At 44.2% G+C, this 72,089-nt stretch overlaps 1 protein-coding gene across 1 annotated transcript; it reads right to left on the bottom strand.

Annotated features, from left to right (window-relative positions):
- Nucleotides 1–24,492: 24,492 nt before the first annotated feature.
- On the bottom strand, nucleotides 24,493–56,542 carry TTC9 (tetratricopeptide repeat domain 9). The gene is made up of 3 exons (XM_090271072.1): nucleotides 55,902–56,542; nucleotides 29,660–29,842; nucleotides 24,493–25,726 (listed from the first exon to the last, which is right to left on the bottom strand). The coding sequence occupies exons 1-3, from the start codon at nucleotides 56,305–56,307 to the stop codon at nucleotides 25,647–25,649; spliced, it is 669 nt and encodes a 222-aa protein (XP_090127198.1). The 5' UTR covers nucleotides 56,308–56,542; the 3' UTR covers nucleotides 24,493–25,646.
- Nucleotides 56,543–72,089: the final 15,547 nt, after the last annotated feature.

Below are 72,089 nucleotides of genomic sequence, written 5' to 3'. Positions count from 1 at the left end.
TAAGAAAAAGAAGTTCAAAATTATGAACATTGAAATGACAACAAACTCACAACTATCAACAACTAAATCTAAAAAATAAAAACAAAATCCAACTAAGCAAACCAGAATAGGAACAGAATCATAGGTATGGGGATCATTTGGAGGGTTATCAGCTGGGAGGGGGGAGGGGGAGAAATGGGGATATGGTGCAGGGATTAAGAAGCATAATCGGTTGGTACAAAATAGACAGGGGGAAATTAAGAATAATATAGGAAAAACCCTGGCTGGTGTGGCTCAGGGGATTGAGCATCGACCTGCGAACCAAGTGTCGCTGGTTCGATTCCCAGTCAGGGCACATGACTAGGTTGTACATCAGGTCCCCAGTTTGGGGCGTGAGTGATAGGCAACCGCACAATGATGTTTTTCTCCCTCTCTTTCTCCTTTCCTCTCTCTCTAAAAATAAATAAACAAATAAATAAAAAAATTTTTAAAGAGTAATATAGAAAAGGGTGAAGCCAAAGAACATATATGCACAAACAATGGACATGAGCTAAGGGAGGTGGGATTGTTGGGGCGGAGGAGGGTACTGGGCAGAGGGGAGTAAAGGGGAAAAACATTGAAACTACTGTAACAACATAATCAATAAAATATACTTTAAAAAATCCATTCATTCAAAGTCCAAGATAAACCAATTTTAATACAGCGTAGTACAAAAAATTCATGGTTATGATTTCAGATTTCATATTCCAACTAACCTCTAAGCAACTATAACTTGTTGATTTTTGGTGTAATATGAAAAGAAAATGCCCCAATTACCTGAAAAGGCTATTGTATACTCCTCCATTTTCCAAGTACATCCTTGTGTGAGGCCACATTTTCTTCATATGTTTTAACCAAAAACAAGATATTGAAACAGATTGAGTGCAGAAACAGGTATGAGAATTTGGGCTGTCTTTTACTAATTCAAACATTAAAGAGATGTGCAAAAATATAAAATAATGACACTATTTTTTCATATATATATTTTTTGGAACATATAGTTATTTTTCATTAAAATATGTTTGTTAAACATTTAATGGGTTTATTGTTATTATTAAATGAATCAATTTATTTTTAAATTTCCGAGTTTTATTTTTCAATACAATAGATACAATAGTTACAATGTGCATACATACAGTCTGTAAATTGTCTTGTTCAGCTTTGTTGCCTCAGTACTTGTCAGTAGGTGATTAATAAATATTCGTGAAAGAAAGCCAGGAAGTAAGGGAAGAAGTGAAGGAGAAAGGGCAAAAGAAAATACTGAAGACTCCCTTTGAGCCTAGAGGATTTGAATCACCAGCAGATGGCGCTGATAGGAATAAAGAGCAGATTCTACGCGCGCGCGCGCGCGCGCGCGCGTGTGTGTGTGTGTGTGTGTGTGTGTGTGTGTGTGAGAGAGAGAGAGAGAGAGAGAGAATAAAAGTAGAATTTGCAGTAGTGAGTTTTACAGTATAATATTTCCTAATAGCAATGATATTTGTAGAATCCATAGGAAAAAAATGATAGGCCCAGGGCTTAATCAGTTGGGTTTTCAAAATCTAAATTAGATAGGCAGATTTATGCCAAATAATATGTTGGACTTTTTCCCACCTTCCTCTAACAAAAGCCAAGCACATTCCTTGGAGAAGTTCCCTGCAGCCTCGGCAACTAAGCAGATTAAACTGAAAGAGCTCAGTCTTTTCCATTTTGTGTTGCTAATAAGATAACATTAATCTCTGGGATTTAATAGTGAAATTCAGTCAGATTTATTCTTGTAAGGAGTGCATTGTAAAAACCTCACAGCCAGCAGCTTATTCCCATAGGTTCCTGGAAGCCCTGAGTGGGGGAGGAGGTGGTTGGGGTGGAGTTGTTGGGTGGGGGTGGAGAGAAGGTTATCTTCCAGAGAGCTGGCCACTGGATGACAGAATAGTATAAATGTCGGGGCTTTGTGTGAGGATCTATAAATGGGCATTAGGAAAACTTGAAGCCAAACTTATTTTTTCTTCAAGGGCATTCTGAAATAGCTGACAAAGGAGAGAAGCCTTTCCAGAAGTGAAGTTTTTATTGGCAATGTTTTTTTGAAGGGTCAGCAATAAAAGGAGCTAGAGCCTAAAAAGGGGTGGTGGGCAGGGGATGGGGGGGCAGCTGGTTCTCTGAGTGGATTTAGGAGGTGCTGGCAAACTGGGTGTAATGGACTGGGGGCATACGCGTGTTTCCCCCTGATGTTATCCATTCACTCGCTCATTCATAAACATTGTTTGGAACCTGCTAACTGTGTGCTAGGCACCATGCTGGGTGCTGGGTCTACACTGGAGACTGAAATAGGCCTGCTTCCTACCTTCAGGGGCACTTGTTTGAAAAAAGCAAAATCAATACTGAAGAAATTGGGACATCTTCATGCCACCCTCTCACCATAGACTTTAAAATGTTTTAAAGTTCACTGAGATTATTCTCTAATAAAACTATCAGTGCAATTGGCCAAGTTGAATGGCACATTTTCCACGTGAAGATGAAGATGGGAATGATACCACCAGAGGCTATAAAGAGTGGGTGGGGATGCTGTTTGCCCTTGACTACCCTTTCATCTTCCCTACTTCCCTCCCCTCCTGCCCTTCTTAGTTCCATGAATATTTATTATTTCATTTTTAAAAATCTTTATTGTATTTTTTTCATTACCTTTTAGTCCCCTTATACCCCCTCCCCCCAGCAGTCACCACGCTGTTGTCTGTGTCCATGAGTCCTTTTTCCTTTTTGCTCAATCCCTCCACCCAATAACCACCCCCACAACTAGCTGTCATTCGTCTCTCCATCTACGAGTCAGTCCCCATCTTTCTTGTTAGTTCAGTTTGTTCATTGGATCCCACATAGGAGTGACATCATATGGCCCACGAGTATTTATTAATCACCTACTAAGTGACAGGTGCTGAGGCAACAAAGCTGAACAAGACATACTTGATCTCTAACCTGATGGAACATATAAGTATGTAAAGAAGAACAAGAACATGTTTACAGACTATGGTTAGCGAGGTGAAGGACGAGGGGCACGGGAACCAACTTTAGTTAAAGATGCTCAGGGAAGACTGCTCTGAGAAAATGAATTTAAGCCCACATTCAACTTCGGCCATATTGACACTTTGGGCCAGACAATTTTTTCTGTGGTGACTGTCTGGCACATTGTACGATGGCTACCAGCATCCCTGGCCTCTGCCCACTAGATGCCAGTAGCATCCTCCACCCCCACTGTGACAACCAAAAATGTCTCCAGATATTGTCAAATGTTCCTCAGGGGCCAAAATTGCTCCTGATGGAGAACCGCCTATTTCACCTGAGATCTGAATGATGCGAAGTCTATCAAGAGAGAGCAGAATTGCACTGGGGGTCCCTTAGGCCGTAGTAAGGAGTTTGGATCTTCTAAGTTGAAAGAAATCAATGTCTTTAATCATGGGTGACACAATTTACTTTCAATTTTGAAAAGATCATTCAGGCTGTGGAATGGAGAATGGATTGATGGGAATAGTAAAGTCATATCTGTCAAAGGAGGGAGATACCTGCCTGACAGCCAGGACATGATGGAAACCTGGACTGTGGTGAAGAGAAGGAGGCAAATGGTCACCATGATTTGTAGTAGAGCACCCAGGTCTTGCTGATGGATTTGATGCAGAGATTCCGTCCCTAAGCATACTTGATGGTGCCCCCTTTGCTCCCTGGTCTAGGGGTAACATTTTCTGGGAGAAGTGGCTGGTGGCACAGGTAAACTTTAAGCCTGAACACATAGCTGCCTGCTAGCGTAGCTCTCATAAGAATATGTTGCTGGGGCTAATGTTTGGTTGGGATGATGCACAGAGGGTGAGTGCAGTAGGTTCAGGGTTCTCCGTCCCTTGGGATTCTGCTGATAGTGTCTCTCAGGCCCCGATTTCGACTCATAAACCTGGAATGGCAGAAAAAGCGGAGCTGATGAATGAGTGAAGGCTAATTGAGGCTCAATGCTGAAGTCTGAACTTTCCAAGCCCCTGATAATGCAAAATCCACTCAGCATCCCCAACTGGGGAATCTTATGTTTCTCAACTGGGAAAGATGGAAGCACAGTGACCTGGGAATCAGGTTGGGAGTAAGCAAAACTGTTGGTTTGAATGGAACCTGACCTTGGGCCTCTTGACTGAGGTTGAGGAGTTATCAGCAAACATTAGGGAACAGGGGATGAGGCTTTTTGGTGAAGAGCATTATCTGTTACCAGGAGGGTGGGAGACCAGAAGGGCCAAACTCTAACGAAATATTAGGGGCTCAAGGAAGGTCTATTTGTTAGTTTGTTGTTAATTGCATAGAACATGGTGGCCAGGATTTTAAATTACAGTGCTCTAGGCATGTAATTAAGCAAGAGCGCTTAGGAGGGCTTAGTTGGCACCAACTGGGATACCAAGTTGTTGATGCAGCTTATGAGAGTGATCTTCTGATATTAAAATTTAGGGGCTCTGTGTGTGTGTGTGTGTGTTTTTCTTCTGGGCCTCCAAGCTCCAAGTGAAAATGACCAGCCCCTGCCATCCCCCCTTAATGGTTTTCTTTTTTTTTCTTTTCTTCTTTTTTTTTTTTTTTGGCCGCCTGTGTGAAAACCCCTGTCTAAGCCTCGGTCTGGCCTGTAGCGATAATGTTCAGCTGAAGGGGTTTCTGGGCCTAAAACAAAGGTGGATCATTCAGCCCAATCATGAGCCATCCCCATCATTACAAATGCCCCATGCAATCTCTTCTGCTTAAAGTCACAGAATTTTAGAGCTGTATATGAACTTTACAATTACCTTCCCATTTTATATATGAGAAAACTGAGAGTAAGAGTCGTGAACTGACTTGCTCAAGTTCGCTCAGCGGAGGGATGGTGTCAGGAAATGACCAGGACTGGAAGCTGGGCACAGGGACCCCTCTGGTGTAACCCTGAGGCCCCTACATATCTATGGAGCAGTCTCTTCTCCATCCACCCCACCCTCAGCATGAACTCCCATTCTCTTTGGAATACATGCTGTTTAAGCAGTCTTTTCAATAGAATTGTGCGAACTCTGCTGCAGAGGTTTCATGGAGAGAGAAGAGGAATCTCATAGCCAAGGTAACTGAAGTGCTTTATGAAACAGTAGAAGAGAGTTCACTTTTCAAGTCACGAGGGAACCATTTCACCTTGGCAAAGGCAACTTACTTAGTGAACCCTAATGGCCTGGAGGAGTTCCTGCCCCTCCCCAAAGTGAGCAATTTCCTCTGCTCTGCCAGCACAGGCCCATTACATCATAGAGACACTGTGTGTTTACCTGGCAATTATCTGGAATGGGAGCTGGCCCTCTCAAGAGGTTCTCTTTGATCTTTCCTAGCAATACCCTCAGAGGTGGGGAGATGGGGCCGGGAAGCAGATGAAGGTCCTCAAAAATTCATGAGAGTGACCAGAAATCAGGACCAGATCTGCAGGCCTCTGAGACCCTCCACCCACCCTGCACTCTGCAGCAAAGAGAGGATTTTAGCATCCCAGTTTCCCCTCCCCCAGGTCAGTGCAGGAGTGTCACAGGTGGATAAAGGTAAGATACCTGCGAATCATTACAATGGAAGCATGTGTGCTTGTTTAAGGTGATCATGTCAGGGATGTCTTAGATGCCTTGATTTCAAGTATTCTGTCCTACCCTCTTTATAAGTTTAGGTACGTACTGAAATTTATATTCTGATTTTTTGTTCTGAAGATGGAGACACTTATTCAGAGATGGAATTCTTCACCCCCTTCCTGGTATCTGACTTTGAACCACACAAAACCCTCTCCAGGAAAATCAGAATTATCTCCTCCCCCTGCCACCCCCCTCCCCCAGTCATACCAGCCAATCATCTAGGGAACCTGTGTTGAGACCCAGCAAGGCGTGCGCGCACGTGTGTGTGTGTGGGGGGGGGGGGGTGTGAGAAAGAGAGAGAGAGAGAGAGAGAGAGAGAGCATGGGTTTGGGAATCACTTCTGAATTCAAATGCCTATTTCCAGCACCATAATTTACAGCATTTTCTAACTTGATCGCCTGCTCCTCCCTGCACGCCTCTGCTTTACAACACTAGCCTCCAGATTATGTCTCTCATACTTGGCGCCCACCTCAGGGCCTTTGCACTGGTGCTTCCCTTCCTCTGGAATGCTCTCCCCCCACAGGCCTGCATGCCCGCCGTCTTCAAGCCTTCATGGCCACTCTCTAACGTGCAGTCGTCCACACCGTCACACCATCTCCCTCCTTGCTTTGTTTCTCCATAGCACTGATCACCCTCTTGCACAGCGATTTCAACTGGGTGCTGCAGGAAGTTTTAAAACATCCAGTACCCGACTACTTAGTCAGGGGCACTGACCTCTTTTCCCTTAGATTGTCAAATAAAACAGTGACAACAGCCAACACAACAATAGCCATCCAGTGTGAATGAATCAAAATTATACCTGTGTTTTTGGCAGATAGGCAAAAAATACATTTTTCGGTGTGCCGCAGAATTTTAGTAATTAGTTGATGTGTGCCTTGAGATGAAAAAGGTTGAAAATCACTGCTGTGGCATATCATACAATTTACTTATATTTTTCGTTTATTGTCCATCTTCCCCAAATACGATATATGTGCCATGAGGGCAGGAGCTTTGGTCTCAGCTCTCCTCACTGCTGTATCCCCATGTCGAGAACAGTGTGTCTGGCTCTTGGCATGAGTTTAAGGAATCTGAATGGATACATAAACTTGAACAAGTAACTTCCCTCTCTCAGCCTATGCCCTCCGTCTCTCAAAAGGAATTAAACCATACAGCTGCTGTAGATAAAATGAGAGCCAACATAGATCAAGTGCTTATTCAGTGCCAGTTTTCCAATGTTCTAAGTGCTTTACATGGATTATTTCTTTTTAAATCCTCTCCCAAATCCTATGAGGTACTCTTTTTATCTTCATTTTTACAGAAAAGGAATCTGAGACTTACAGAAGTTGAGTCACCTCTCCAGGGTCACACAAAACGCAGGTCTGTATTTGTCTGAGCCCAGAGCCGGCACTCTGAACACTGACCACGTGGTGCACACGGCCTCAGCCACAGCTCTGCCACTGCTTCTCCAGGGCACAAGCACAAGGGACCCTTGTGGTCTGTTGGCCCCTTCTCTCTTGTGAACCTGCCCCTCCCACTGAAGCCTCACACTTTGGAAGTCTGCCCTGCCCTCAGGAGTCAGTACGGTGTATATCTAGCAATGAGATGGTTGGTTTGATCACTGGAAGACCTCTATTCTGGCACCCCCTTGGCCAGTAATTTACTGTGTGATCTTGGGCAATGACTTCCCCTCCCTGGGCCCCACATTCTACTGGTGTGATGAGCAGTGAGGTCTCTCCCAGGTCTATCAGCCCTCAGATGGTGGGAGGACACCACAGGGCTGTGGCCTCAACCCCACTCTGCCCAATGACATAGTCTCTCCTGCTTGGAAGACCATAGCAACAGCTGGAGTCTGACACAGCTTTTCCAACTTGGTTTCTTCTCCATTTCCTGTTTGCAGGGTGGATTAGAAACTTTGATGAGGATTTTCAGAAAGACAGACCCTCGGCTCCTGAAGAGCCCTGAGGGAATTTATGACATGCCAGGGGAGGAAGGAAATCCTTTGTCTCACTGTTGCTGTTTTATTTGGAGCTTTTCCAAAGGACACTGGCCTGTTGACAAAGTCTCCCCAGGGCCCTGCGGTGGCCTTCCTCCCTTTCCTCGCCCCTGGCCTGTGTCTGTCCTGGCTGCCTGCGGACTGCTTCGGGGCCAGGGAACCAGCAACGCCAGGCATGCTCTGACCCTGCCGGCAGAGGCGGTACTGTTTGGCCTCCCTTTTGGCTTCCCTGGCCCCCTCGTCCCCAGATCCTGGGGCATCCTTTGGAAAAACTTGGAAGCAGCTTGCAGTGATGATCAGATTGCTTTCAGGCCTTAGAGCCAAAGTTGGCAACTGCCGGGGTGGGCTCTGAGTCAGCCATCCAGACGTGGGGTCTGCACCTCCGGGTGCTGCGGGTCCCTGCTCTTCCTCCCACCGTGCTTCCTGATGTGCCACATCCACCCGCCACTTCTCTCTGTTCAGCCTATGCGCATTCCTCGCCTCCGGGCGCCCTCTGCTCGCTGTCTTTCCACTGCTTTGGTTCCCTTCTCTCCTCACTCCCACCCACACTGCACACTGCGTGAGAGCCGGCTCCTGGAGACCTCAGAGAGCCAGCCTCCAGGTCCCCTGTAGCCTTTGGCTGCAGCCCCCATGCTGCGTTCTTTCCCCTCCCCCTTCCAGGTACATGCCTCCTTGGGGACTTCACCCACCACCACCTGTGCCAAGGACAGGACTGGGTATCAGTCCTGTGCACCTCTGGCGGCCTCATGGCATGATGTTCTGGGAAAGGACTGTGCTTTGAAGTTTAATCGCTTGGGCTGGAATCTGGGCACTGTTCCTTACCTGCAGCTTTGGGTATGTCACCAAACAGTTACACTCCAGTTCCCTCAGTCTGTCAATCAGGGCTAACAATAGTATAGACCTTGTGGAACTCTGAGGATTAAATGAGTAATGCATGTAAACGCTTTGGACAGTGCCTGACACTTGGGAAGTTTTATAAAAATTAGAGGTTGTTATCCATGTAAGTATGAGTCGATGAAGTGTAGCTAAGAGTTGTTCCGCATGGAGGAGAGGGCCCCTTTCAGCCGTGGCAAGCTGACTAAAGGGCCATTATGGGGTGAACAGGCTATGGGGGTGGCCAGGCCGACATTGGTGATGCCCAGGAAAGGCTAAAACAAGTTCCCAAATCAACACAAGTCAAACTGAGACTTGGGAGCCGCTGCAGAGAAGGGGAGTTGAGGGAGGGAGTAGAAGGTGGGTTCCACACAGAAGGGATGATGTCATTCCGGCACTCCCTGGACTCTGGGGTGAGCATCAGGCCAGTGTGGGTGGGAGAACAGAGCACAGGCTGTTGCAGGGAAGATCAGACCAGCCCAGATGAAGAACACCTACGAGTCCCTAGGAACCTGCTGAGGACAGGTAGGTGGGACCTGCTCACTGCATGTGGAGGGCTGGCATGCCAACCAAGACTATTTAAACTGCCACAACCCCTCCCCCACATTTCCTTCATCCCTTCTCCCCTGTTCAGGTCCTCAGAACCATTCATGGGGTCTCCTTTTCCCTCCCAGGAGAGACCCCTGGGGAAAGCCTCTGCCAGCAGCCACACCTGAGGGTGAAGGAGCTAAGTAAGGTCTTTTAGATGTCTTCTAAGTTTTCTCTACGTGGGAGGGATGGAAGGCCCTGACTTTTCTTAAAGAAACAATATCTCACCCAGCAGGAGGGCAGATGTTGGAGGTCCTGCACCTCCTTCCTACCACTCCCTGGCTCCAGGGTGGGCCGGTCTTGCCAAGTGAGGAGCAGGGCACTGGCACAGGGCAGCGCACTGTTCATCCTGGAGCATCACTCCCACCTCACCTCTGCAGTGCCCGTGGACCTCGGCCTCACCAGGGACCCTGCCTCAGGGTCCCTTTCTCCCCATTCTTGGCTGTCTTTTGTGAAGGGCTCAGGGTAGGAGGGAGGTGACTGGGGGGTGGGAGTAATCAGATTGAAATGCAGGGCTGAGTGAGGCCAGTGCTTGGGGCAGGAGGGGAAGTTTGCAGCTGAAGGGACACAGGCCCCAAGCTTCCACCTCCCCTTCCCTCCTGTCACCGTGGAGGGAGCTGTACGGCTCACAGATGATAAATCGGGAGCTGGCCAGAAGTGGTCCAGTACCAACAGATAGATCCAGCACTCCGCTGGTTCATTAGGAAGAGAAATGACTGAGCTAAAGCTGCCAAGAACCAGCCCTTTAGGATTCTTTTTTCCTGGCACTTTCCACAGCATTGGCAAGCTAATGGAGGGATCAGGGATATCTGACGCGCGGCGAGCAACAGGAAAACCAGGGGTCCACCAGGTAGACAGTCTGGTGTGTGCCTCACGTGGTGGCAGCGCCCAATGTCCTGATATGGACTCTTGTGGTCTCCCTGGGCTCTGAAAGGGACCTTCTCCCTGTCTGTACCTCCAGACTGCCACATTACAGTCTCCTGTAATGAGATTGCCACCCCAGTGAGTCAGCAGACTCCGCAGGAAGAGAGTTCCAGGCAATGCTTACTCTTCTGCAGGGATCTTGCCTGAGAAATACGTAAGGCCAGAGTGCGGCGCTGGGGTCTGTTTGCGTTTTGAACACTCCTCAGCAGCTGCTTTGCTGGCCTCCCCCATTCATTGGTGCAATTGTTGTGTTTTTCCATCTTAAGAAAAATGCTGTGCAAACTCATCTTCCAGCCAAGTCCCCTAGCCCCAGGGGTGATTTTCAAAATAGTGCCAGACATTAATCCTTTTATAGCAGGATGTCAAGGAGGTCCAGAGTCCAAGAGAAGGGGCCTTGGGTGGCTCAGTGCAGTGTCATTTACCAGCTGATTGGAAAGCACTTTAATATATTGGGGGAGGGAGGAGATTCACTTTTCCTTTACTTTATTGTAAAAAATACATAACATTAAATTGCCCATCTTAACCATTTGTAAGAGCTTAGTTCCGTAGTGTTAAGTATATTTACACTGTTGTGCAACAGATCTCTAGAACTTTTCCCTCTTGCAAAACTGAAACTCTATACCCACTATACACTAATTCTCCTTTCTCCCCTCAGTCCTTGGCAACAGCCTTTCTGCTTTGTCTCTATCATTTTGACTACTCTCAATACTTTATATGAGGGTCAGCACACAGTATTTGTCCTTTTGTGACTGCCTCATTTTGCTTAGCATAATGTCCTTGAGGTTCCGAACACTTTGGTATTTTAACAACTCATGTTTCCACACATGTATCAGCTGAATGACAGCCCTGTTTTGCCTCCACCTCAAACTTAAGCCCTATGGCACAGTTCTGGAAGTTACTCTTGCTTGTCTATTAAAGAAATCTCCTACCTCATCCCCAAACCTGTACTATGGCACTTTCCCCAGCATGTTTAGGAGACTCTTGGCAGATGGGAAATCTTTCTACTTCGATCAGTATTTTGGTCAAGACCTCATTTACCAATACTTTCTAGTTCATTCCCAACTATTTCCTTCAATATATCACATACTATCCAAATGGAACTTATTTTTTTACAAACACACCCTAAACAGTCCCATCTGCATGTCTTTGCTCATGCAGTTTCCTCTACTAGGAGTGCCTTCTTCTTTGTCGACAAAAATTCCCAGAGATGCCAAAAAAGGAGAAACTTTATCCAGGTGAGCAGTTTGCAAATGGGAAACACAGTCTCTGATGGAAACAAAAAAATGTATTCCACCAGGACAAAGGGGAGGCCGCCTTTTATAGACAGTTCCCACCCAGGTCCCTGAGTGGTTCAATTTTATGCAAATGAGGTTTTCAAATTTGTACAGTTCAGATCGGTCTGAATTGTGTAGTTCTGATTGGTCAGTATTGTGAGTTCTAACCGGTTGTTAAAGAACAGTTCTGACCGGTCAGTTTAGATGCAGTAAGGATAAAATGGTGCACTTCTGATTGGACAGGGCAGGTAGGTGTCAGGCCATTGGTCAGATGACAAAATCAGAAACTGTCTTATAACGCTTGACTCAGACAGCAGGAGCATACTACAGGAGGTTGAAAGCTCAGTCTACGGCTTTTCCTGAAATGCAGAGTGTGTGGGAAGTTTCTGTCAGCAATGGCCACTAGATCCTGGTTATGAATTTGGGCCCAGTTAGCTAAGAGAAGTCCATTTTGGCGGTTGTATTTCCTCTCAAGGTTCGCACTCTTTTCTTACGGAATCCAACTCACACTCATCTGCTAAGGCCTACTCAAATGGCACCTTCCCCATGAAAGTCTCCAACTACTCCTCTGTTCAGAAACAATTTCTCTTTCCTCTGTTGCCCTAAAATGCTTTTTTCTAAAACTTCACTGTGGTGCTTATCATTTTGTGGTCATCATCATCAGCATTTGGTAATATTTATTGAGAACCAACTCTGTGTCATGAAAATATTATGCACTTCACAGTCTCATTTGCATTTCTATCTTGTAAAATAGTTATTTATGCATAGATTTTTCTAGGTCATGATAATAAAAAATGGGACTTGGCATCAAACAGACTTGGACTTGAACCAGAGTTCCCTTACTGGCTGCACACTTTGGGTAAATTACTTATCCTGTTAAATCTCAGCTTTCTTGCTGATAAAACACGGATAATGATGCCTCATATCAGGTAGTTGTATTGCATGAAATAACTGTAATAGCTAGTATTTACTGAATGCCTATTATGTGCTGAGCAATGCTCCTAGTACCTTTTCTATATTATCTTAACGAATAACTTAAACCCATATGACAGCCTTAGGAGGTAAGTTTACAAAGGGAGACTCTAAGGCAAAGAAGTTCAAGCCAGTGAGTGGAGGAGCCAGCATAAAAACTTCAGAATTCTTACTCTTAATCATTACCAGCAGTTGCCTTCCTTGGGTGGATAATCTCCAGCACACGCTGGACAATATCTGTGTAATACTTAGCTCAGCACTGGCAAGTGGAAGCTGCTATTCTTATCCCTATTCTTACTGTTGGGGGCTGGAATCTGCCTTGTGCATTTTCATTTCTCCACAGCACCTCGTGGTAGCAATAGCTTGCACTTGTTAAGCATTTCCACGAATATGCATTTGCCAGGAATGGTGGTAAGTCCCTAGCCCTAGCACAATTAATGAATGAGTGAGTGAATAAGTGAATGGACGAAAAGAGGGGACAAAAACTCTTGAACAATGGGCAAAAATGATCTGAAAAAAAGGGTCATCCCTACTAGCTTGCAGCTGAGATGAGGTCTCCTAGGGATCTGACTTATGCCCAATATTCATCAGTGTTTTCATTAATGACTCAAAAGATGGAGTGCAGAGTGTGCTAATCAAATTGGTGACGCCTGCAAGGCAGGATGGAAGCTGAGCACTTGGGAGGCCAGCTCAAGCTTGCAGACAGTACTTGACAAATTAGAGAAATAAACAGAGTCAATAAACGGAGCTCCAGGAGCTGCGGACTTCAAGTGGCTCCGAGGGAGCAGACACCTCTAATGACTCTGCCCAGAGAAGGCTTGACCCACTTTTCTTTGGGCTTCACCTGGCTTGATTGCACATTTGGGGCAAATCTGAATGTAGTTCCCTGGAGGGACTTGGGCCTGGAGGCCTCATGGTCCAAGTCCCTACTCCGAAAGCTAAGCTGTCCTCATTCCTTCTTGGCCTCTCTTCTCCCCTCCTCGCCCGCGCCATCTGCTTAGCTGGGTCTCGTGCGGTAAGGAGAGGCCTTCACCTGCTCCTGCAAAGACCCTAGACTTGGTAAAAACAGCAACTTGCCCCGTGATGTCCCGTCTTTATCCACCAAAATGGTGCTGCCCTTCTCTTTTCCCATTTGACGCTGCCGTGGGGGTTCCTTGGGAAAGTGGATTGGGTGTGAAAGAAGGGACAAGGAGACACCGTGATCTGGTAGGGAATGCCCTCCACCTGCCCTGCTAGCTTCTGGGAGCAAGACAACATCTGAGCAGTTTGGCAATTACAAAACTGTGTGGGCTTTGCAGCTCTAGCCCCATCCTTCTGGAGCAATGTGGCATCAGGTAAGTTACTTAACTTCTCTGAGTCAAGCCCCCCCGGTTACCAATCATTGAAAGCCACTTGATGTATGTTAGGTTTGGGGGGTCAGTAGAGGTAGAGAAGGCCAGCGGCCAAATGCTGAAAACATGCTGAACGAGATGGTTTACTGACTGAGCATGTGATGCAGCAGGCTGGGGTCGGGGCAGACACCAGCAGCTAGGGTCAGGGTGGAGTGACTTCTTAAGGAGTTCTGAGGCTGGGAATGCATAAGCTGTCCAGGACAGGCTAAGTTGCCCGCTTGTACAGCCAGCAGGTTGGCGGTTGGACACTTGCCATCTCCTGATCATCGCCTGAGTCTAGACAGCTGGGGGCAGGGGGAGGTGAGCTGCCTCTTGGAGGGCTTTTGTTGGGAATGGCGGGCTTTGGGAATGACAGGTTTCAACCTCACAACTTATCTTAATCAAAATAGAGTACTTTATTTGAAGAATAAGAGAGATTCTCAGGAAACCTGGGAGCTGGTGGGAGGGTCTCAGTGGACCATGGTGTGGCCTCTTTCTTCCCCTTGCTTGCAGTTGCCAAGTTCTCTGCCCCTGCTTTACTCAGCACACCTTTCTTTCTTCTTTCTCAGTCGGCCTTCGTGGTCCACTTAGCAACACGCTGGTGTTACAGTCCCACCTGGAAGGAGGGCCCAGCAGTGAGGACAAAGGTCTCTATATCCAAATCTACATTTCTGGTAAAAGGAAACTGCATTGGGGTCAAGTTTCTACCCTGGCCTGAGGAGTGGAGGTGCGTGCTCGCTACCAGCAAGCCAGCAACAGCCCACCGTGGTGGCGGGGTGGCAGGTTCTCAGAGAAGGGGCAAAAGTGGGGAATCATCACCCAATGAGGAGTTCGGTGCAGTCTCTAAGCTTCAGTTTGCCCATGTTAAAAGGGGAATCATGTTACCTACCTCATAAGAATAAATAAAATACTCCATGGGAAGGGTTTGACGTAGTGGCTGATACATAGCAAGGGCTGCCCTTGTGAGCAATTGCTCTTATTCAAGATAAGGTTCACTGGACTTGGTGAGAGGACCCCTGAGCTGAGATGGGCCCAGGTGGGGAAAGAAGCTCAGAAGGGACAGGCCTAAAGAATGTGACTATGGGGACTGTGTCTGCATTTGTCATTTATTGGTTGCAAGGAGCAGAAGGGGAACGGAGGAAGCTGGAAAATTTAGCCTCTCTACAAGCTCAGTGACAGTTCTGTGGAACCTAACAGCCCTGTTACCTCATGCTCAAAGGTTACATAGTTTCACCCACTGGGGATAAGCCTTCAGTACCTTCTTACCCTGAAGCATGTGCCCACCGGGGCACTGGCATGCCTTTTTGATCTCTTCATTTCCTTATCATAGAAGTTTCCATCAAAAGTCAATCTACCACGAACTCGTAACCATTCTAGATGGTCAGACATTCCATCCCCAATGTCTTTATTTCTATCCCTCCATCTTCTCTAAAGCTCATCTGCAAACAACAACAAAAACTTCCTCCAATTTGACCACTATGCATAAGAATTCATGCAAATAAATGAAATCAATGCATGGACCAGAAAGGACCAGTTCTGTCTGGGGTCAGCTAAGATATCCTATCACATATTATAGAATATTAGAACCATAAGAGACCTTGCCAGTAGTTTAGTGATTCCTAATACCAGTCTGTGAACCAGTATCAGAATTTAGTTTCTAAATAATGCAGTTTCCAGAACCCCACCAACTGTGTCTGGCTCCGATACCCAGACAGATTTTGGACTCACTTTCCCCCATCTATAGATGAGGATGAGGTGAATGAGACCTGCCACAGGTTCTGGGCCCCATAGACAGTGATGGCAGATCATGGTTCAGGTTTCCTCAGTCATAGGTTGTGTGCTGATCTGCATTTCTAGGCCCACACGCATGTCGAAGAAACAGAAGCTCTATCATGCTGAATCAAAAAGTAAAAACTTAAGGAACATTTTGGTAAGGTGAGGTTTACTTTACCAGAGCTGATCTCGACATGTTGCAAACATTCTTAACCCAGCTCCACCCCTCCGCCTGCATCAGCCTCTCCCCAAAGGCTCATTGCTTTGAGGCTGGGGTGGGGGTGGTGGTGAAGGGGGAGACTAAGAGCCTTCCATGATTTTAACAATTTCAGTACATTCTAAATCTAGAAAAATAATTTTCCTTATGAGCTGCCAGACTTGATTCAGGGCTTATCAAGACAAGCAAAACAAAACATAAAACCAGACCAAACGATAACTGTAGCTCAGGACTCCTTCGATGATCCTGGAAACCTTCATGACCTTCTCACCTTGGGTGACTAATCAGTGGTCCTCAGTTCTTCCCCTCGGGAGCTCTCTCCCTCCCTCTCCCTCAGTGCTCATTTCTATGCATGTGACTCTCAGACTTTCCCCTGCAGCCCTGGCCTCTCCCCAGCACACATACCTGTAGGACAGCCTGTCACCACCTCCCTCTTTCAGTGCATTCCAGACAGACCTCCGTCTTCTCCATCGCCGAGATTTTTCTTCCCTCACGCCCCACCCATGTTTTTCTGGCCAGTGCCTCCATAGTGCTTCTCATCCCCTACGCTTGGAAGGGAGGCTTCCACTTCAGTGCTGCTCGACTCCATCTTTGTTCTTGTTTTATGTTGGACAGAAAGAACGACCAAGTCTGTAGAGGGCATGAAGTTGGGGAAATTGGCAGATATGGGTGATGGAATCAAGATGAAAATGCCCACAACGAGCTGTAAGGAGAGACTGAAATCAATATGATTAAATTTAATAAGAATAAAATTGTGCATTAAGACAAAAATATATACAATGTTACAATGCTAGATTATTCCATTTATATGAATTTTAAAAACAATTTTGTTTTTGCAAAACTATTCTACGGAGCAAGAAATCAGAATAGTAGTTACCTCTAGGATTTCATGGCGGAGACTGGCTATGGGGCATGAGAGAACTTCCTAGGGTGAGGGCAATTTTCTGCATTATGATTGCTGTGTTGGTTGCAGGAGTGAATTCATTTTTAGGACTTATCTATTGATGCTTGAGATCTGTGCATTTTATAGTACATAATTCTAAATCATATGGGGCATAAGGTAATTCCATGTTTAACCATTTGAAGAACTGCCAGATTGCCCTGTATTGCCTTACCACCAGGAGTGTACGAGGGTTCCAATTTCCCTCCAAATTCACCAACGTTTGTGATATGTCTTTTTGATGATAGCCATCCTCCTGGGGATGAAGTAGTATCTCATTGTGGTTTCCAATTTGCATTTCTTCAGTGGCTGGTGATGTTGAGCATCTGTTCATGTGTTTAATGAGCATTTGCATATATTTTTGAAAAAAATGTCTATTCGGAGGCTCTGTCCATTTTTAAAGTGGGTTATTTATCTTATTAGTGATTTATTATAGTTCTTTATGTATTCTATATACAAATATCAGATACATGATAGCAAATTTTTCCCCATTCTGTGAGTTGTCGTTTTGCTTTCTTGTCAGTGTCTTTTGAAACACAAAGGTTTTTAACTTTTATAGAGAAAAAGTCCAGAGTATCTATTTTTTTGTTGTTGTTGCTTATGCTCTTGGTGTCATATCCAGGTGACCGTCACCCACCAAGATCACAGATTTACACCTATGTTCTAAGAGTTTTATAGTTTTAGCTCTTACATTGAGGTCTATTGCATTTTGCGTAAATTTTTGTGTATGGTGTGAGATAGTGGTCCAACTGCATTTTTTTTTTTTTTCATGTGGCTATCCAGTTGTCTTGGCAAGTTTGTTGAAAAGACTCTTTACCTCCATTGAATTTGTTTAATATTCTTGACAAAACTCAATTTACCATAAATTTGAGGGTTTATTTCTCATTATCATTTCCATTGATCTATTGTCTATCTTCATGCCTCTACCATACTACCTTGATTACTGTAGCTTTGTATTAAGTTTTGAAATGAAGAAGTGCCAGTCCTCTAACTTTGCTCTTCTTTTTAATATTGTTTTAGCTATTCTGGGTCCCTTGAATTTCCACAGGAAGTTTAGGATCAGTTTGTAAGTTTCTGCAAAGAAATCAGTTGGTGTGTTGATGGAGACCGTATTGCATCTGTATTGCTATCTTAACAATATGAAGTCTTCCATTTCATCAACATTAGTTATCTTTTTATTAATTTAGGTCTTCTTTAATTTCTTTCAACAATGCTTTGTAGTCTTTAGAATATAAGTTTTTAACTACTTTTGCTAAACTTACTCCACAGTGTTTTCTTCTTTTATTGTTTTTCTTCTTTTATTTTTGTTTAGAATATATTTTTCTTTTTCTTCTAATTTTATTGTTCTGAATATATTATTAAAGTAATTTTGTTTATTTTTACTTTCTTTTTTTCATTTTCTTCTATTTTTCAAGGGAGGGAGAGAAACATCAATATATGTTTGCCTCTCACACACCCCCAACCAGGGACCTGGCCTGCACCCCAGACGTGCGCTCTGACTGAGAATCGAACCAACAACCCTTTGGTTCACAGGCTGGTGCTCAATCCACTGAGCCACACCTGCCAGGGCTATTTTTACTTTTTAAATGTGGCTATTAGAAAAATTTAAAATTACGTAGGTGGCTCACATTCTATTTCTAATGGACAATGCTGTTCTAGAATAAAAAAGCCGAGATTAGAGAAAACAAAAGAACATAAAACAATGGGAGATACTCAGGGTGCTCGTGGCATTATGACACTGGCACTATATTTGTGAAACCCAGTCCGGAATTTTTGCTTATTGTGGAAACCACAAGCCTTGGAGAGACTCTGATCGCACTCGGAGATAGCACATGTAGCCACTTGTCCCTGTTCTCCGCAGAGGGAATTTAATCAGACATAACCTTCCAAGTTGACAGTGACTTCTCAGCCCTTGGGTCTACAGGGTAGTAAAAGTGACATTGCCTGAGCTCAGGAATAAAAAAAAAAAAAATAGGAAAAAAGATAAGAAAAGACAGCTCTTGATCTCAAGATCTCAAATCTGTTCACATTACAACAGGGAAAAGGAGCAGCTGAGCATTGCCTTTGGTCCTGGACTGACCCTGGACTGAACTTGACTCATCTCTCACCACTTCTGCCCCAAAACTGGTGTAGATGCTGCCTCTGTGTGTGCCCTTGGTGTTTTTGTCACACAGGTTTGAAGTTGCCTGTTTACTTTTTTTTTTTCCATATAGACTGTAAGCTTGTCAAGCAGAGAAAATACCTTGTTCACCAGTCAGCCACGTATACTGAAGAGACTGGAATGAAATAGTGAGTGAGGGAATGAATTAATGAGTACTCCAGTTTCAGACGGAGTTGGAGCTGCCATTCCGGAGGAACAGTCTTGCAGAGCTTAGGCCTCAAAACTTTGGAATGTTAAAACAGCAAAATAACCTTTGGACTGGACCTAAGGCCACATTTTGTTCCAGAGCACTGTTTGCAAGGAAAACAAGAAAGCAGATATGACTACTGGGCTGATGACTACTGGACTGAAAATTTAAAACATTGTTCTGAATTGGCATCACTATGTAAGCTTATATGCACCAATAAAAATGCCTTCCTTCAACAGATGTAATTGTTCCCCTTCCCTTTCTCATACATAACCCTTGCCTTTGTCTCCTAATCTGGGGAGTTTGGATTTGGGTTTCTGCCCAAAATTGAGTTTGGGTTTCTGTCTGAGTCAGTGCTTCCTGAACAGCTATTCTTTTTTGATCTCAAATGAATGCTGTTGCCTCTTACTTTGGTCTTTAATTTTATGTTAACATTTCTTTGGAACAGAATAACTTTACAGCATTATAAGACAGGTGCTTTGTAAGTGTGTGTTAGTTCAGTGGAAAGAGTATTAAGTTTGTTGTCAGAAAACCAGTGAGTTCCAGTTCTGGCTTTGTTACTTACTAGCTACGTGACCTTGAATAAGTCATTTACCGTCTCTGGACTTGAGTCCTCATCTATAAGATGAGAGAGCTTCAGGATTCCTTCCAGCCCTACTATTCTGTGAAATGTTGAAAACAGGGCAAATCTAGCTTTCCAATGTAGGCTTGCTTTCAGATAAGCAATTCAGCGGAACAGCTGCAATCCCCAACATTCTGCAGGGGCCTCTGTCTCCTCCCCTTCCTCCAGGTCTCAGCAAATATTAATAGCCCAGGGCCTTGGTGAGTGTGGTTTTTAATAGAATCCAATTTCAGTCCATTTAGAGTGGGACTTTTCGTGCTGACTTGGTAATTTGAACTCTGTCAGGCCTGAGGGACTGCCTGCATTTTCCTGGTCTCTGCTGCGAACCCTGGGGCTGGGGGGTAGAGAGAGCGAAAAGCACTGGGAGTGGAAAGCATCTTAATTAAGGGAGCTGCAGATGAGCTAATTGGACCTCACATTCAGTCTTGTCTTTCTAACCCTGAGTCATGGGACAAGGATCCCAAGGCATTGGAAGGACAGCAGGCAATGACTACCCTCTTTTCTGACCATTGCCTTCACCTTGGGACTTAAAAGCCACTGGCCTCTGTGTAGAGCCACAGGAAGAAAATTGTGTTGATCTTTGGATGTGACTAAAAGACAACTGTTCTGAAAAGCATCAGAATTATTCCAACTGATTGCTATAAATTCTGTGAAATGCTTGGAGAGAGCATGCTGTGGAACGGGGAGCTTCCTCTGGCCCCTGCACCACCCAACACCGGTCCTGTTTGATCAGAGCAATCCAAGCATCTGCTGGAGGCTCTCTTCCTTCTAGAGTTCAGTGTGGGAATATGGAAGACAAACATACAGGCATTAGCAGCCACACTATAAATGAGGAAACTGAGGCTGAGGGTGAGGGGAAGGAAATGAATGTTTATTTCATGCTTACTCTGTACTAGGCACTGAGCTAGGAGACAGGCATTTCTTAATCCTCCCAACATCCTTTGAAGGGATATATAATATTGTCCTCGTGTTTAAGTGAGGCTAATGAGGATCTGAAAAGTCAAGCAACTGCCCCAAGGTCACACAGCCAGTAAATGCCAAAGGTGATATTGGAATAAAGCTCCATCTATCCACTCAAAAGATTGCATGGAGCTGCAGGCTCTGATTTATCTGCTGGCCTACCTCAGTAGCAGCTTTCCAACCAGGCTGATCATCAGAAACACTTCAGGACCTCAAAAAGCAACTACAGTATCTTGAGCATTATTTTCCATGTGTCTGATTCAGTGGGTCTAAAAGAGCCTGAGATAATGCATTTTTAAATAGCTACTTCAAGCAATTTTGATGTTTTGGAAAGCACAGCAGTGAGGCACATAGCTTCTCTTGTAACCCAAGTCTCCTAGGATTTCTTCGGTTCTCAGAAACACAGATCCAGTCCAGCCTTGCATTTACCTCAAGTAACATTGGCCACTGAAACCATTATTCATTCATTCCAGGCTCGATGCTCAGCATTTATTGAGCACTCACTATGTGCAGGCATGGTGCTAGACATTCTGGCTGCAAAAATGAGTAAACCACAGTGCCGGCCTCGAATATCCAGGCAGTAAGGGAGAAAAATATAAACAGAAAATTCCAATTCACTGTGGCAAATATTAGGAGTGCAGACTAAGGGGTCAAGGAAGGCTTTCAAGTAGTGATGCTTAAAGCTCTAAAGACATTAGGAAGGCAAGGAGGGAGTTGGAGGGGTAAGGCATGGGCAGAGGGAACAGCATGGAAAGGCCCAGAGACCCAGAACAACAGGTTCAGGGAGTGATGTGAATGGAATGCCGGGTACCTTGAGAAGAAAACTAGCAGGTGAGCCTGGAAGGGTCAGTGGGAAAAAAAATCACATGAAAGACCTTGTGTGTTGTGCTAAGGAGTTGGACTTTTAAAGTGATGAGAAGCCACTACAGATTTTTAAGCTATTGAGTGACATAATCGATTGTGTTTTAGAAGGGCCACTGACAGAAATGGGAGAGTGAGCTATAAGCAGAGAGGCTGGCAACAGTGGAACAAATTACTTGCAGAATTAAGAATTTATGTATGTCAAAAAAAGCACCATGAACAAAATTAGAAAGCAAAGCACTTGGAAAGCTTATTCGGCATGTTTCTTGACAAAAATAATATTCTTAATAAAATTACATGTTGATAATAAAGGTAAACATACAAAATCATAGAAATAGAAAATTCACAAAGAAAGAAGTACAAATGATCAATAAGCACATGAAGATGTTAATCAGTAACAATGAAAGAAATACAAGTTCAAATACCATTGACATCCCATTGTTTTCCTATCAAATTGAAGAAGACCTGGGAAGTGCTAACCCCCACCATGGGCGGAGAAAACAGGGCGCTCTCAGGGCTGTGATTCAGAGGGTGCTTTGGTACGAACTTTCTGGAGGGCAGTGGCCAACATATGTCAAAATTCTTAAAGATAGACACACAATTTCTTCCTTGGGCTTTTATCCTAAGGAAATAGTGTTAAATATGTGCAAAATGTAGCTACAAGAATGTCTTTTGCAACCTGATTTACAATGAAGATTGGGAACAAATGAAATTATCACTATTAGGAGGTTGGTTACTCAATGAGGACCCATCTGTCTAACAGGGAGGCTGTTGAAAAAGTTTGGCAGACATGCAAAAAAGGTTATGTTCATGATACAGTAAGTGAAGCAGCACAAGGTGCAAAAAGGTGTGTCCATATGCTACCACTTGTGTGTGACAAAAGAATATGTACATATGTTTGAAAATGCTTGAAGGTCTCTGGAAGTATCTATAGGTAATGGGAGGGAAACTAGATGCTGGCAGATGGGGTGGGAAGATTTATTTCTTACTATAGAGATTTTTGTAATTTTTAAATTTTGTGTCTGTGTATGTATTACATATTCTAAAATATAAGCACACATTTTGAAAAGTAAGTTATTAAAGAGTATATATATATATGTGTGTGTGTGTGTATACTGTGTGATCTTTTTGTTAAAAAAAACAACTGTGTATGTGCATGGGTACATTTAACCCAAAAAGAACCATAATATATTTCCAAAATCATTATAATGTTTGTCTTGAGTGCTAGGATTATGGGTTTGGGTTTGTCTTTTTTCTACAATACACACGTGAGGCTTCCATAATCATTACAAGAAAAGTATAATTCCACCCCACCCCCCCAAAGAGTCTATCACAAAAGTCCAAGCAGGAGATGACAAAGTCTGTCAGATCCAGTTTAGTGCTCCAGGTACAGTTCAACAGTGACATCTGCAAACAAAGTGTGTAGTTAAATAACGGTCCCTGGTTTGGGGAGGGGTGGGGAGAGGGAAGTTGTGATTTTGCTTAATAGCTCTGAGGTCTCTGGTGAACAAATGGACAGAAAATTCACCACTCACCCCGAACATCAACTAATACCCCCAGGCAGCTTTCTCCTTTGAGATCATTTAACTTTGGGTCCCAGTGAATGGAGTTCCAATAAGCATGTGCATCTAAGTCGCCAGACAAGCAGACAGCTTGTGCACTTATACTGTGAGGTCCCATGAGGTTGACCTCCCCTACTTTTGGTTTTCACCCTTTCTCTTTGGAAGGACGGCAACAATCTTATCCTCATCTGTCCAGCCCTACCACAACTCAGTCTCTGAGGCAAGTCCTGATCCATTCTGGAAATACTCTCTCAGTTCTTCCTGAATGCAAAACCAAAGGAAGAACCTGCCAGTTTGAACTAGTTCCACCTCCGACCTCCTCTTGTCCTTCAGGGTCTAACAAGCAGTTCGCCACTCACAGACTTTCTGGGTTGGAGGCTTGGGAACAGGGGAGTGTTGCACGTTTGCCCATGCTATGGATCCTGCGGGGTGGTTTTGAATTGGGGTCATGTGGAACCACTTTGGAGGAAGAGGGCAGAGAGAAGGATATGAGAGGTGGGGTAGAATGTGGCAGCTATAACTGCTTTTTCCTTTGCCTCATCCCCAGAGGCTGAGCTACAGGCAAGCGACAGTGGGCCCTTGGCTATTTCTAGCACGTTCTTACAGTCCCCATTGGAAGCCTTTGAGGAACTGTGTGAATATAACCTGTGCTGCTGGCTCCTGCGCCCCTCTGCAGTGATTAAACAAATAACCCGTAATTCACTTTGTGTTTCCTTGCGATCTCTGCCTATAACTGTGCCTCTTCCCCAATGCTGGGGACGGGGTGAGGAAAGCTGGGTGGATGGTTTGGATGCGTGATGACCCATCAGCAGGAGAATGAACAATACACAGAAATAACTGCTGGGTCTCAGCTGTCTTTTCCTGGCCTGTCACTTCCCTTTCCACTAGGGAGTCTAGGGTTAGGGACTTTTGTTTTTTTTTTCTTTTTTGCCTTGGGCATTTTAAATACAAGAAGCAGCTCATGTACCACCCTTGACATAGTCAAGGCTTTTCACCTTAATACACACAGTTCTGCTCTTGAATGGTTGTAAGTGCTCAGTATACTTTTCCAAGCAGCAACTAACCATAGTGTAGTGCATAGCTAGAGCTCTAGAGTCAGACAGACATGGTTCAAACCCTAGCTATTCCACTTAAGGCCATGCAACCTTAGGATAATTAATTTTTCTGGTCTTCATTTTTCTTATCCATCAAATAGAAATGCTATCTCATAAGATAACTGCATGAATGAAATAAGATTATACATGGAAAGATCTGAGGATAGTCCATTTAATAAATGCTAACTATTAACATTATTGCATCTGTATATATTTTAATTGTAACAATACTGTCCCTTTCACTAATCACACAAAAAATACATGAAAGTGCTTTGAAAAATTTAAAGCATCATATAAATTAAAGGTGTCGTTGGTAATAATCTCACATGAATATTTCTCAACTCTTCCACCTCCTTTAAGACTGGGACTAAATCCTGTGTCCCCCAGCGTATTGCACAATGATAGGCAAGTGATAAGCCCTCAGGAAATGTTTCTTATTTGACTGAAGCAACATGGCATAGGGAGCATAGCTGTCAAGAGACGAGGCCGGGATAAAATTAGTTTAAGGCAGGAGAGCCAGTCTGCAGTCATAGTTTATTCACTCAACAAATATTTGTTGAACACATTCTCTGTGCTAGATATTGAGTCCAGCTAATGTCCTTAAAAAGAGGCTGTACGAGTCCCACGAAGTCCCACAAAGCCAAGTCCCTGGGCAGTCTCCCCAACCCCAGCCTACTCTAAAAGCACAAAGGCAGCAGCCAACATTGTATGCTGCTGGACAAACGGCCCATTGCTTTGGGGGAAGCCCCCTCCTGCCTGGCTGTAAGTAGCTCCGAGTGAGTTGGGGGAGGGAGTAAAAGTGGGGGAGTGGGTTGCTTCCCACAGAAATGACAGGAACTGCTGCCTGTTAATTTATTTTTATTTGTACTTAATTAGTCCACAGTTCAGTCCCCCAGTCTATACAATCTCCCTTCCCTAGATGTCATCTCTCCCCTCCCCCATCACCTACGTGGTCAACCCTTGGCCCGCTTGACCCTGCCCTTCTGCTGTCAGGGTGCCTGCTGGGGGCAGGGAGGTGAGGGTGGGAAAATGGCATGTGTAGTTGCCAGAGGGCACTGAGAGTGGGCTTCAATGGCATGTGAATCCTGGCAGAGGCTCAGATCCCCGAGGGGGAGAGAAGAAAGCACAAGCCAAGACAACAAGGGAGGGAGGGCGGGAGGCAGGGGCTGAGGTTACTGCTGAGGGGGTGGGGAAATCCAGTGTACAGATTCACGGTCTCTCGCCTGGCTTAACCAATGCTTATGGTGCTTGTCCCATGCCTGGATTCCTCACTGTTGCCTCGAGATGCTCTGGCCTGTCAGAAAGGTGTGGAGGGTCCAGCCATGGGCTCTGTGCCTGCTGCCTTGGGGACGGTACCCCTGCCAGGCTCTGTCTCTGTCAGAAGCACAGGCACTCCTGGCCTGTGAGAGTCCTCCCTGGCTGTCCCCGCAGAAGTTAGGTCCCTCTCAGTGTCTGACCTAACACAGAAGAGGATACCTCCATTGTCGGGGCAACCCACCAGTTCCAATTTGCATCTCCTTCTTTTCACACTGGGAGTAGGCAGAGAGTTGAGAGGTGGGGGGCTGATGGAAGAAGTGGAGAGAAAGAACCAGAAGCCAGGGCGGGGCTCTCCACCAGGGGATGCCTGGAAGTCCAGGTTCGGCGCAGGTGCAACTCCAGACAGGTGTTGCTACATGGCTTCCTTCTCTCTCTGGGAGCATCTGCTGAGCTTCATTTCTGTCAGCTGGATATACCGAATCACGTTGGTGTCTGTGAAGAGAGAAACACTCCTTAGGGGACACTTGGCGAGGGGAACCCTTGGATCTACATAGAAACCATCCACAGTTGTGTCCGCAGACCATGGCCAGGCCGCACTCGCTCAGCCAAGGCCCAGGACGGCTGAGCGGGCGACCAGGATGTCGACATTTCCGTCATGGCCTCCCCTAGAGGTGTGGACAAGTCACCCTCCCCCACAGACGGCAAGCAAAGGAGAGGAGAAGGAATTTTCCCCTCGGCACCATTAGCGGAGGCTCTCTCTATTTAGAGTTAAACCCCCAACTTCGCTGAGCCTTGTGCTTTTCTGCAAGAAACAACCTCTGTTTTTGAATGCCTACTACATGTCACGTTTTTAACTTTTTTTATCCCATTTAACCCTCATTATACTCATACAAGGTATGTAGCATCATCCTCACCGTGACAATGGGGACAACTGGGCCTTGGAGAGGTTAAATAAGGCCCCCAAGGAGACACATAGTATGTGATGCATCAGACTCCAAGGCCTGCCTGCCCTGGGTCATAATACCTTTTTCATGAAGTTGCTGTAAAGACCAAAATAGGTTAGTTTAAAAGTGCTTAATCTAATGATAAAGAAATATTAGTTGAATGTAATGTATTAAAATTAAAGAGTTTTAAATGACTTTGCTTCATTGTCTTATTTTTCTCCTCACAAGTAGAACTGAACACCTCATCTCAAACTGGGGAATTATCCCCCAATCCCAGTTTTTTGTTTTTTGTTTTTGTTGTTCTTTTTAAAAAATATTTTATTGATTATCTTGTTACTGTAGGCCCAATATTTTCCCCTTTGCTCCCCTCTGTCCAGTGCCCCTCTTCCCTCCAGCAATCCTACCCCTCTTAGTTCATGTCCATGGGTTTTTTGGCTTCACCCTTTCCTATATTATTAACTTCCCCTTGTCTATTTTGTACCAAGTGATTATGCTTCTTAGTCCCTGCATGATATTACCATTTCTCCCCCTTTCCCCTCCCAGCTGATAACCCTCCAAATGATCCCCATACCTATGATTCTGTTCCTATTTTGATTAGTTGGGTTTTGTTTTTATTTTTTATATTCAGTTGTTGATAGTTGTGAGTTTGTCATTTTAGTGTTCACAGTTTTGATCTCCTTTCTCTTAAGTAAGTCCCTTCGACATTTCATATAATAGTGACTTGGTGATGATGAACTCTTTTAGCTTTACCTTGTCTGGGTAGCACTTCATCTGCCCTTCCATTCCAAATGAAAGCTTTGCTGGATGGAGTAATCTTGGTTGTAGGTCCTTGCTTTTCATCACATTGAATACTGCTTGCCAGTCCCTTCTTGCCTGCAAAATGTCTTTTGAGAAATCAGCTGATAGTCTTATAGGGACCTCTTTGTAGGCAACTTTCTGCTTCTCTCTTGCTGCTTTTAGGATTCTCTCTTTATCTTTCACCTTTGGCATTTTAATCATGATGTGTCTTGGTGTGGTCCCCTCTGGGTCCAGCTTGCCCAGGAGGGACTCTCCATGCTTCCTGGGCTTGTATGTCTATTTCCTTCACAAAATTTGGGAAGTTTTCCTTCATTATTTTTTCACATAAGCTTTCGATTTCTTGCTCTTCCTCTTCTCCTTCCAGCACCCCTATGATTCGGATGTTGGCACTTTTAAAGTTGTCCCAGAGGTTCCCAAGCCTCTCCTCATTTTTTCAATTCTTGTTTCCTCATTCTGTACTGCTTGACTGTTTTTTTTCTTCCTTATGTTCCAAATCATTGATTTGAACAACAGTTGTCTTCCCTTCACTATTGGTTTTGTGTGGATTTTCCTTTGTTTCACTTAGCATAGCCTTCACTTCTTCTGTTATTCGTTTGCCATACTCAAGCATACCTGTCAAGCCTGTGAGCATCTTTATCACCAGTGTTTTAAACTCTGCATCTGTTAGGTTGGCTATCTCCTCATCACTTAATTCTCCCAACTGGAACCTTGATCCATTCCCTTTTGGGCCATACTTCTCTGTCTTCTCATCTTGACAGACTCCTGGATTTGTTTGCCTCTGTGTCTTAGGTAGAGTTGTTGCTCCTGTTACATTGTAAGGAGCAGAGCCTTAGAGATTTGTCAGTACAGGGCAACCTATTTCACCACGTTGTGGTGCTGTATTTTGGGGAGGGGTCTGAGAGGGAACAATGCTGCCTGCTCAGCACTCGCCCCTCTTCCAGTAACTTCTCCTACTTCCGTATGAGACCGGTGCCTCTCTAGCTGTTGCCCTGGCTGTTGTTCCCAAAGTGGGTCAGTCTGAGGACGTTCTAGGACTGTGAGGGCCCTTTAAACAAGCAGACTCTGCTGAGAGACTGGCAGCTTCTGCCTCCGCACCAACCCAAACTGGTTTGCACAGTCAGAAGCAATGAGGCTTGATTTTCCCTGGTGCTGGGACCGTGAGCTGCATGGTCTGGTGAGGAGCTGGGAGTGCTCCCCAGGTGTTCCTCTCAACTTTTTAAAACGTGTAACTGTGCTTTCCACCGGCCTGCCCCTGCCACCACACCGTGTCCTCTCCGCCTGGGTTCTGCCCCTCCTACCTGTCTGGATGAGTATTTCTTCTTTATATCTTTGTTTGTTGGACTTCCATGCAGTTTGATTTTCTGGAACTTCTGGTTGTCTCTAGTTGTCTTAGTTGTGGAGGGAGACGCAGCATATCTGTCTATGCCTCCATCTTGGCCAGAAATCCCAATCCCAGTTCTTAAATTAGGGAGCAGGGCATGACATGGAATAGCTGCTTAGCTCTGCACATACCAGCACCTAAGAGTGACAGGGCTGCTTGAGATGTTTACTTCCAGAAGTAGAAATGAATGCTGTAGAATATGCAAAGAATGCCAGGGGCATGGCATCCAGAACAGTACCGGCACATAGTAGGTGTCAAAGAAAATTCTGTCAAATGAATCCAGTTCTGAATCCTCTAGTGGGTTACAGTACAGTTGGGGGAACGAGATGGATATACAGAAAACTAATCAACACATAAAAAGAAAGAGATTAGTGTCCTGACACAAATAAAGAAAAAAGTATACATTTGGATATTTGCAAATTGATACCAAAGTTCTTAAAGACTTCTTGAAAGGAGAAGTGCATCTAAAAAAATCGGCCACATGAACAACATCAAGTCAAAATCATTGTTGAAATGTTACCTTTTCAGAGAGGCTCTTTCTCACCACCAGGTCTACAATAGCACCCCATGTACTCTTGATCCTTTTACTCTGCTTTATTTACTTCATAGCACTTAATGCTACTAAATATTACATTATCTATTTGTCCATTTGCTTATAGTCCATCTTCCTCCATTATAAGATAAACTCCTTGAAGGTAGCAACTTTCTTTCGTTCACTGCTATCTACCCAGCACCTAGAGTAGTTCTTGGGCCATTGTAACTACTTAATAAGTATCTGTGGAGTGAATGACTGGCTGAGCTATGGATATGAATTTAAGCAAATGGTACAGATAATGTGCATTCTAAGGAATGGGATCTGATTGGGGAAGTCAGAGCATGCTTTCTGGAAGATACTGGGCTTAGCACCAAAATTATTCCTTTGTATTCTGTCTTGCCAACTCTATGAGCTCTGCAAAAGTAGGGGCCACATCCCTGGTGCCCAGCACAAATCTTGGCTCATTATAAGAATTCAATATGTATTTATTGAACAAGTGAAGAAAGCTGGATTCTGGGTTGGAGAAAACAAAAAAATTATATTGTATTTTGAGAGAAGATGCACCCAAGCTCCCTGGAACCTGGACCCCAGCCAAGTGCATGAACTGTTTGCTCTCCTCATTCCAGGTCCTAGCACTCAGCTGCCCACTAATTTGCCATTTTTCTGTCTGCCTGGACTACACCATGAAAGCTGTCCATCTCACTGAGATGGCCCCAGGAGCTGCCAGAGGGGGACTGACAATTAGAAAACATCAATTTTTGCCTTACCTGTTGGCTGTCGGGTTCTTGCTTCTTTCAGGTAGTACAGTGCTTCGTCATAGTCCCCAAGGTGATAGAAGGCCACACCAGACCGATAAAGGGCTTTGAAGTTCTCCCCTTCCTTTTTCAGGACTTTGAGGCAATACTCCTTGACTCGTTCATAGTTTACCAGTTCAGCCTGGAGCAGGCAGGCTATAAAAGAAGAGAGAAAGAAGGGGAAATGCCATCAACACACAACAGTAGGCTCTGAATGTCTCTCTTTGGTTCTTTCTCCCCAACCAGAGAAGGTTTAGGAGTGTTGGGGCTTTACATGAGGGTTTGTGCCATGAACTATGTCATCAAATAATCCTGGGTTATAGGGCCCAGTTTCATCACCAACAAGTTGTGTGACCTGGAGCAAGCTACTTAGTCTTATGGATTGAATTGTGCCTCCCCACTCCCGCAAAAGATACGTTGGATTCTGAACCCCTAGTATGTCTGCATGTGACCTCATTTGGAAATAGAGTCTTTATAAAAGTAATCAAGTTACAAAGAGGTCATTAGGGTGGGTTCTAATCCAATATTACTGATGTCTTTATAAAAAGGATGCTATAGGCTCAATATTTATGCCCTCCCCCTGCCCCAAAATTCATGTGTTGAAAACTAATTCCCAATATGGAGGTGGGGCCTTTGGGAGGTGAAGGTGGAGTTTTCATGATCGAGATTGGTGCCCTTATAAAAGAGACCTCAGAGAGCTCCTTCACCCCTTCTGCCTTGTGAGGACACAGTGAGAAGACAGCCATCTAAGGAACAGGAAGCAGGTCCCCGAGTCTCCCAGTGGCTTGATCTTAGACTTCTCAGCCTCCAGAACTGTGATAAACAAGGGGTTGTTGTTGGAGCCATGTGGTCTATGGTATTTTTGTTATAGCAGCTGAAATGGATGAAGACAAAGGGGAGGTTTGGACACTGAGACAGACACACAGAGGAAAGATCATGTAAAGAGACATAGGGAGACATTTACAAGCCAACCAGCCCCAGAAGCTAGGAGAGAAGCATCGAGCATATTCTCCCTCATTGCTCACGGAAGGAGCTGGCCCTACCAACACCTTGACCTTGGACTCCTAGCTTCCGGAAGTGTGAGACAATAAATTTCTATTGTTTAAGTTGCCAGTTTGTGAGACCTTTGTTGTGACATCCCTAGGAATAAGCTACAAGAGGCAATCACAATAGTAACCATGGCTAAAAGTTGTCTAGTGTTTACCTTGTGCCAGGTGCTTGCCTCATTGCTTTACTTACATGACCTAATATAATCCTTGGAATACTATGGTGCAGATCCTACTATTATTCCCATTTTTCAGATGAGGAAGCTGAGGCTCAGAGCTTGAGTAATTTCCCAAGGTCACACACATTATGAAAATGGCGAGGCTGAGATTTAAATCCATGCTGTCTCACTCCAGAGCCCAAGTTCTTTATTGAATTGTTGTTGGGAGGATTATATAAAATCATGGTCATAAAGTGTTTAACACATGACTTGGCACATAGTAAGTACCCAAAGTGTTATTTAATATTATTATAATTCTTTTCAGCCCTGACCCCTTGCAAGGACAACTGTCTCTGACTTTCTTCAAGTCCTCTTTCATACATGTTTGTCTCTGCAATTTCTGGTGGCAGAGACCTTCTGATAGGCTAGTGCCTGGCCCCATAGAGTCGTCCCTCTCCCCTCCCCCATGGACACGAGGAAGTGAAGGCTGGCAGGTGCCTATGGGGCGTTCCTTTCTGTTCCACAGTCTGCTATCTCCCCTTGAAGCTTTCTCTCACGGATCAGCCACAGGGCCGGGACCAGGGTGAGGAAACTTGTATGAGCCTGGAAGTGGTCACCTCCCAAAACTTGGGACCCCAGGAGCCTCACTTGCCTCACCCCAATCCCAGCCCTGCTGACCTACCTCCACTTCCCCTCTATCACTCAAATACTAAATAGGCATGGACTGAGAGTTGGAGGCACAGGTGTGCTTCTACTAAGCAAATAAAAACAGAGTTAGGAGGCAAAATGGCTCCTTCCCGCCAAGACCTGGTTGTGTGGGGTGAGAGAGAGGGCTCCCCCTTCTTTGGAAGAACCATCCTCAGATAGAGGCCAGTCACTGAGTTTAATCTTCAGGGGCCTAACTTCAGCTGTTTTGATCCTTTAAATAACTTCCCAGGGATCAGAATGGCTGATTAAGAGACCAGGCCGTTCCTGGGGTATTGTGGGCAACACAAAACAAAACACATCTTTTTTCAGTGTGAGGAGGAGGTGAACCACAGTTTTCCCAGAGAAGGTGTGAGAACCAGGGAAGTGGAAGAGAATGGGCCCAGATCTAGAAACTGACCCATCAGGTTTCGCTGGCCACAGGGTAGAATGTCAAACAAGTCGACCAAAGCGACTGAAGCAACCAGCTGCTAACCTGGGGGCCTGGGTGTGGGCGGCTGTGGTCACAGACGATCTCTATCTGCTGACACGCCATGAGACTATCCCCACTGAGCTGATGCCACTAGCGCCCCTCCTGCTCCCCACCCCCTGCTCAGCAGGCTGGGAGGGGTTCCTGTCCTGAGGTTCCTGCGTGTGAACCTTTGGCTGCTACCTGTGAGGGATTGCTCCCAGAGCTAAAGGATTTCCTGTTTGTAGCTTCCCCACGCCCCATTTGATGTGATCTTGCCTCTCCCCGTCCAGCCCTCCACCTTCCAACAGACACTTCTGTTTGCTGACCTGAGTAGTCTAGGATATGAACCTTCGTTTTTTTTAAAAAAACAGTTTTTTAACATCTAAAATGGGGGGGGGGGGTGCTGGGGGAGCAAAGAGGCCTGGAAATGGAAAAGATCCCTCCTCCCCCAGAGCAAAAGGAACAGACAGCAATCAATTTCTGGGACACATTTGGTGAAAATGTCTCTAACTCCCCTACAGAGCTGGCGGGAACTGTGATACATGGGTGGGGGCCAGGGTTCAGACCTGGTGGGAGGTGAGCCAGGCAGCTTACAGGGTGTGGAGCCCCTGCTGGCACCAGAGGCAGAGCCCAGGAAGACAGAGAAATCTAGAGTTAGCTCAGGTCCAAATGCGCTGCCATCCAGATAAGGACCCAGGGATGGTAGGGGTGCCAGGCCAGAGCTCTTAAGAGGGTCTGAAGTGGAGGGGGTAAGAGAATCTGGAAAGCTGCCCTCAACCCTACCTACAGGTAATTTTTAGGCACTGCTCTAGTTTGGCTGAGGAGCTATTAGGGATCCATATAACAAACCCATGGGCTAAATAAACGGAGATGTTCCGAAGGCACATTTTTGAGCTGAGAAGGTTGAGAAGGAGAGGTTGACCAGCAGTTTGCTGACGTTCCTTCCCCGTCCCTGTGCCCATTAACCAGGGTCCAGGGGCTGCAGTGGACACTTAGAACAGGTCAGGTTGTCCCATAGCTGTGCCTTCATCTCAGTTTTAATCCCTTATACTATGTCAGAGGTGCTACTCCATACCGTAGATATACTATGGCTTTTAATCTTCACAGTAACTCTATGAAACAGGTTCTATTTTTATGTTTGTTTGTTTTACAGAGGATGAAACCCAGCTCCATAGAAATTAAGTAACTTGCTAAAGGTTACCCAACTAGGAGGTGGTAGAATTATGAGGTCCACCCACTTCTGCAAGGCTCCTAACACTGTGCTCTTGACCATGAGTGTCTTGTGAGGCTGCATTCGAAGCCTTTGGACAGGTCACCTGTGTAAACTACCTTCTGTGTTCCATGGTCATCAAGGCAAAAAGTGATGCCAAACTGTACTGGGCAGCTTACAGGGCACTGGGATCAAGTGATGAACCAAACACTGCATCTTGGAGCTGATGGATGGTAGGGGGAGGAAGGCAGATGTCACATTACCTTAGATACTCCCATGTGCCTAGAGCCGTGAAGGAGCAGGTATAAATGGAGGGAAGAGCACTCTACCAGTATAAAGTACCATGGGAGGGCTTCTTGGAAGAAGTGGTATTTAAGATGAGTTCCAACCTCAGCTATGAACATTTTACGCTGGATAATTTCTTGTTATAGGGGGATGCCCTGTGCCTTGTAGGATGTTTAGCAATGTCCCTGGCTTCTACCGACTAGAGGCCAGTATGACAACCAAAAAAGGTGTCTCCAGATATTGTCAAATGTTTTCTAGGGGGTAAAATCGCCCCTGTTAGAGGGTCACTGATGTAGAGGGAAAGGAGAAAACGTTTTCTGGGCAGAGCCAGGAGAAGCTGGGAAAGCAAGACAAAGCCAACGCATAGACTCTTACAGTCCTGTTGAGGATCTGAGACTTTATTCTTGGGGCAAGAGTGGATTTGTATGATGAAATGATGGTGACTAGGTTGACTCAAGTGGAGGTAGGAGAGAGGGATTAACTTAAGTGCCATATGGGAGATAGAACTGGTGAGCATTAGGGAGCCCCTGAAATGCTTTCCCCCTGTTGTGACATCCATGTGGGTAGAGCCCTTCATCCAGGACCATCACTGTGGATGCATTGATGATCCAGGGCTGTTCATCCATTGTTTGTAACCTGGTGTCTATTTGAATTAAAGTTTATAAGATGACAGTCTCTGTCCTCCGCTATATAGCATGGATCAATGTTTTAAAGAGGAATGGGCCGGGAATCAGAAGAGCTGGATTCTAGCCCCACCTTTGCCACTAGCCAGCATTAGGAAAATCACATTCCCTCCCTGGATCTCATTTTCCTATCTATAAAAAGAGGGGCCTGCATTTCACTAAATAATTTCTGTTCTTCTTTCAAAGGAATTCTCTTCTCCCTGTTACTTACGGGGAGGCATCTTCTGCTGGGAATGACAGTCAGAGCTGATAGAGCAGTCATGCAATGGTCTCCTGCTATGGGGAGATTTTTTTATTTTTTATTTTATTTTTTATTTTTGCATAGAGATTGGATTTTGTTCTGATGTGGTCTTTCCAAGATAAGGCTCTGGGGCAGGATCTTCCCTGAAGGGTGTAAGCACCACATGTGAGACAGTCTCAAGCAGAGGAGGCTGTGGGCTTGGGAAGGCAGGTCTCAGGCTGGATGGAGAGGGAGCTTGTTCCCATCTATGACTTCAACTGAGTGTATATTTGGATTCAAAGCTGTGCTCATTCAGCCCAGAAGGGGTGCAGGGTGGGGAGGCCCATCCACATGAAGATGGACGCGGTCACCAGGACAAGCACATCAACAAGCTCTTTTGAAAGAAACATTACTAACCTCCTGGACTGTGAGTCTTTTGACAAGACAGAATAAATATTGCGGCTTAGAATCAGCCAAGCTGTGGACACCTAGGGCAAGCTTCTCTTCATGTTTGGGAAGAAGTGCTAGGAGAGCAATGGCCTTCCCTGAGCCTGAGATGGTGAGAGCAGTGGTGGCCAGTGCAACTTACAAGAGAAAGGAAGATTTGGGGGGACAAGAATAAGGGCTGCAGATCTCCAACTACCCCTCCCATGCAGCAATTCCTCTTCCACTGTCCATCTTGGGTGCTGAGGGTATGTTTCTATGGAAACGACCAGCAGGCTTTCTTAAGGGGTCTGTGGTAGGAAAAGTTAGAGAAAGAGCTGCACACTCATGCCCTCACACAAAGGAAATCATCTGGTGTTCCCCAAAGCAGCCACACTGAGACCTCAGGCTAAACCATGTCAGGTTCTCATGGCTCTGGCTCCTGTTTTCTGTTCTTCCTGGTGCGTGCAGGGCACAGTGCCACTCATTGGCATGAGATGAAGGGAAACTGGATGACAGGAGAGGAACAAGTTTCTGTAGCCATCAGTTTGCAGCTGATTCATTGTAGTTTGCCCTCACCTGCTGAACAGAAGGGAGGCACGGGCTGCATGGGGGCAAGGGGGGGCATTGGGGGCCAGGAGTGAGCAGAAGGAACCTACTCTATGAGGCTGCCTCAGTGTTATGGGTTGAACTGTGTCCTCCCAAAAAGGTATGTTGGAGTCCTCAGAATATGAAGCTATTTGGCGAGAGGGTTTTTACAGAGGTAATCAAGTCAAAATTAGGTTATTAGGGTGGACTGGACCCTAATTCAAAATGCCTGGAGTCCTTATCAGAAGGAAGAAATCTGAACCCAGAGACAGACACACACAGGAGAGACAATGTGAAAAGACACAGGGAGAAGACGGCCATCCACACACCAAGGAACGCCTGAGGTCTCAAGAAGGCAGGAGAGGAGCGAGGAACAGATTCTCCCTCACAGACAGCAGGAAAAATCACCCGTCAACACCTTGATCTTAGAATGCTGGCCTCCAGAGCCGGCAGACAATACATTCTTGTTATTTTAAGCCACCGAGTCTGTGGTACTTAGTTACAGCAGCCTTGGGAAGCTAATACACCCTGTTGGTCATTCCTCTGGGAGGTGTGACCAAGAGGTAGCTATTACATTACAGAGGGAAGTTTTCCCAAAAGTTTACCAGATTTTTTTATTGATTATGTTGTTACAGTAGTCCCAATTTTTCCCCCTTTGCTCAGTAACCCCCTTCCCCTAGCAATCCCACCCCACTTAGTTCATGTCCATGGGTTGTGCATATAAGTTCTTTGGCTTCACCCTTTCCTATATTATTCTTAACTTCCCCCTGTCTATTTTGTACCAACTAATTATGCTTCTTAGTCCCTGCACCATTTCCCCATTTCTCCCCCTTCCCCTCCCAGCTGATAACCCTCCAAATGATCCCCATACCTATGATTCTGTTCCTATTCTGGTTTGCTTAGTTGGATTTTGTTTTTATTTTTTAGATTCAGTTGTTGATAGTTGTGAGTTTGTTGTCATTTTAGTGTTCATAGTTTTGATCTTTTTCTAAAATAAATCCCTTTAGCATTTCATATAATAATGGCTTGGTGATAATGAACTCTTTTAGCTTTACCTTGTCTGGGAAGCACTTCATCTGTCCTTCCATTCCAAATGAAAGCTTTGCTGGATAGAGTAATCTTGGTTGTAGGTCCTTGCTTTTCATCACATCGAATACTACTTGCCAGTCCCTTCTTGCCTGCAAAGTGTCTTTTGAGAAATCAGCTGATAGTCTTATAGGCACCCCTTTGTAGGTAACTGTCAGCTTTTCTCTTGCTGCTTTTAAGATTCTCTTTATCTTGACTCTTCGGCATTTTAATTATGATGTGTCTTGCTGTGGTCCTCCTTGGGTCTAGCTTCTTTGCTTCCTGGATTTGTATGTCTATTTCCTTAACCAAATTTGAGAAGTTTTCCTTCATTATTTTTTCACATAAGCTTTCAATTTCTTGCTCTTCCCCTTCTCCTCTGGCACCCCTATGATTCGGATGTTGGCATTTTTAACGTTGCCCCTCTCCTCATTTTTTTCAATTCTTGTTTCCTCATTCTGTACTGCTTGACTGTTTTTTTCTTCCTTATGTTCCAAATCATTGATTTGAACAACAGTTTTCTTTCCTTCACCATTGGTTTTGTGTGGATTTTCCTTCGTTTCACTTAGCATAGCCTTCACTTCTTCTGTTATGCGTTTGCCATACTCAAGCATACCATACCTGTCAAGCCTGTGAGCATCTTTATTATCAGTGTTTTGAATTCTGCATCTGTTAGGTTAGTTATCTCCTTGTTGCTTAGCTCTCCCACTGGAACCTTGATCTGTTCCCCCTGTTGGGCCATAGTTCTCTGTCTCCTCATCTTGACAGGCTCCTGTGTTTGTGTGCCTCTGTGTCTTAGGTAGAGCTGTCGCTTCTGTTACATTGTAAGGGGCAGAGCCTTAGGTATTCGTCAGTACAGGGCGACCCATTTCACCACATTGTGGCACTGTATGTGGAGGAGGGGTCAGAGAGAGAACAGTGCTCCTTGCTCAGCACTTGCCCCTTTTCCAGGCACATCTCCCACTTTTGTATGGGACTGGCGCCTCTCTAGTTGCTGCCCTATACATCGTTCCCAGAGTGGGTGGGTCTTCGGATGTTCTAGGACCGTGGGGGCCCTTTAAACAAGCGGACTTTGCTGAGAGACTGGCAGTTTCTTCCTCCGCCCCAACCCCCACTGGTTTTCACAGTCAGAAGCAATGAGGCTTGTTTTTCCCTGGCACTGGGACTGTGGGCTGTGTGGTCTGGTTGGGTGCTGGGAACATTCTCCAGTTGTCCCTTCCCACTTTTTAAAACGTGTGGCTGCGCTTTCTGCTGGCCTGCCGCTGCTGCTGCTGCCGCTGCCGCTGCCACCACACCGCGTCCTCTCTACCCTGGCTCCACCCCTCCTACCTGTCTGGATGAGTATTTCTCCTTTATATCTTTGTTTGCTGGACTTCCATGCAGCTTGACTTTCTGGAACTTCTGGTTGTCTCTAGTTTTGAGGTAGTTGTATTCCTTCTTAGTTGTGGAGGGTGACCCAGCATGTCTGTCAAGGCCTCCATCGTGGTCGGAAGTCTAGATTTTTAAAATTGGTTTCCAAATGCATTTCAAAGGGCAACAACCTAGTAATAAAGTAGAAGGAGCCCGGGTCTGGACAGAGGGAGCATTTAGAGTATTGAACTGCTGGTATAGGTTATAACCAAACTGAATCGGCACACAGTATTGTGCCAGTCCTGGGGTGTCCTGGCTGAACATCAATAGTGGATCTGGAGACAAAGTCCAGGGCTGGAAGCCAAGCTCTGCCACCTACTAGCCCAGGCATTTGGGCATGTTACTTAATCTCTCTGGGTCTTGCTCTTCTCATGTTTTAAATGGATATGATACCCACTTTGTGGGAGCCCTTGTGATGATAAAATGAGATAATTAATATGTTATGAGTCTCACACGGTGCTGGGTACTCAAACTGATTCCCATAAATGCTAGTTCTTCAGGAAAGCATTGGTTAAATATGGTTTCTCCAGCAACATGTACTTTCGTCAGGCAGAATTTCCCTTTTGAGTCCTACACACAAGGTATGATACACATGTGAAGCTACAGCTTAATGTAAAGAAAGATTTCAAGACTAGGTCAGATACATTTTGGGGGTGATTGAAAGGCTTCTCGATGGCAGAGCCATGGGAAAATAGAGTGTACAGTAAAATGAGGGTAACATTTACTGAGGAGGCCCCGTCTCCAGGGCTGCAGTGACCGCTCAATTTCACCTCTCCAGGAAAGCTCTGGTGGCCTCTTTTGCATACACAAGTGTTTGCCTTTGGAGTCTGCAAACAATTCTCTTCTTTTGATTTCTCAGTTTTGTTTCATGGTCCAGGATGTACGTAAACTCACACTTGCCACAAATGTCTCCCAAACCTAGTCCTGATGCTTGGCTTTACTCACCAGTTTTCCTTTCAAAGGTGCCTATACCCTATTAGGGATGGGGGGGGGGTACATGCAAAGAACATTGCAAAAGCAGCTTTGCAGCCAGGAAAGGAGGGTGGGGGGAAAGAATGGGGTGAGGGTCTGGGCCTGTTTTCTTCTCACAGGTTAGACAGCCTCTGAGTCAACAGCTGGTTCTACCCCCACCCCTCCTCACCCCAAACATTTGTGCTGCCTGCTCCATCCTCTCAGCCCTTTCTCTCATCAAAAATGGATGAGTGGATTCCACAGCCAGGATCTGGCTGACAGCTATGGGTGGGGTGGGGGGGTTGGACCCAAAGTGGCTGGGCTTCTCTGGAGTCCTCATATTCAGGAGAGTCTACAGCCATACCACCCTGAACATGCCCGATATCATCTAATATCAAGGACAGCTAGAAGCCCTAAAACCCAGAGTGGCAGGGAAATCAATAAGTCTGTTTCCTGCGTCTAGAGGGCACGAGATAACCTATGAGGGAAGAGGCAACTATTTTAGCGAAGAAGTCGCTGTCCAGGTTTGGTGCCTCTGAACTAGTTGACTCAAGGCCATGTCCCTAGCGCTGGCACTCACTCATGTGTCATTGAGTTAAAACTCCTCCCTTCTCAGGGTCTCAGTGTTGAAGTAGGTGAAAATGAAGGTACATAATTATGGTTGCTAGCTACCTTTTTCCTTGAAGGCTTATTGGCAGCATGGAAAAAGTCAGTGCCTCCCAAGCACCAGGCCCTGACATCTTAGCAGAACCCCATCAACAAGTGTTTCTCATGAAAGCACCTGTGGAAGCTTATTTAACATGGACAGTCCCAAACCCCATGCCCAGCAATGCAGATGTGCAGATTCCTGAGGGTTAAGGTGAAGCCCAGTAAGCCACATTTTTAATAACTCCCCAAATGGCTCTTACGGGTGGGCATGTTTACCCCCTGAGCTGGTATATTCTAGCACTTTGGATATGTTTCTTAAGGATCATTCAGTTGGTTAAACTAAGAGAACCCAGGACAGCCATGGGGAGCTCCAGGATTACCCACTAGGCAAATAGGCCCCAGATGGCCAAGTTCTAAAGGTGGAAAATCTACATGTGTGGGCAAACAATTTTTCTCAGACAGTCAGCTTGTGGCATGTTAGGCTGTCCACTTCTTAGTGATTGGAGACTTCTCACCAGAAAGGAAGAAGAGCCCAGGCCAGGGAAATGGGGAAGCAGAAGGCTGAGGTGCTCCATGATGAGCTCAAGAGCATCTAGCCTGGCACCTCTAGGGGGCTTTCATCCATCCTCCTAGAAGGGGAATAAGAGTAAGAGCAGGTCACTTTTATTAAGCATGAATGGGCCAGACACTGAGGTTCTAGTGTTTTTCCCCTTTTCCAGATGGAAACACCGAGGCTCAATGAAGTTCAGTCACTTCCCCAAGGCCACAAAGCTAATAAGAGTCCGGGCTAGGAATTGAACCTAAACCTTCTGGCACCCAAGGCTGTGCTCTTAAGCATTATGCACACTGCCCTCCTAGGGCACTCAACTGCCTATACTGAATTTTAACTCAGTTCCTTCATTAGGTAGTTTTGAGGCCTGAGTTCTGATTCTTGTGAGGCTTATGTGTGAGACCCCGTGGTGCCAGACTGTGTTCACTTTGTATGTATAAGTCTCATCTGGAAACTTCCTATAGAACACTGCAGAACCCTCTACCCTACTTGTTCCTGTGCATCCAAAAAGAAACCAAGTGCAGAGTTTCCACCAACATTTTTTTTTAAGTTCTAAAACCACCAAGATCTCCAATTTCATTGACAGCCTACTGTTCCCCTAATACAGCTGACTTGACACATCTCTGGTTTCTTCCTGAAACAGCACCTATTTTACTTGGTGCTTGCAAACGAACCTCCACAATACAGTTTTTAATTGAACCTTTTTTTTTTTTTTTAGGTCGTTGTAGCTTAACATACAATTGTGAGAAATACTACAGGGAGATCCCCTATGCCTTTTACCCAGTTTTCTCCCAATGGTATCATCTTATAAAACCACAGTACAATATATGGACTACATATATTGACACTGATACAATCCACAGCTCTTATTCAGATTTACTTGACTGTACTTGAACTAGAGTATGTATGCGTTTAGTAATACACGACTTTATCACATATGTAGGTTCCTCTACTTCCAAAGTTAAGGTACAGAAAGTCCCATCACCATAGGACCCTCCTGTTGCCCTTTTATAACTACATCTGTGTCTGTCCTGTTATTGCACCTCATCTTTAACCCCTGGCAACCTCTAATCTGTTCTCCATTTCTAAAATTTTGGCATTCCAAAGTGTTATATAAATGGGACCATACAGTATGAAGTCTTTTGGAATTGACTTTTTTTTCTCTTAGCCTGATCTCCCTGAGATGCATCCAAGTTGCTGCATGGATCAGTAGTCCATTCCTTTTCATTGCCAAGTAGTAGTCCCTGGCATGGATGTCCATGGTTCATCTGACCATTCATCTGATGAAAGACATCTGGGCTGCTTCCAGTTTGGGGTTATTATGAATAACGCTTCTATGAACATTCATGGACAGCTTTCATTTCTCTAGGATAAATGCTAAGAGTACAATTCCTGGGTCACAAGGGAAAGCATTCAGTCTCTCACTATTAAGTACAATGTTAGCTTTAGTTGTTGTTTTCTTTTTTTTTTTTTTGTAGATGTTCTTCATAAAGATCAGGTACTTTCCTTCTATTTCTAACTTGCTAAGAAATTATTATTTTTCTGTTACCTGTGGATTTTAGCACATTCCCACCTAATGGTAATGCTTGCACATAGCATGTTGGATAGTCTTTTTCTAACAAGGTATGATCACCCAGTGGACCCTTTGGTTTTCCAAAGAATAACATTATTTTTCACAGCCACATACTAGGATCGGGAGATTTCCATCATTGCAGTTATTAATGAAACATGTCTTCTTTGCCCTTCCAAACAAGCATCTGTCAGGCATATTCAAATCCCCACACAGTGAAACCACATCATAGTGGTTTGTAGATATTGTGTGCTCAGTAAGTAGCAACACCTAACATTTATGTGGTGGTTTACAACTCACTTGACCTGCACAGTGACTCTGAGAAACAGGTATCATTAGCCTTGCTCCCAGAAGCTTCTGGAGGTCTGGGGAAGTTAAGTGACATGCAGAGGCCATTTGACCTGTGGGGAAAGAACCAGGCTTGTCTAAGGCCAAGTCACATGTTGGTTCCATTCCTGCAGAGCTGGTGGTAGAGTGGAAACACTGATCTCTGAAGGTCTCTGCCCAGCCCAAGGCCCTGAGAAGCTATGACAAACGGAGGGTGGCAGTGTCTTTGTTCATGCCATCCCTGCCTGGCCTGGCACCCAGATGAAGAGTTCTCCCACTACTGCCCTGGCTTTATCTAGTGGACCGAATCTCCTCCAATTCCATTCACTTTCATGTCTGACCTCCTGTTTCTTCTGATCCTGCACATCTTGCACCTGATTCAAGCACACTGACAAGTATTTCTTTTGTGTTCTCTGTTTAAGCAGCACTGTCCTTGGAGATCCCTTCTTTTCACCATTCCCAAGTTGCTCTTTGTTTTCCCACCCTCTGAATTCTTCCCTTGGATGCCCACGGTGCTCCAGCATGGCTCAGACAAGGCCTGCTGCACCCCTCTCACCATCTCTGCACAATTCTGGGCAGAGACTCTTATTAAACGGATCCCATGAGGCTTCATTCATCATGGCCTGTGCCTGGAGCTTTGGGAGGAAAATGGAAAGCATTCAAGAGATGTTGACCCTTTGTTGGCTAGTACTGAACTGTCAAGGTGTCAGGTAAAAGAGCTAATCTAAAAATCTTAAGAGCTGAAGGCTTATGTTGCTATTCTTTTAAGGAATATGGGAATCTGCTCAAGGCAGTTGTAATGCCAAAGCCTGAGGTGAGGTCAGTTTTTTGGTGCCTGCCACGTGCCACTGTTCCTAAGAGAAGGCACAGACCTGGTGTTATGTCAGCATCCTTACCAGTTACCCATCCCATCCATGGCCCCTCTCACTCTTGATCTCAATGTGGTATATACAGAGAGAGACGGGAGTAGTAGGAGGGTAGGACGGGATTATTTCTGTTGGAGTCTTCATTAACACACCTTTCTTATGTTGGAAGTGGGACTTAAAAGGGGCCAGCTGGGCCATTTGGAATGTAATAATGAGTATATGCCCAGAAATATTCAGAAGAAATCTATTGCTCAATATGATCTTTTCCTTGTAGGCTCTGGCCAAGGACACATGTCATGCCCATTGGCAGGAATTCTGAGCCAGTATGGGGAAAAAAATCTCAGAAGCCAAAATTCCATCCTGTTCTCTGTTTGAACTTTAAGGAATACCTCTCCTGCCATTTCTCTGTGGCCCCACAAACATCTCTCCTGTCCCCACTGCCTCTCCCACCATTGCTCCATGACACCAGAATACCCATCATGTCACCAGCTATATCTGGGGACAAGTTAGTTAACAGGCACATGAGTGGCAGAAGAAGCACTTCTGTGGCTTCTCTGTGGCAGCACTGTTCACAATAGCAAAGTGTTGGAAATAACCTAGATACCCATCAGTAGGAAATTTGTTAAATCAATAACAGGACATTGGTATAATGGAACATGACACAGGCATTAAAATCATGCTGTAGAAAAATACATAATGACACTAAGAAAATGTTTTCCGTGGAAAATATTGGTGGAAAATGAAGGTTGTAAAAGTTTGTACAGTACAACCTGCATCTTCTGGAAAATATGAGTGTGAGTGTGTGTGTGTGTGTGTGTGTGTGTGTGTGTGTGAGAGAGAGAGAGAGAGAGAGAGAGAGAGAGAGAGAGATGAATTTGTAATACCAGGCATCAGAATTCCTCTTAAGGGAAGAAATTACCTTATTTTAAGAATACCCTCATCAACTGCTTTCAGATCAGCTGGAGGAAAATGAGGTAGATGAGAAGATGGCCAAGCTGCTCTGGGTGTGAAATGACAGGAATTTGAGGGTAGCAGAACCTAAGATGTGGAGAGGGGCTGGAGGGGAAAAGGGCCTCCAGCTTTTTATTTTATAGGTGGCTGGAACCTGCCAAACAAGGTGAGAAGGCAATAAGAAATTCCTGGTAGTCTGATGGTCAGAGGAGTTTTTTGAAGAAGAATTTTGAATATACAATTTTTGAGATGTAAATACCTTCTGTATCCTGTAACCTTCAGTAAAATCTCGTCTGCCTCTACAGCCTGATGTAGCGCCAGGGAACATGAAAGGGAGGAAGTAACAGGGGGAAACAGAACTGGCCCTTGGTTGACATGCAGGTTGAGTGAGCAGCTTCCTGTGGAGGCAGAGGGGGTTCAAAAGGAGACCGGGGTTTCCAAGAGTGGAAACCCATGTGAGACAAACCCTGTTCTTTTATAAATAAACTAGAGAAAGGTAGACCTTGACGGGGGCTGGCTGATGTTTACATATACATGTTTACGTCCACATAGGAGGAAGATGGGAAGGAAATAAACCCAGACAGGAAAGAGTGGGCATCTTGGGATGGGGGAATGACAGGTTGAGTTTTATTTTGTTCTTTGAATTTCATTTATTTTCAATTATCATTGCAATTATGATGTTTTACTTCTGTAATTAGAAAAACTATTTTAAAAATCACCCCTGCCCACCCTGGCCGGGCAGCTCAGTTTAGTGAGAGCATCATCCCAATACACCAAGGTTGTGGGTTCGATGCCCAGTCAGGGCACATACAAGAATCAACCAGTGAATGTATGAATAAGTAAAACAGCAAATCAATGTTTTTCTCTCTCTGAAGTCAGTTTAAAGAGGCATCTGAAGGTTTCCTGAGCAGAAAGCACAGCCTTTTCATGGGGCTCTGCCTTGGGGAAACCCAGGCTCGAGAAAGGATGCTGGGCAGCATGGCGGAGGAGCCCCTGGGAGGAAGGACACACTTGCTAGTGCTTTCAGGTGCGGGACCCCCGGTCCAGACAGGGGCTTCCTCGTTTGACACCAAGAGGCTCGGTAAGCTGGCACCAGCACATGCACACCAGGACAGGCAGAGCAAACACGAGGCCGCCAGCCTGGCAGCCTCCCCCTGTCCCTGCGTCCCTCTCACTGAGGCCTTGACTTCCTCCATTTCCCCTTCCCACCAGGGAGCTTCCTGCTTGTCAAGCTCCCTAGGGAACTCCACTGATCACAGCATGCATCTTCTCTTCCCAGCAACTCCTCATTCTCCGCTCTCAAGAGTCTGAACTGGTCTGACTTGTGAGAGAGCCCGAGGTTCTTTCACCACTCAGTTCAGTTCAAAGAAAAGGTCAGAGAACCCTGGGGGCAGAACGAGGAAAGTGGCTGAGAGCAAACGCCTTCTAACTGAGGCTTATTCGCTTGCACAATCTCAGGCCAGGGACAGGTCTGCCTAGAACCCAGCAGTTTCTAAGTGTTTCCTGGACTGACCTATATCCTGAGAAGCTGGAAGCAGGCACAGATCCCCTGGCCCAAGAGCCTTTGGTTCTGCTGGAGCTCAGCTGCCCTTCAGAGGAAGCCGGATGGGTCACTTATTCACTCAGCCCCTTGGGCCCAGGAATGCACCAGGTAGGGGACAACCACACTGAAAGCTGTTGGTTCACACCTTGTTCACCCCCTCTATCCTGTAGCCACTTAGGGAGGTAAAACTTCCCAGACCCGTCTTTTGCCCTCCTCTGTGAGCTTACTTACTTCCCATAGGCCTCCAGAGCTTCCTTTGCTAAGTCCTTTCCTCCTCGCCTCTTACATACCTTCCTGCCTTAGTACTTACTGGAGTACGAGCTATATTTACATGTAACCATCACTTATTAAGCATCTGTTATGTGCCCGGCACCGTGCAAGGCATGTGCACACGCACCATTTAATTTCACTCACCATCACAATCCATGTGGTGCATGTTATTACTTCCATGCCGTAATGGAAACAGGCGGTTATAGAGATTGGGCTGTCCAAGGTTAATAAAGGAGTTGATGGGAAGTCAGGATTCAAACCCGGATCCTCTTATGCTAAGCAAAGTTTTTTCCAGTGGGCCACGTTGCCCCACAGGTTTCCTGGGGCTAGGTCTGCTGCCTGTCTGCTCTTCTGCGTCCTCAGCTTTCCCTCTTGTCCTCACTGGCACACACAGGGATGCAGTCCTCTCCTTTTATAGATATCAGGAGAGAGTCGACACAAGTCCCTGAGACTGAGTTGCTTGCACAACCTGGCAGTACAGGTCCATTTGAGAAAGGAGCTGAGTTCTGACTCTGCTCGAGCAATGTGCATCCTCAGGGATCGCCAGCCTTGGGCCAAGGGCAGCAACTCTCTGAGATGCTATGACTTAGCCAGCAGCTGTTCCCTGAAACTCTTGGTCCTGCCAGTCCATTTATTAAAAGCTTCTTTTTCTTTCTTTTTTTAGGGAAAGAAAGAATTAAAAGTCTATTTATTCACAGGTGACATGATCATCTATGTTTTTTTCTTCTTCTTGCCACCAGGATTTCTTGGTCTAATGTAGCCAGTATTGCCAGGTTTCTAATGGTGAATGACTGCCCGATCACAATCAAAGTCTGAATTTTGGAATAACCTGGGAAGATATAGCAGCAATAGGTAATATTTGGTATTTGGTGCCACTAATTTAGATTCTGGGATACAGGTAATAATTGTATATAGGCTCCCAAGCCCTGCCCTGGTACCTCTCAGAGACCCTCTGTCTGATGCTATCATCCTGGGAGGCTGCAACCTTATTTTGGTCTACCCCCAAATTTGCAAGGGTTGCCTTGGAAATCTAAGTTGCGATCTTTTAATGATTATTTGTAAGCACACACCAGTAAACTGGAATAAACATCATTTTTAATACCATTCTGGATATTACCTATGCCTTGTCTATCCTTGTCTGATAGTAACACCAAAGATGTCAAGCAAAATTATCCCAAACTTTCTCTTAATATCCCATAATAGGACTCATCCTCCTTTCTGCAGTGGCCACCACCCCAATCCACCACAGGGCTAGATCCTGGCAGCCAGATCCTGTTTCCTTCCCAAATCTGGCTGCTACCTGAGAGAAAGGTCAAGATGGGAGGGGCCTACATGACCTTCAAAATCCTAGATAGTTGAACTCTTCTAGAGGGAGACTTGCACAGTATCTGACCCAACACGCACTGTTTACATTGGGGAAACTGAAGCTCAGTGTGATGGGAGTGTCCAAAGTCACAGAACAAGTTAGCAGCATAATCTGGGCTAGAACCCTGGTTCCCATTGCCTGTGCCATGTTTTGAGGAGAACAAAAAGGATTTAGATTTAGCCTGTGAAGAGCCATGGTGAGTGTCCAGTAAAGATTCTACGAGTGAGTGAGTTTCCTTCTGATGCTCTCTGGCTGCTGTGTCTGAGCCACCGACAGGCAGGATTTCCTAGACTCAGGGGCCAGCAAGCATCTTGGATGCTGAGCATCCATCCCATCCCTTCGTTAACAGCAGAGGCCTATCACCAATGTTCAGGACCAGGCTACATCACAGCTCTGACCCAACTCTTCCCTGACTTACCAGCAGAGTCAAACTGTTACTAACATGCTACTGAGTCTAGAAGGATGTCCCCTTACTGTTGGTTAGTTACCATGTTGCCAGGATCTACCTCTGTATGTGGATTGGGGTAGTGGCCACCGCAGAAAGGGGGTGAGTCCTATATGGGATGTAAAGAGAAAGTTTGAGATAATTTTGCTTGACATCTTTGGTGTTACTATAAGACAAGGATAAACAAGGTATAGCTAATATCCAGAATGGCATTAAAAATTATAAGGTTAGGTGGGTTTTCTTCGGGAAAATAAAAAGAAAGCAAAACTAGCCATAATTTCTCTACACAGAAAATTTTGTCATTATTTTTTCTTAAAACTTAAAAGCAATACTGCATATAGTTAGAAAAGTCAAACACTAGTGAAAGATTTAAAATAAAAAGTTAAAGACATGGAGGAACCTTAAGTGTACATTACTAAATGAAAGAAGCCAAACTTAAAAGGCTACATACTATATGACTCCAACCACATGACATCTGGAAAAGGCAAAACTATGGAGACAGAAAAAGGAGAAGTTCGTGTTTGCCAGTAGATGGGGTGGGGAATAAGAGATGAATAGACAGAGCACAGAAGAATTTTTAGGGCAGTGAAAACACTGTGATACCACAGCAATGGATAAATGTCATGTATCTGTCTAAACCCATAGAATGGACAACACAAAAGTAAACCCTAATGTTAACCATAGGCTCGAGTGACTATGATGTGTCAGGACAGGTTCATCAATTGTAACAAAATGTACCGCTTTGGTGAGGAATGTTGATAATGGCTATGATGCATGTGTGGGGAAAGGAAGAAAATTTTAAAAATCCGTAACTTCTCTTCAATTTTTTTTTAAATAATTTATTTATTTATTTGTTTTAATTTTATTTTTTTAGAGAGAGGGGAAAGAAGAAAGAGAGGGAGAGAAAGATCACTGTGTGGTTGCCTCTCACTCGTGTCCCTAACTGGGGACCTGACATGCAACCTAGTAATGTGCCCTGACTGGGAATCAAACCAGCAACACTTGACTCGCAAGCCGATGCTCAACCTTCTCTTCAATTTTGTCGTGAATCTTAAAATGCTCTAAAAACAATACAATCTTAATAACAAAAATGTTAGTCTCTCTCAATTCTTCCTCCCAGTCCCTTTTTGAAGTGCAGTTAACAGCTTCACTTGTATGATTTCAGATAATCTCTCTCTTGCTTTTTTTTTCCTGCAAAATCTTTATCGTCTCCATTTGGTCCAATGCATGGGGGAGAGCTCCAGGTTGGTTAAAAGCACACTTTTTAAAAAGTTGCCGTGAGAGGCTCAGGCAAAAGCCAGACACCAGGGCAATGCAGAGGGGCCTCTCAAAGGCCTCTGGGCTCCAAAGGCTCCTAGTCATGCTTGGGGTGAGCCTTTCAAAGAGACATTAGTGCAGCCCAGCCAGGGGGCTGACCAGCTTGAGAAGATCAGTCAGGTAGTCTCCCATCTTCTTGATGAGTTTCACCTCCTCATCCAGGAAGTGGCTCTCCACAAAATCACAGAGATGAGGGTCTGTGTGGATAGTACCCAGGGCAAGCAGATCCAAAAGGGCCTGGCTGATGCGACTCAGTGGACTTAGTGCTGGCCTGCAAACCGAAAGGTCACAGGTTGGCCATGGCACTAGCTTTGCATCTGTAAGAGATGCCCGGGGCCCTCATGGAAGAGGCCCAGGCCCTCCAGAGCCAGGACGTTGCAGTCAAAATAGAAGCCCGGAGAAAGGTAGGTGCAGGAGGCCAGCAGGTGCCGATTGACCAGGTGGCCTCTGCCTCAGTGGAATAATTATGAGGAATTTGGGAACTCATCATTGCTCAGCAATAAGGAGTTAAGCTCAAAAAATGGTGTTGGCTGCTCTTAGAGGCTGAGGATGGCTGAGATGGTTCTGATGGTGGTGACTGGAAAAGAGGTTGTTGGAAGGTGGTTGGGGCTGGAAGAAGGGGTGTCCCTAGGTCTCTTCCACCCAAACACTGTAGAAGCAAGAGACAGATCCAGAGGACTGTCATGAGGGCACTGCTCATATCTTCTTGAATGTGAACACTGTACTATCATATATACTTATGGTAGTTTATATATATTTTTTACACAAAGGGAATCGTATTAAACACCGTTCTGCATTTTTTTCTTTTCATGTAATAACAGATTTTGGAGACTGGTCTATATCAGCACACACAGAACTAACTACCCCATTCTGTGTAAGGGCCACAGTGTTCATAAAGTAGGGCGTGGAGAGTTTTCTTCTTCTTCTTCTTCATTTTTTTTTTTTTTAAAGAAAGGTACACTGCCACATGCAGTGCCTCATGTGGATGTGTCTGGAGTCTTGGAAGTTTGACTACCCTATGTTTTCCTACAAACAGACCTCGAGAGTTTGTTTGGAGGCTCTAGCAGGGGAATATGGCTACTCATATACCCTTGACTGAAGAATGACCCTCCTTTAGCTGGTAAGGTCTTCCTCTTCAATCAGTGTGTGACTTCCAGAGGGATGCACATGGAGCAGTGATGGAAGAAGGGGACACCCGCCTAGCCAGCCAGATCAGCCTAATCAATACTGGTGATCAAGGGGGTGACAGATGTTGCTGCCAGATTGCTTTCACATCTAGAGAGAATTTTTCTTTTCAGGGCTGGAAAGGATCTTTGGGATCTTGGAATCTAACCTTTGGTTTTTATAAATCAGAAGAAAACCATGGCCCAAGAGGTCAAATTCCTTGACCCAAGGCACCCAGCACATTAGAGACAGAACTTGAAGTTCAAGTCCCTGTTCACCAAGTCACGCTTCCTCTATGTTAATTAGGAAATTGCTGGTTGCTTTGTTGAAACATCTGGGTTTCATCCTAGCTGCTTGGAGTAGGCACAACCTGGCAGGGAAAGAGAAGAGCTGGAAGGAGAAAACATCTCAGCTTTCCTGTCTGTGCTGCAGCCACATCCTCTTGCCTTGGATGGGCACTCCATGTATGTGGCTATAGAAACTCTGACTTCAAGATGTCCTAAAGAGTTTCTAGCTAAGACTCATCCAACTCATTTCCCTTGGAAGTAAACTAAAAAACTTCATAAACCCACTTTAGAAACTCTGCCCAAAGTCTACAGTCACAATGTTCTTTCTTTGAAAGCATTCCACAAGTTTCCATTCTCACATCCTGTTTTTCTGAAGGTGGTCTTAGAAGCTACATTTCCAGGCTGAAGATTTATTGGTCAAGGTGCTGCCCAAGGAATGGCCTCAGATGAACAATAGTTTGGCCAGTCAAGTTCTCCCACCCAGATGGCAAGATATGCCTGAGCATTTCAGCATGAAGCCCCTGTTCTTTCCTCTTACTTTGACCAATTCTTACTCCAACAACTCATCTTCTGGCTACCAGGTTACCGCTTGTCTCTAGCTCTTGACCTCCTTTCCACCAATGGGTTCTTGCATTTGTAATGCATCTCTCTTTATGCTTGGTTCTTTGGTTCCACATCAATTTCTGTTGAGTGCCCTATGTCTTAGAATCTGCCTCAGAGTCTATATCTAATTTTGCCCACTTCAGTTGTATTCACCCACTCATCTTCTAGTGTCCCACTGAGGGCCAGCTTCAAGGGTGGGTGACTGAGGCAGTCACATAGGGTGCATGTACAGAAGGACCCTGTACTTGGCTTAATGCTGTGCTATTGCCTTCGTAAAATTCTTAATAACTTTACCTTTGAAATTGTGTTTTATAAGTGAAGTCTGATGGGACAATGGAGCAGGACCGTGAATGGAAGAGAGAGGCACACCATTCTGTGCAGCCCCATTCGCATATAGCAGCCACGATGCCCCACGAGCACAGAATTTCAGTGAATCCACAAGGCATGAACGTTCAGCAGGGCCCAACTCGAGTGTAAGCAAGCAGGCATGCTAACAGTCCCAAGAGGCTATGCTTTCCATTCAGTCCAGAAATTGCTTCAAATGCAGAAAGAAAGCAATAGTGTTCTAAGAAATACAAATGACCTAGCAGCCCCATCACATCCTTTCCTACTAATGTTACTTCCTTCTACTAGCCAACTACTTCGGCTGAACATAATGACATAGAAAGGAAGACTAGGGTAACCTATAGTTCCTTTTCCTCTTCTTACTTATCAGAAAGCCAAGCTTGGCAGAAAGTGTGTACATAAAGTATGCATACAAAGAAGTGAAATAAAAACAGCTGAGTTTCTTTTGTCAGCATTTCCACTGTTCTAACAAGAAAAAAACTACATATGCACATATAAGCTACAAAATGTGAATTGTGCAATTTATATGATTCTATATACAAGCTAAGTGCTCTTATATTTCCATTTGATAGTGGTATCTCACAGTATAAAGATGAACATTAAAATTCATGCCAATAATTTAAAATTTTAATGTTCATATATTGACATTAAATAGCAAATAAAAACACCATGTCAACTAGAGAGAGAGAGAGAATACGAGAGAAAGAAAAAAGCTTTCTCTTTTCAGACCTTTAATGACAATTCTCCTCTGCTTTTTGATCAAGAAGTCCCACAACTCCATTTGGCACTGGGCCTCACAAATTATGCAGCTGGGCCTGGTCCCATAGCTTTATAAGTCATGTCTACAAGCACTGATTAAATGGTTCCCTCCTAGGCCTTTCCCCAATGTGGCTTCTCTAGGCCCCATCCTGGGCTTCAATTAGAACCAATGAATATTAGCTGCTCCTTTGGTAAAACAAACAAACAAAAATCTCCCAAACATAGCTCTAAATGGATGGGAAAATGGACGTAAAATGACGTGGTAAAGGCTTATCCAAAGTCACAAGGTACACCATGGACAGAGGCATAAGCTCTCATCTTGCCACGGCCTGTCTGTACCCATCCCCGCTGGCATTTGCATCTCAAACATCATTTGAAAATACCGACAGTCATTATGTGTTGCAACCTTTTGATCACAACCCAGCTGGGGCCACCACAGCCCCACAGGAACAGATGTAGAGCAAAAGGCTCTGCCCTTCAAGACGTTCTGCACAGAACATTCCAAGGCCCTGTGGGAGTCCTGGTTTGTTCAAGGTCAAGAGGAGTTGATCAACAGGCCAATACTCTCTTCCTTCACAGCCTTGGTAAGGATTAGATCCCTATATCTCCCCAGGCAAGTCAGAATATCCTTTCTAATCATTGTAGCAAAGTCATTAGACATTCTTAAGGAACAAGATGCTTCCCATCTCTTTTCTTGATTTTCTTAGAGAATAAGATATGCAAAATCAAGTCCAGGCATCTTGTACCACTAGTCAGAAGAAACCCCACTCCAGAACAGATTACAACCATGGGCACTTTGCAAATTGCTTGCACACCCTTCATGTGGTACCCTGGTCATCCAAATGGACTTTTTAGACTAATGTCTCTTAAAATATTCTAGCTGCACCCTGGCTATTGTCTTAGAGCCTTCCATACAGAGTACGAGGGTCCGCCAGAGGCCTCACACCAGCCTTTTTAGTGCTGAGATGACCATAGCAACAACCTATACCTCCAGGTACTTCTGGGCTAGTCCAAATTCCTTCTAACCCCCAAACCTCTCCCTCTATGCACAGCTGTGTAGAGGAGGACAGAGGCTTCAGAGAACATCTTCAGACTGCTACCGCCAGGAGCCTGCTGGGCTGCTCAGCTGGCACTGCAGCCCTAATGGAAAAGTCAGTTGCCTTTTGGCCAGAATGAACTTGCAGTAGCTGTCTACTTCCTTTTGCAGACAGAGAAGAAGGGTATCTCATGGGTCACACTGCACTGTTCTGACTCTAACAACAATAACAGTGATCATCTTTCCTTCCCTTTCCATTAAATAATAACAGTAAATATGCATTTAAAAATTTTGTGTCACCATTTAAAATAATCTTCACAGCAATATTTTAATGAGATGTAAATGCTTCTGACATAATGGTAAATGGAAATAAAAGCAGGATACCAGAGGCCCTTTGCTTTATAGACCGTTTACATTTATGTATCAAAAAAATACAGGAAGGAAATATAACACAATGGATTCCTTTAGGTGGTGGGGTTAAAGGTAATTTTCTATTTTCTTCCTTAAACTTTTTTGGTATTTTCTAAAAGAAAATACATTTTTGTAGGTATATATTACGTTTACAATCCAGCAAGGAAGGATACTTTTTGATTTGCTATGGTTTCTGCAATAGTAGTAACTGATTTTATGCATTGTCCCAAAGAAAACCAACATCAGGCTTCTACTCCAGGTGACTGCTATGTGGATCCTTTCTCCCAGTTGCATTTTCTATGCAGGATACCTATTTTGGCTTTGACAAGGCTGCTCAGCTTGTAATTACTTTTCTTTTCTTTTCCTTTTTATGTGACACTTGACAATATTTGGAAATAGCCCTATCAGAACCTTGAATCAAGGTACCGTATTTCTTTCTCCCGGTTACTAGGGCTGAGAGCTCCCCACAGGATTTTCTGTGCATAAGGTCTCTGGAGCCTACTGAGACGGAACTCCAGGGAGACAGAAGTCTAGAGGATGCTGACTTTGTACAGCAAAGGTGCAATGATAAGAGCATTGATTTTGGAGTTGAATGGCTCTAGAACTGCAGGGAGTTTTTTCTCTCTGCAAAACTGATGATCATATTTCTTTCATCAAGTGGTTTTAAAGATTAAGAAGGATAATGTATGTAGAAGGCCTAGCATAGTGCACACAATAAATTATGAATATTAGTGGTAAGCACTGCAGAAGGCAGCAGAGGGGAAATCTCTCACCACTGGAGTTTTCCAAAGTGGTCAGGGGTAGGGGCAGAAGTGGAAGAGCTGTCCAGATCTTAACCCCACCCTGACTCCGTGGGCCTGACCAAGGACACGTCTTTGGTTTCACCATGGAAATATAACCACCACTTCTGGAGTGGAAGATAGGCAGTGCTAGCCACAGGCCAGCAGCCAAAAGCACGGGGTGAGGGGGAACCCTAGAATGTGCATGGATAACACTAAATATACGATTCTATTACCACTGTGAAATCACCGCATTAGTGATCCAGACTGCCTCTTCCTCCACCCACAGCCTCTCTGCCCTTTAACTATTCATCAGGCAGTAATGAGTATGCCAGAGACTTACAGGAAGTAAAGGGAATTATACTGTACCTTATGAGAGGGAATTATACTGTACATTACAAGCAATTGAAATATTCCAACTTTGCTACTACTACTTTATTTGTTGCTGTTATTACTGCTACTGCTATCAGCACCACCATTTCTACAACTGCTACTACTATTACTATTAAGTTTGTAAACTACAATTTTTAAAGTGCCTGGGTTTTGCCTGAGGAAAGATGATACTAGGCATGGCATTATGGGAAGGCAGAGAGATAGGCTGGCACTAGAAACCTCAAAGGGAACAGACAGATCTGCTCTTAGGAACAGAGCAGAATTATCAATATATTTTTTTTTCATCCTCCAACTGCCTGGGCCCCAGACACACTCCCAGCCACACCCAGTCACGCTCCCAACCCTACTCAGCTCCAACTGTCCATAGCGAACTTAGGCGATCTCAAGGGTTAGGGACTAAGAGGACTCGATGGCCTTTTGTTTGGTCACAGGAGCTGGACCATGCCAAAAATCCCACCATATGGGGTAGGAGAAGAGGAGAGAATGCTTTTAACACATAAGGCCATTGCCTCTGTCAGCATCTCCCACAGGTTGGCCCTGGAAAGACCCAGGCTCCTTCTTTCTTAGGTTTTTAAAATTTCCCTGTGCTAAGTTAAATTTTGAGAAATGGTTGACTTCAATCCCCAAAGTGAACCTCACCTTCTCATCCCTGTAGAAGGGCTCCCTTCCTGCTCACTCCCAGCAGCCGGCTGGTGTGAGGACCGACAACACTGCACGGAGTGAGAAGGAGGCAGAGAGGGAGGAGAGCAAGAATGTAGCACAGCTCCCGCCCAACCATGAACTGGGTCCCTTTGAGATCCCTCTTTTCACCTGGCAACCGGGCTCCAGCAGAGCTCGGAGAGAAGAAAGTGGCATTTTGGAATCCATTTTGCTCAAGATGCTGAAGGCATTTTGGCCAACTGCCCTTGGCTACTGGGGCCAACTGAACTTGGGAAAGGACCTCACCCATAGGGATGCGGACAGTTAGGGGGAAGGTGAGGGCCAGCTCCGGCGCCAAATGGTACCTGCGGAGAGCAGTCACTGGGCTTGCAGTGGGTGCGGGTGGCCCACCCTGGCGCTGCTTCCCGCATTGGACCCAGGTCCGCTGGGGAGCGGTAGTAGCATCTGTCTCTGTCCAGTTATTTATAGGTGAGATTTGCGATAGAGGCCGGGGAATGGACGCGGGATGACAATGAGTTTTGAAAGATATTATGCTAAGAGTCACACTTTTGCCAAAGCGCTCTGCCACCCCCAGGTTCTTTCTCCCTGAGCAACGCGGTCCCAGCGGAGCAGTGAGCACCGCGGGCGCACCGCAGTGGTCGGCTGTGACCAGGAGGCCCGGGCCGCCGAATTGGGACCGGCGCCGGGCGAGAGGCAGGGAGGGCCGGGTGCGCGGCGCAGCGCGGCTCACCTGCCAGGCTGTTGTAGCAATCGATCTCGATGGCTTCCACGGTCTTGCTCTGCTCCTCCGAGAGGCGGCCGGGGTTGGATGCCCCAGCCGGAGAGGCCGCATGCGAGTCCCGCTCCCGTTCCCCGGGGGCCGGCAGCAGCCCCTTCAGCTCCAGCAACGCCCGGTGATATTTGCCGATGGCTTCGCGGAATTTCTTGTCCTTGTAGCACTGCGACCCTTGGCTCTTGAACTCGTGCGCGCGCCGGATGAACTCGGCGGGCTCGGCCGCCGCCCCAGCCTGGCTCCGCGCTGGAGCCCCTCCGCCGCCGCCCGGGACGCACAGCGGCGGCGGCGGCCGCTGCACCTCTCCGGCTGCCGGCAGACTCGGGTTCCCCTTGGTCCCGGCCGCCGAGCCCTTCCTCTCCATTCGGCCGCCGCCCGGCGCCCCGCGCGCGCCGCGATCAGCCCGCCACCGCCTGGCCCTCCGGGTTTAAAAGCGGCGGGCGCCTGCCCTGCGTCTGGCAAGCTTGGCCGCGGCCGTGACACCCCGTGGCGGTCTGTCGCCCCGCACTCCCATTCTCCTCGCCAGCTGCGGGAGGCTGCTTGCTCTCTCCTCCTCCTCGGACTGCCTTCCCCTCCTTCTCTCTCTCCCTCCCCCACTCCCGCGCCGCCCGCCCTCCTCTTCGCCCTCCTTCCCTCCCGCAACCTGCAGGGGGTGGGGACCTGGCCCTCTCGCGCCCTGGGGCTAGAGGTATGGGGGACCGCGGACCTGATGGGCTGGCCGGGATCGTCGCTGACCCGGAAGAAGCTTGGCTTGCCTGAAAGAGGGGAGGATTAATGACAAAGGCGGCCGCGTTCTTTCCCATTCAACCCAGTCCTCGGAGACGCGCCTAGTCCGAGAAAGACGAATGGGGGAAGGGGTGTGTTGTATGTGTGTGTATGTGAGTGTGTCGGGGGACGCCAGCGACAAACGGAGGCAGCCTCACCCTCAACAGAATTCTTGAAACTAAAAAGAAAGGTGCGGTGAAAAGGAAGGGGCATAGGCACAAGCCACCTCTGCTTGTTCTTTTCAGTAAGGCATTAATATTTTTAAGGTGGCAGGGCCTCTTTTTTGTGCACCCACCCAGGTAGTTGCTGAGGTGTGTCTCCGCGTGTGGCTGCCTGAGCGCCCAGAACACAGTGCATTTCACCATGTGGGGCGTTGTACTCTAGAAGCCGCCGTGTGCTGACACCTTGGTGTGCAGGCAGCTGTGCAGAATGAGTCACAGAGAACAGAGATGGAAACACACCTGTTACTGTTGGTCATCAGGCTTGGCGTGCGTGAGTTCTAGTTTCCATTTATAGGACAGTTCCGTGCCCTTCCCCAGGATGCCATTCCTTCATTCATTCTTAGGTCAGCCCTGAGTAACAGCTGTCTGCCGGGGATTTGTTGAGCCCAAAGGGCAAAGATAGGCAAGTGACTGCCCTGCCCTCGGTTAAGTCATTCCCAGTCTGTTGTGGAAGAGAGGCATCACCCAGCCTTAGGGTCACTGGACCAGGTGAAGATCGAGAAGTATTACTAGGGAGGAACAGAAAGTCTTGTGGAGTTCCGGAGAGGTGGCTTTTTCGGGGGTGGATCAGAAGGCTTTATGGAGGAAATGGCATTGGAGAGCTTTGAAGGATGGGTGGTAGAATTCGGGTGTGAGAAAATAGAAGGAACTGACATATCAGCCAGAGAAAGGAAATAGAGCAGAAATTACAATGTTTGAAATCTCCAGTGTGTTTAGGGCAGAGTGGCTTGATTTTGTGGCCTAAACAGAAGTAATGGGAAATGATTGGGTTAGATTATAGAGGCATTTGGAAGAAGAGTGTGGCTCTTATTTTGTAAGCAATGGAGAAGCCTGCCCTTTTCTAAGTGCTTCCCCCTCTCTTTTATGATGCTATAGAAACAAGCGCACGCACTCACACACAAACACTCTCTCTCTCTCTCTCTCTCTCTCTCTCTCTCTCTCTCTCTCTCTCTCTCAAGCAGTGGTCTTCAAAGTGTGGTTTCTACACCTGCAGCATCAGCACCACCTGGAACAACTATTCGAAATGTGCATTCTAGGGTCTTGCTCCAGCTCTATTAAAATCAGAAACTCTGTGGACGGGGTGCAGCACCTGTACTTTAACAAACCCTCTGGTTGATTCAGATGTACACACAAGTTTGAGACCCTCTGCTCCAAAACCTTGCTACTCGTAAAGTATAGGCCTTGGACCAAGCATCAGCACCTCCCAGGAGCCTGTAAGAGATGAAAAATAAAATCCTACTGACCCACAATGTGTAGTTTAAAAAGATTACCAGGTGACTCCTATGCCTATTTGAGAGTGAGAAGAAGAAGCACTGCTCTAAAGGATTTGCAAAGTGCAGAAGTGGACCAAACCCCTAGCCATACTCTTGCCCAGATATAGTCTTTGTTAATATTTTGATGTAACCCCTACAGATTGTTTTCTATACATCTATATTTGTACCAAGTCCTCCTTTAACAAGCGTGAGTGGTATGAGACAGTATATACAATTTCCTGCTCTTTTTTTATTTTACATTGTATGTGGTTAGTCTTTTAAAGCCTCATTTTTAATGGTTTTATACTGTTCGTTACTGTCTGTGTCATAGTGTCCTGAACCATTTTCCTATGGTGAGACAGATTGATTCCTATTATCTGCTATTCTGTAAAATACTGAGATAATAAAAATAATAGATACCATTTCTTTCTAGTGCTTACTTTGTGCCAGGCACTGGGATAAGCACTTTACATATAATAATTCATTATTATTATCCCCATTTTCAATAGCAGTTCACAGAGACTTGCCCAAGGTCACATTGCTAATAAGTAGTAGAGCTGGGATATAAGTCCAAGCAATCCGCTTTCAGAATCTACTCTTAACTATATTATACCTAATTTTTGTCCTTATAAGAAATCCTGATGTTAATTAAAAATGTCTTGAAATATATTGTCAGTTTGCTTTTCAGAAAGGTTGTACTCACTTGTGCTCCCACCACTAATTTCACAACATCCTGGCCAACATTGAGGATTAAACTTTTAAAAATATTTTCTAATTTAATAAATGAGAACTTTTTATTGAATAAACTGGGATCTCTTTAATTATAAGAGAACATTCTTCACATGTAAAATTGGCATTTATGTAGTACTGAGGGCCTTTATTTGGACACAATCTTAATGCACTAAATGATAACTTATCTATTACAGAACCTTATTTTTCTAAGTGGTTGAACATCTTTAATCTCATTTAATCCTCACTTTAGCCCTAGAGGAGGAAAATGCTACTCTATTCACACAGTGGTTTCTGACCCACAAGACATCATGGTAGTTCAGTGGGTATGAGGCTTTGGGCTCAGATAGGTGTGTTCTGGAATTCTATCTTTGCTGCTTCCTGGGCAAGTTATTCAACTTCTGAAAACTTCAGATTTCCTCACTCCTTTAATGGGAATGCTACTCACTTCATAGTGTTGTTGTGAAGCACATTGTAAGTGCTGAACAGATGTTAAGTTTAATCATTACTCAGTAAATCCTGTCATTATTGAATCCCATAAAAATGTTACAGCAGACTCTACTTAATTCATATCTGCCAACCCCTGGCCTTTTTAACTTTAAGGTATTGTGTCAGGTAGAGGAAAGAGAAGACACTGAGGAGTGGGTGCTCTGAGTTTTTATCATTAACTTCCTACTCAGGTAGGAAGAGCTACTGAAGGTAAATATTGGATGAAGATCCAGGTGTGGGATTTGGCTACTGCCAGAAGTAAGACACAAATTGGGTCATGATGGTCATACCTGTTTAGATGTGAGAAATACTGATGTGCCAAGTTGCTTTTAATTTTCCTACTCTGTTCTGCCTTAATGGCACAGTAGCTCATACTTAGATTTTGGGTTTTGGGGCAGGGCTGCAAGAGACATGTAATCCATGTGGTACTTTCTTGTGTGTAAAACAGAGCTCAACATGAGAGCTTGATACTAGCTTGGATGAAGGAGAGCATGAGTGAGGAAGGGTGGGAATATTATGGGCAGAGGGATGGAGTGAGAAGAGACTTACTACACCCATCTGTCCTGCTCAGCAGAGCTGCGTGTGTGTCTAGAACTGTTTTCGTTTGCTTGTCCTTGGTATGTTTCTGTCTCTGTCTAAGCCACTTGTTGGAAATGTGGGCTGGTTTCTCAGAAACTATTTTCTTTCTTCAGATGTAATTAAATAGGTGCCAAAGAGAATTTCTCAAATATCCTGTCACTAACTATTGACCATATGCAGAGTACTATTTTTGGAAGTGAGCAAAGATCCAAACGACAGACAATTTGGGCATGGATTTAGGATTCAGAAAGTCAGTGCTTCTCAAACTTTAACAGGCTTAAGACTCCCAATCTTATTAAAACACAATTTCCTGATTCCATTAATCTAGGGTAGAGTCCAAGATTGTGCATTTGTAACAAACTACCAGGTGATGCTAATACTGCTGGTCCATGGTCCACATTTTGAAGAGCAAGTATTTAAATGAAAGAGAAGTTCCATCTCCCCCCTTCTCTCCTGGCCTTTGCCTTCCCCCAGGGACGACTTGTTATTTAGATTGGTCAGATTCCAGAAAATGAATCCATCTACATTTAAAGGGCAGGGTTATGAACCTGCAGGCAACTTTCTCTTCTACTTCATGCAGCAGGAATAGGTACGCTAAGCCAGGGCTTCCTCTTGGGAGCTGGCTATCTTGTTTTCTCTTCCTCAGATGCATCACCAAGAATATTTTTTATTGCTTCCATTTCTGGTTCAAATGTGACAGGACAGAGGGTATGAAGATTTCAGTATGTGGGAGAGAAGGGTCTTTACTACAGACTGCTTGCTCCAACCTTGATTTTACAAGGGAACTCTGAACTAAAAAATTGGGCATCTATCCAGGTGGAAAAAAAAAAAAACATAGTATTTTGATTTCTATCTGTTGATGGCTCTTGACTGTATTGCTTGCTTATGAACCTCACTGGGGAGAAAGATGTTTGAGCCAGAAAAGGTTTCTAGGACTCACGGTCCTTTGGCCCAGTGTCAACAAAATCTCATCCTTTGTTCATCATGAGCAAGCACTGAATACAACTCAATTAATCCATCCTATGGGTGATCATACCACTAACGGAATAACTCATTACTGCCGAGATATGCTGGGGGATTTCTTGGAGAAGATGTCTGTGGAGCTATATCTTAATGGAATGAACCTGGGGTGGTACACAGCAGAAGGCACAGTGCTCCTGCTGGCTTTATGGGTCTCAGGCTCTGTGTCTGCCCTTGTTGCTGCTTCTCTGAGTGTCTGCCTCTCTCACTGCCTACTCGTCTTAGAAGACTGAAGCCCCATTCCTTTCCAAAATCACTCTGGAGCTTCCCTACCTCTTGAACAGATGGCATGTGCTGCTTTTTCTCTTCCTTCAGTTCAGTTTCTTAAGCATATGCAAAAGACATATATTTGAATATCTTTTATACCAATCTAGGCTGTTCAGGGCTTGGTAACATGCCAACCAAAACAAAAGTACTTTGAGGATGTACTTCTAATTGCATTCATCTTCACAATTTACCTGAGAAAATTACAGTATTCCCATCACCAGTTTTTATCCCTATTCAATGTTCAGTTATTCTTCTTTGGAAAAGTGGAAGTTTTTTAACTATTTCATGCCCAGATATAGCATTAGCCATATAAGGCTACTGTGAGCTTCATATTTTCATTCATCCCCATCTGGCTCCTCACCACTACCCCAGCAACAAATTTCTCTATAATTCCAGAGTTCAGCTCAGTCGGCCTTATTTTGAAAAATTAGGCGTGTCTGCCTACCCCTACTCTCCTATTCCTCAATCTACTCTGCACCCCCCAACCTTTCTATCTCCAATAGAAATTGAGGGCCATGATGTCGGTTATTTGGATCTGCTGTCATTCCTGCCCTAGGGGAGTCTTCCTTTCCCTATTCATGTGGTCCTGGTGGAGCTGTCAATCATAGTGTCTGAGACCCCATCCCCACTTGCTAGCGTTATTCCAATCTTGGCCAGTCATATTATGCAATTTCCCTTATCCCACAATGATTTGTTCAGAGAGGGGCACATGACCCATGTACAGACAATGAGAAATTTCCATGAGATTTATATGAACATTGGGAGAGAAAAGTTCTTTAAATTGGGAGGATTGGAAGTGAGCACTCCCAATGGCTGTCTTGCTTACTGCCCGCAGGAAGCCTATCCAAAAAATGAGATTGAACGGAGGCAAAAAGCATATGAAGGAGAGACAGAGCTCTGGTAGTAACAATTAAGTTCTTAGATCCAACAGTTTTTCATGCCATCTACGTCTTCAGACTTCCTAGTATATGAATTAATGAATTTCTTCTTGTAGTTGAGCTAATTTGACTTATGATTTACAATTGGAAAACTACTGACATATATTTCTTCTCAGATATTTACTCACTTTGTCCTCCACCTGCTGCCACCCTGGTTCAGCTGATGTAATGTGTGGCTGATAACAATAGCCGTGTCCCCCTGCCTAGAAAAACATTCATTTTTACATTTATTTTACACTCACTAAAATATAGTTTACTTATTAATTTATTTTTAACTTTGTATTATGGAAAAATTTAAACAGACACAAAAGAAAGAATAGTATAACAAATCTTTAAGAACTCATCAGCCAGCCAGCAAAAACAATGAACAGTAATCAATATTATTGCCATGTGTTCAGTTTCCCAGATGTGCTATATTCTCTCTTAGATCTCTATGCCTTGGCTCCCTGTATGTTTCCTCATTCTGTATTTCTCATTTTCTTGCTCTTAGAATATTAGATCTTTCAGCCAAAGTCACCCAGATTTGCTTCAAGATTTAGCGCAAGTGTCACCTCTACTGTGAACCGCCATTCACAAGTTTGGTATTCCTTCTGCTGTGTTCTAGTAGCTTCTTTGACATACTTTTATATTACATAGCACATATTCATTCAACAAACATATATTGAAAAATTTCACCATATCAGAAATTAGAGATCTATCAATGAACAAAACAGGCAAAAATCATCACCTTCATGGAGTGGAGGGAGACTAACAATAAATAAATTATATAGGAAGTTAGAATGTGCAATGAAAAAGAGGAGTATAAGGGGGATTAGACATATGAGTGTGTGTCTTCAAATTTTAAATAAGAAAAATCAGGTAGACTAAACTTACTACACTGTATGATGGCTAGCTGCTATTTTTGTCTCTAAAACTAGACTACAGCTACTTGAAAGCAAGGATTGTGTCTTATTCTTTTTGTAGCCCCAGTACCTACTATAGTAATAAGCATTTTATAATAATTGTTGAATAAGTGGAATAAATAGGAGAATACAAGACACCGATTTGAAAGACTTTGGTGTCAAGGAAGTTTTTAAAAAGACAATACAGATACACAGGTAAGATTCCACCAGTACTCTCTATGAGAGTATACAATACAAATTAGATTTTCCTTCTAATGCTGCTCTCAGTCTTTCCAAATCCTTCATAATGACATCCACTGATACTTGTTTCTTATGCATCACTCCAAAAATTATCTGTCATCTACCTGTCTTCAATTATATGCACTATCTTGAAAATCGTTGTATTTCTGTGTATAAAGAACTGCCACATTTTAAAATATAGCTATATGGAATTTGTACAGATATATCAGAATATATTTCACCAGGTTTCAATTGATAGATATTTAAGTGGTAATGAAGATGTTTCGCAAGTCCCTCAACTAAGTGGAGAAGCCAGACTGCACTGTGCATCTGTTTCATGCTGAATGAAGTCAACATCTCCCCACCTCTGCATGCATATTTAATTTCACCACAACCCCATGAGGTTATTATGATGCTCACATTACAAAGAAGGAACCTGAGGTTTTCAGAGGTTAGCTAAATTGCCCAAGGTCACGCAGTGTGGAAGCAGGGAGCGGGCATGCCTGACTCCAAAGGCTATGCTTTTTGCCACCATTGGAGTGTTTGGTACTTCTGCTAGGGATAAAATAAAGAGGATTTACACAAATGGCCTGGTGAACTGTCTTAGATGATCTTTAAGACTCAGTGAAATTTATCACTAATGGAAAATTTTCAGTTAGTGGGTGAGCTATTTAGAAGTAACCTGCATCTTTGTAACTCTCAAATTCTGTCTACTTGGCAGTAGCCTATTTGGCCAAGTGCTGAGATTCACTCTGCTATTGGTATGTGAGACTGTGTGTGGATTTTTTTTGTCATTGGTCTGTTTCTCATAATTTTATGTGTTTCACTAGGCATTTAGCATTTTAACAGCCTTCTCTCTCTCTCTCTCTCTCTCTCTCTCTCTCTCTCTCTCTCTCTCTCTCTCTTTCTCTCTCTCCCCCCCCTCTCTCTCTCACACACACACACACACACACACACACCATCTTTTTTACCTGTAGAATTTCTGAAGATATATTAGTTACCTACAGCTGTGTAACAAATTATCCCAAAATTTAGCAGCTTAAAATGTCATTTATTGGTTTTAAGCAATCCCAGTTTCTGTGACAGTGTCTTAGTTAGATGGTTCTGGCTCAAGGTCTCTCAGGAAGTCACAGTCCAGCTGTCAGCTGGCACTGAAGTTACCTGCAAGCTTTACTGGAGGAGATCCCAGTTCCATGCTCGCTCACATCATGGTTAGTGGGCCTCCGTTTCTTGATGGCTGCTAGCTAGACATCTTAGTTCCTCACCAAAGGCTTCTTGAGTGTCCTCATGAACACGGTACTTGATTTCTGCCAAGTGAGAGAGCTAAGAGGTCCATAGTCCTTTAAAACCTAATTTTGAAAATGGCATACCATCACTTCTGCCATATTTATTGGTCACACAGACTAACTCTGGTCCGAGGTGGTAGCGCACAAAACACTGTGTAAATACCAGGAGGTGGGGAGTTCTGGGGGGACATTGTGGAGACTGGCTACCTCAAGAGAGAAGTAGATATTGTGTTTTCATCATACTTTAACTACCTACTGGAGCTTCAGGGGGCATTTGTGTAATATCAAAAGAAAAATAAAATGAAGTAAGCTGACCATGGGTCACAATATGTATAAAAGTCTGTGTTTTTATTACAAAGATCAGATAAAATTTAGGGCATTGAAAGGAATTTAGAACTCAAGGCTCCTTAGGTATTTCGTTTGTTTTTTTGTTTTGTTTTCCTGTAAATTTAACTTCCTAATTTTAAAATTTAAAAGTATTATCAATGCAATTTTAAGATGTTAAAATATTGGCTTCTGAAACATTGCTTTGGAGTTACTCCATTGATAGGAAATTTCCACGAGATTATTCTGTCAGTTGCTACCTTACGATCCATCAGACCTTAATCTTCTGTGGGAAATAGTCACAGCTGCTATGACAAGTGTTGCCAGAATCTGGTGGTAGTGGTGCAGGCTGCAGAGCCCAGTGCCTGGTAATGGCAGCCTACTGTCTTCACTGAAAATTTATTTAATGGCGTGATGGGGTTGGGGGACACTGTTCTTGCCCTGAGCGTCCCTGAGTCTAGCCCTGGTGATTCTATGAACTATCCCATGGCATTTTGGGGTAGTACTTTGTGTTTTTATGCTGGCAACTCATTGGAAATATTTATGAAATGGATTCTGAAGGTGCTAGGCCAGGGAGAGTGGAACACAGTTTAGACTGGAGTGACTTCATTGACATGGTCACACTTATTTAGGATTCAATGTTTCTTTTTAATGATGGTAAAATATACAAAAAATGAAATGTACCATCGTCACCCTTTCTAGGGGCACATTTTAGTGGTGTGGAGTACCTGCACATTCTTATGCAACCATCAGCCCCGCCCATCTTCCACATTCTCAGCATCTTGCAAAACTCACTCTGTGCTCATTAAATACTAGGTCTCACCTTGCCCCCATAGCCTTTTTTAATTGTTGTAAAAAACCAAAATTCATCATCTTAACCATTTTACGTGTATTGTTTAGTTGTGTTAAGTATACTCATGTTGTTGTGAAACAGATCTCCAGAACTTATCTTGCAAATCTGACATTCATACCCATTACACAGCTCACCTCCCGCTGCCCCCAGCCCCTGCTCACCACTCTTCCACTTCTGGTTTTTATAAATTTGACCAGATGACTCATGTAATATTTTCTTTGTGGTTACCATTGCAATTCATAAAACATCTTAAAGTGGTAACATTCTATTTAAAACTAATAACAATTTACCTTCAATTGCATATAACAACTCCTTTACAGCTCCATAACTCAATAACTCAATAACTTTATGTTATTGATGTCACAAATTACATTTGTATGCATGTATACCTGTTAACAGATTTATAGTTAATTTTAATGTTTTGTCATTTAAATTCAATGTACTAAAATTATAATAATACTGGGCACTATATTTGTTCATGCCCATTTATAACATGAAAATGTATGAAAATATAAAATTCTCCAATAAAGGTAAATACACGAACATATTGGAGTTAAGCGGTTATCAGTTTAAAATAGAATGTTATCACTGTCATTGCAATGGTGACTTGAAGGGCTCTTTTAAAGAATTCTAGTGGTAATAAATTTCCTCAGCTTTTGTTTATCTGGGAAAGTCTTAATTTCTCCTTAATTTTTTGAAGGACAATTTTGCTGAATACAGTATTCTTGCTTGACAGATTTGTTTTTTGTTCTTTTCCTTTCAACACTTTAAGTATATCATGCCTCTCTGAACTGTTCTGCAAAGTAGCTGCTCAGAAATCCACTGATATTGTTATGGAAACTTCCTTGCATGTTACGAATTGCTTTTCTGTTGCTGTTTTCAAGATTCTTTATCCCTGACTTTACACAGTTTAATTTATCGTCGTTGCAATTTTTTATGCTTCTTGATTCCATGTGTCCAGTTCTTTCCTCAGATTTTGGAGGTTTGGGCCATTATTTCTTCACATAAGCTCTCAATTCCTTGCTTTTTCTTTTTGTTTGTGACACCCTAATGTCCATATTCATCCTCTTGATGGTGTCCCATAAGTACCTTATGTTCTCTGTGATTTTCTTCATTTTTTTTTCTTTTTACTCCAGTGACTCAATGATTTCAAATGACTTGTCTTCAAGATCACTACTCTTTCTCCTGCCTTATGATGCCTTATGTTGAACTACTGTAATAAAGTTCTTAGTATTGTTATTACATTTTTAAGCTCTGGAGTTTCTGTTTGGTTATTTTTTATAGTTTATATCACTTCGTTGATAATCTCATTTTGTTCATGCATTGTTTTCCTGATTTCATTTAGTTGTTTGTTTTCCCTTTTAGCTCATTGAGCATCTTTATGACAGTTACTTTAAATTCTTTGTCAGACAGCTGATAGATCTGTGTTTCTTTAGAGTCAATGTCTGGAGTTTTATTTTGATCCCTTGATTGGTCCATGTTTCTATGTCTCTTTGTTTGTCTTATAATCTTTTGCTGGGATTTGGGCATTTGAAAAACCAACCATCTCTCCCAGTCTTTCTATATTGACTTTGTGCTGGGGAAGACCTTCATCAATGATGGCCTCAGCGGCAGGCTCTAGGACATCTCAAACCTTTTCTGAGCTATTGCTCCCCCTGGTGTCGACCAGTGGTTCTACAGCTCTAACATGCTACTTGCCTCCAAACTCTGGTGCCGGTCCTTTCACAGGTCCAAATCAGGCAAGATAGAAACCAGTTCCTCAGGTAACCCCAAAACAAGCTAGAATGTTGAACACTTAGTCGACTCTTTTGCTTCCTTCTTGAGGAGGAGCCCTGGTGTGAGGGATTTCCTCCTGATTGCTCAGCACTGTACTGCGTAAGGGAAGATCAGGGATGGGTATGCCAAATGCCGTAAATTTCCATACTTTTTTCTTGGAATCCCTTCTTTGTTTTACAATGATTGAGTGCTGTAGCTTCTTGAATGGGCTCTAGATTTCTCACAGAACTATTCTGGTTCATATTTTGTGAACTTGGTTTCTCTGTCGGGAAGGAGGGCCTGTAGCTTCTTTGTCCACCATTTTGCTGACATCACTTCTCCCCCGTAGCCTTTTAGTCAATCCCTTCTCTACTCCAGTCAGTCAAATTTGAGTACCTGACTGGTACAATATGGTTCCCCTGGTGTCATGGTATTAGAGCTGGGAAACCATCAAGTTTTAATGAATGAATGGAACATTTCAGACTCAGTGAGAGAGAGAGAGAGTGCGCGCGCCTTTTCTGAGGAGGTGGCTGTTCTCACACACCTCAGATCACACTCTTGACCATTACAAATGTTTGGATTGTGTGGCATGACTCTGGTAGGTAGCCTTGTGAAGATGGAAGTGCGGATTCATAATCATGGAGGTGCTACAGATGGCCAGATTTTCTTTCCCTTTTCCTGTATGCAGATCTCTTTAGATTTGCAGAATTGCATTTAACTCCTGCAGATTCTGCTGTTGTTGCAACAATCTGTCACCAGCCAAGCTTATCATCCACTATTTATTTCCTTTCCTTACATTCTGCCCCAACCCTCCCACACAGGCTGCAGAATCTTTGTCAGTAAATTTAGAGATGAGATGCGGGCCTGGGAGGGAGGTATTGGGAGTTAAAGGAGATAGGGCAGAGAAAACGAATTAAGATGAACACATAGCTTTGTTTATATTTATTTTTCTTACATGTACCAGATAATCTTGGTGTAAAATAGCTGATCTTGAAATCTAGGGCTCTCTGAACTTTCTCAATAAATCAAACTTCAAGTTCCTTGGTAGGATTTAAGGAGGCTGTTTAAGGCTAAAATTAAGAGAAAAAACTAAGTTTGCATTATAGTTGACAGATTTGTTCTATATTCATCAAGTACCGTTCTGTGCTGAGAAGATAGGGTACTACATTGTTTTGAGTTGCCTATTATTTACTTCACAGAGTACTAGTGTTATCAGGGCCACCTTAGCATGTAGAAGAAGATGGGAACAATCTGAAGAGTTCAGAATCAAAATAGATAGACCTGAATGGGGGCTGGAAGAACAGTACAAAAGTATTGCAGTAGTTGAAGGCTGTCAGAGAGGTAGGGGATAAAAATATAAAAAAGCAAGCCAAGTGTTTGTTTCCAAATTTAGCTGAAGACTTTGGGAAGCACCAGGCTCAGGATTTGGGAGGGTTTGGGAGACTGGGTGGGAAGATGAAGGGAATAAGAAGTACAAATTAGCAGTTACAAAATTGTCATGGGAATGTAAAGTACAGCATAGGAAATATAGTCAATAATATTGTAATAACTGTATGGTGTCAGGTGTGTACTAGACTTATTGGAGGAAACCACTTTGTTAAGTTACATAAATGTCTAACCACTAAACTGTACACCTGAAACTAGTATAATACTGAATGTCAATTGTAATGAAAAAATTTTTTAATTAAAAAAAGTCTTTTGAATTATAGTTGTTTATGTCACCAATCCTCTTCCAGTTGGGAAAAAAAAAAGCCAAAGGAAAATTAAGTTGTTTTATTTTTGTTTTAGTCCTGGTAAATCTGAGCTCTACAGTTCCTCTGATTACTGAGAAGGGAATCAAGCCAGTCTTGTGTTTTTGGAGACAAAGAATAGCCAATAGACTATTGCTTGGTAAAGCAGAGACTCCTGCTGGCAAAGGCGGCTTCTGCTATTTTGGGGAGACACCAGGCCTTCCCCAAGCTGTGAAGTGGGAAGCCAAGACTCAGTCCTTTCCCTGTACCTTCAGGGTTGAAAAACACATTCCTCTGCCTCAACTTGGCCCTGAGCCAAACAGTGACTCAGTCAACCTTTCAGTGCATATGCTAGACAAAAATTTGTTAAACTGCATACGCTCAACACAACCATTCAAAGCCATAATTTTAGTGATGTTAATTTATGTGAGATAAAATGTGATAAGGCTCCACAGTACAGGAATAAGTCACTGAATCTTTGAACAGGTGGCGGCAGTAGGGGATTGGATAGTGGGAGAGGGACCTCAGAGGTTACCCCAAACAAATTGTAGTGATTACAGTGAGTATTCTGAAGTCAGGCTCTTGTGTTGCAGTTCTGACCTTGCCACTTATCACTTAGCAAGTGACAACTTTTCTAGGCTTCAGAATCTCCATCTTAAAAATGGAGACAATAGTACAATACTTACTTCATAAAACTGTTGGAAGAATTAAAAGCCAATATCCATGTCAAGTGTTTTCATTGAGTTTCTGGGGCATAATCAATGCTCAACAGATATTAAGCATTTTTGTGGTAATTATTATCACCATCAAGATTAAGATAATAGATAGAAAATGAAAGTCAATGTAGCATTGCTGCTAACAAATGTGGGCACTGTAAGCTTGATCGCTTGAATTCTTTCTCTCCTCACCGCAGGTTCTTCACCAATTCCGATCATTCCTCTTCCTAAATATCTACTGTTTTAGTTATTTCTTACTGTCACTCCTTTAGTGTAGGTCATCATCTTTTCAGGCTTAGATTATGGTAATAAACTTCTGAATTCAAATCTGACCTCGTCACTTGTTCCTTAAAGTCTTTCTTCATTATCCTATTACTCTTAATTCCTTGATGTAGTTTACAATGATCTTACCTCTGATTTCTACTCTAGCCTTATCTCTTCCAATCTCCTTATATACGAGTATCCTATGCTTCAGTTATTCTGAACATTTTTCCCTTTCTTGTCTGGCTTGTGTTTTGGCTTTGGTTCATACTCTCCATTCTGCCTTGCATTTTCTTACCTCTTTTGTTCAGCGGGTGAACACCTGCTCATCTTTCACGTCTCTGCTTAAACATCCCTTCCTCCAAGAAGTTTTCCTCCATCTCCTCGTGTGTTTTGTAACCTCTTTTCATTCCCCCTCCCCCAATAAACAAGGTTAGAATGCCAGTCTTGCCACCATTCAGAGGCAATCAACTTTCTGGTTAAGAGTGTGAGCCTTGGAGTTAATTAGATTTGAAATCAAATGTGCCTTATCAGTTGTGTGACTTTGGGCATTCTAACTTGCCAGGTTTCAGTTTTCTATTCTGTCAAGTGGGAATAACAATAATATCCATCTAACAGGCTTGTTATGAGAGTTAAATGAGATTATTTGTATAGTACTTAGCCCAGTGCCTGATATTTGATCAAGTGCTCAATAAATGGTAGCGCTACCTAAAAGACAACAATTCAATGCCAATTTTTTTTTTTTTTTTTTTTTTTTTTGCTTTTCTTATAGTATAATTTATCAGGCCTTGTGGATTTCTCTCCAGAGGAAAACAGGCAGTATATCTGAATATGCTTTCATCTTGAACAGTCATGCTAACCACTCTAGGAAGCTTCTAAGATCTATTAGAAATGGAGCCACTTCGGATATGTCCACTGCTGGGAAGTGAATATCAATGTATGTCTTCAGTCAAGAAGTATCTGTTCAAGGGGGACCTATTTAGGAATTTTTTAAAAAGTCTAGTTCATAACACGTGACAGAAAACAAACATACAAAGTGAATATAAGAAAATAGTAGAAAGAGTATCATGAAAGATGAAATAATCAATAAACTCAAAGGAATTGCCTTTCTGAGAATCGGATGAGTGTTGTAAATTCTTGTCCTAGATAAATGTACTTAGGCAATGATGCACAAACTTTGTATTCAATTCCAGGGAGTTCACAGTCTCCCTGAAGCCCATCTATAAACATTCTGGATTCTTTGTGCCTTCTAAATATAGGCTTCTCTATTAAGAGAGCAACAAGAAACCAGGAAGACAGAGTAGTAGCACAGCACAGAAGGCTTAGGGATGGGAGTGGCTTTTGATAATAACAATGTTTCCCAAAGCTGTGTCTGACAGAACACAGAAAATCTTAATGAGTACATTCTAACACATACATGAAAATACTAAACATATTTGCATAGCTTTTTATATTATCATGTGGCAATCTGTCTTAAAGGAATAGCGTATCATACCTGATATGTTGCATGCCAGATAACACAATATAGGTGTATGGTATTGAAATGCACATTGTTGACAGCATTTACTAAATATCCTTACATTGATGGATACGGCTCCTTTGATGGTGGCTGGTTCATCTATTCTGTCATAATATCAACATAAGTTTGAAATATTAGCTAGTCTTAGCTGCATATTCATTGTGATGCTATACAAATTCACTCTCTATGGTTCTGTGACTGAGAGACTGAATTTACCTGGGAGGTCACTTTCTGTAGTCTACTTTAGTTACAGCCACCAGGATATTTCATGAGTGTCTGTTGGTGTTCTTAAGTAGCCAGTTCTGATCCTTGGGAAATGT

This window comes from Furipterus horrens, unplaced genomic scaffold (genome assembly GCF_987537825.1).
Source record: "Furipterus horrens unplaced genomic scaffold, mFurHor1.1.pri manual_scaffold_3, whole genome shotgun sequence".
NCBI classification, from domain to species: Eukaryota; Metazoa; Chordata; class Mammalia; order Chiroptera; family Furipteridae; genus Furipterus; species Furipterus horrens.
This window is presented reverse-complemented; position numbering and strand designations above follow the sequence as displayed.

Coding starts and splice junctions, on each gene's coding strand:
- TTC9 (XM_090271072.1), bottom strand. CDS start 56,307: ATGGAGAGGAAGGGCTCGGCGGCCGGGACCAAGGGGAACCCGAGTCTG. Junction 29,843..55,901: donor TTGCTACAACAGCCTGGCAG/GTGAGCCGCGCT, acceptor CTTCTTTTATAG/CCTGCCTGCTCCAGGCTGAA. Junction 25,727..29,659: donor AAGAACCCGACAGCCAACAG/GTAAGGCAAAAA, acceptor CTCTCTTCACAG/ACACCAACGTGATTCGGTAT.